The sequence below is a fragment of the Zophobas morio genome, unplaced genomic scaffold (genome assembly GCF_036711695.1).
Source record: "Zophobas morio isolate AGI-343-1 ecotype UQ-CSIRO unplaced genomic scaffold, CSIRO_AGI_Zmor_V1 ptg000007l, whole genome shotgun sequence".
NCBI classification, from domain to species: domain Eukaryota; kingdom Metazoa; phylum Arthropoda; class Insecta; order Coleoptera; family Tenebrionidae; genus Zophobas; species Zophobas morio.
Genome location: NW_026972112.1, coordinates 7705651 through 7768343, shown reverse-complemented (window position 1 = coordinate 7768343; position 62693 = coordinate 7705651). Strand labels below are relative to the sequence as shown.

General features: G+C 35.9%; 8 protein-coding genes across 8 annotated transcripts; all 8 read right to left on the bottom strand.

The window, feature by feature from the left end:
- Positions 1-5856: 5856 nt before the first annotated feature.
- On the bottom strand, positions 5857-7004 carry LOC135124396 (ras-related protein Rab-31-like). The gene is made up of 5 exons (XM_064049443.1): positions 6904-7004; positions 6498-6625; positions 6236-6445; positions 6106-6183; positions 5857-6053 (listed from the first exon to the last, which is right to left on the bottom strand). Exons 1-5 carry the CDS (start codon positions 6941-6943, stop codon positions 5889-5891), a joined length of 621 nt encoding a protein of 206 aa, XP_063905513.1. The 5' UTR covers positions 6944-7004; the 3' UTR covers positions 5857-5888.
- A 5055-nt stretch (positions 7005-12059) lies between these two features.
- LOC135124398 (ras-related protein Rab-31-like) lies at positions 12060-13242 on the bottom strand. The gene is made up of 5 exons (XM_064049444.1): positions 13144-13242; positions 12760-12887; positions 12501-12710; positions 12371-12448; positions 12060-12317 (listed from the first exon to the last, which is right to left on the bottom strand). Exons 1-5 carry the CDS (start codon positions 13181-13183, stop codon positions 12165-12167), a joined length of 609 nt encoding a protein of 202 aa, XP_063905514.1. The 5' UTR covers positions 13184-13242; the 3' UTR covers positions 12060-12164.
- A 4337-nt stretch (positions 13243-17579) lies between these two features.
- LOC135124395 (ras-related protein Rab-31-like) lies at positions 17580-36120 on the bottom strand. Its single transcript, XM_064049442.1, has 6 exons — positions 36109-36120; positions 18627-18694; positions 18280-18407; positions 18019-18228; positions 17889-17966; positions 17580-17836 (listed from the first exon to the last, which is right to left on the bottom strand). Exons 2-6 carry the CDS (start codon positions 18664-18666, stop codon positions 17672-17674), a joined length of 621 nt encoding a protein of 206 aa, XP_063905512.1. The 5' UTR covers positions 18667-18694; positions 36109-36120; the 3' UTR covers positions 17580-17671.
- LOC135124399 (uncharacterized) lies at positions 19118-20216 on the bottom strand. Its single transcript, XM_064049445.1, has 5 exons — positions 20150-20216; positions 19943-20070; positions 19680-19889; positions 19547-19627; positions 19118-19497 (listed from the first exon to the last, which is right to left on the bottom strand). Exons 1-5 carry the CDS (start codon positions 20190-20192, stop codon positions 19357-19359), a joined length of 603 nt encoding a protein of 200 aa, XP_063905515.1. The 5' UTR covers positions 20193-20216; the 3' UTR covers positions 19118-19356.
- Positions 22157-36125, bottom strand: LOC135124400 (uncharacterized). The gene is made up of 6 exons (XM_064049446.1): positions 36056-36125; positions 35503-35630; positions 28733-28770; positions 22449-22580; positions 22277-22345; positions 22157-22221 (listed from the first exon to the last, which is right to left on the bottom strand). Exons 1-5 carry the CDS (start codon positions 36096-36098, stop codon positions 22315-22317), a joined length of 372 nt encoding a protein of 123 aa, XP_063905516.1. The 5' UTR covers positions 36099-36125; the 3' UTR covers positions 22157-22221; positions 22277-22314.
- A 172-nt stretch (positions 36126-36297) lies between these two features.
- Positions 36298-45689, bottom strand: LOC135123912 (uncharacterized). Its single transcript, XM_064048770.1, has 5 exons — positions 45647-45689; positions 41232-41359; positions 36636-36845; positions 36506-36583; positions 36298-36450 (listed from the first exon to the last, which is right to left on the bottom strand). Exons 1-5 carry the CDS (start codon positions 45687-45689, stop codon positions 36298-36300), a joined length of 612 nt encoding a protein of 203 aa, XP_063904840.1.
- An 8610-nt stretch (positions 45690-54299) lies between these two features.
- On the bottom strand, positions 54300-55776 carry LOC135124406 (uncharacterized). The gene is made up of 5 exons (XM_064049454.1): positions 55719-55776; positions 55111-55256; positions 54854-55060; positions 54720-54797; positions 54300-54664 (listed from the first exon to the last, which is right to left on the bottom strand). The coding sequence occupies exons 1-5, from the start codon at positions 55759-55761 to the stop codon at positions 54482-54484; spliced, it is 657 nt and encodes a 218-aa protein (XP_063905524.1). The 5' UTR covers positions 55762-55776; the 3' UTR covers positions 54300-54481.
- A 274-nt stretch (positions 55777-56050) lies between these two features.
- LOC135123910 (uncharacterized) lies at positions 56051-56887 on the bottom strand. Its single transcript, XM_064048769.1, has 5 exons — positions 56847-56887; positions 56642-56771; positions 56369-56593; positions 56253-56330; positions 56051-56203 (listed from the first exon to the last, which is right to left on the bottom strand). Exons 1-5 carry the CDS (start codon positions 56885-56887, stop codon positions 56051-56053), a joined length of 627 nt encoding a protein of 208 aa, XP_063904839.1.
- Between the last annotated feature and the right edge of the window lie 5806 nt (positions 56888-62693).

Genomic DNA, 62693 nt, shown 5'->3' with positions numbered 1-62693 from the left:
ATTTTTCTTCGTCAAAAAAAAATATGACGTCATTTAAATAAATCCAGTTTTAGAAAAAAACAACGAAAGTGCGGTCTTCGTCGTTTATAAAGTCCATCATTTATAAAATACGCCGTCCGTCGCTTATCAGTTACTACATTCAATATTTACAAAGGATGACGTGAAAAATGCAGAGTTCGTCCACACTGCTAATATAAAATTTAAAAAGTCCGCACAAATAAAGACGGATTCATAAACCACACGTACAAAAATATGTTATTTTATGAAATTTAAACGATATTTACTATATAAATGTTATATATGTTCGTAAGGAAGATCAGACAAATTTTGGTTCGTGTTTAACCATCTACACGATATTCCTAAAATACATACAAAATTTTACAATAATCGGTCCAGTAGTTTCGGAGGTTATCTGTCTAATAATTGTTGACACAGGTGAAAGACAGGCAGGCGGGAACGGGAGACCCCTTTTTGCGTACTGGACACATGAAATTAGCCGTTCACCGGATGGACCCTATCCCATCACCAAGGTGATGTTCGGGAAAAAAATAAAATTTAAATAACAATTACTATCTAAAATTTATAGATGACGTCATCACATTGTTGGTGGGGATGATAGACAAATTCTGAGGTTTCAGAGAATATCTGTTTAATAAGATGACAGACAGATGAAGACAGACGACGGACATATGACAGACAGACGGAAATGGCAGACCTACTTTTTCATACTGCAGGGAAATTACCATTTGACACAAGTATACCTAGTGTTGTTGAAAGAAACCTGCATTGAGGAAAAAATCACAGCAAAGATTAAGCCCCACCCACCCGCCCTAATCTCAGTTGTGATGAATTTTCCATTCGTTGTAAAGTCGAGGGGCGGAGCTTAAACGCAAAGTTCATATTTTTGTACAAGAAATTACGAAAACATGTTTTAAGTATTACCATATTGTTGGAAAATACATCATTTTCAGAAAAAGGGAACTACGTAATTCCGCCCACTTATGATAACACAATACTTAAACATATGTTTCAAATGATAATTTCTTGTAGGAAAATCAGGATTTTGCAATTAAGCTCCTCCCCCGGACTCATGGCGAATGAAAAACAAAATCGCCACAATTGAAATGGGGGTGGGTGGGCGGGGTTTATATTTTGTCTTGTTTGTTAATTAAACCTGTATATATTAAGCAAAAAAAAGAGAGCAAAGATTAAGCTTATATTTTGTCTTGTTTCTTAATTAAACCTGCATATATTAAGCAAAAAAAGAGAGCAAAGACTCACCCACCGTGACCTCAGTTGTGATGAATTTTTCATTCGTTGTGAAGTCGAGGGGCGGAGCTTTAATACAAAGTTCAGATTTCTGTACAAGAAATTACGAAAACATGTTTTAAGTTTTGTCATATTGTTGGAAAATGCATCATTTTCAGTAATATGGGACTATCTAACTCCGCCCACTTATGACAACAATACGATACTTAAACATAATATGTTTCAAATGATAATTTCTTGTAGGAAAATTAGGATTTTGCAATTAAGCTCCTCCCCCGGGCTCATGGCGAATGAAAAACAAAATCGCCACAATTGAAATGGCGGTGGGTGGGCGGGGTTTATATTTTGTCTTGTTTTTTAATTAAACCTGCATATATTAAGCAAAAAAAGAGAGCAAAGATTAAGCCCCACCCACCCACCCTAATCCCAGTTGTGATGAATTTTTCATTCGTTGTGAAGTCGAGGGGCGGAGCTTTAATACAAAGTTCAGATTTCTGTACAAGAAATTACGAAAACATGTTTTAAGTTTTGTCATATTGTTGGAAAATAAATCATTTTCAGAAATATGGGACTATCTAACTCCTCCCACTTATGACAACAATACGATATTTAAACATAATATGTTTCAAATGATAATTTCTTGTAGGAAAATTAGGATTTTGCAATTAAGCTCCTCCTCCGGGCTCATGGCGAATGAAAAACAAAATCGCCACAATTAAAATGGGGGTGGGTGGGCGGGGTTTATATTTTGTCTTGTTTGTTAATTAAACCTGTATATATTAAGCAAAAAAAAGAGAGCAAAGATTAAGCTTATATTTTGTCTTGTTTCTTAATTAAACCTGCATATATTAAGCAAAAAAATAGAGCAAAGACTAAGCCCCACCCACCCACCCTAATCCCAGTTGTGATGAATTTTTCATTCGTTGTGAAGTCGAGGGGCGGAGCTTTAATACAAAGTTCAGATTTCTGTACAAGAAATTACGAAAACATGTTTTAAGTTTTGTCATATTGTTGGAAAATACATCATTTTCAGAAATATGGGACTATCTAACTCCTCCCACTTATGACAACAATACGATATTTAAACATAATATGTTTCAAATGATAATTTCTTGTAGGAAAATTAGGATTTTGTAATTAAGCTCCTCCCACGGGCTCATGGCGAATGAAAAAAAAATCGCCACAATTAAAATGGGGGCGGGTGGGCGCGATTTATATTTTGCTTTGTTTCTTCATTAAACCTGCATATATTAAACAAGAAAATAATAACAACAATAATAATAATAAAAAAAAGAGTAAAAATTAAGCCCCACCCACCCGCCCTAACCTCAGTTGTAATGAATTTTTCATTCGTTGTTAAGTCGAGGGGCGGAGCTTAAACGCAAAGTTCATATTTCTGTACAAGAAATTACGAAAACATGCTTTAAGTATTACCATATTGTTGGAAAATACATCATGAATTTGCAATTAAGGTCCTTTTCTGGGCTCATAGAGCATGAAAAACAAAAGCACCACAATTGAAGTGGGGCGGGTGGACGGGGTTTATATTTTGCGTTGTTTCTTAATTAAACCTGCATATATTTAGCAAAAAAACAGCAATGATTAAGCCCTACCCACCCGCCCTAATCTCAGTTATGATGAATTTTTCATTCGTTGTTAAGTCGAGGGGCGGAGCTTAAACGCAAAGTTCATATTTCTGTATCAGAAATTACGAAAACATGTTTTAAGTATTACCGTATTGTTGCAAAATAGGTACATCATTTTCAGAAATAGGGGACTATGTAACTCCTCCCACTTATGACAAAAAGACGATACTTAAACATTTGTTTTAAATGAAAATTTCTTGTAGGAAAATCAGATTTTTTAAATTAAGCTCCGCTCCCGGGTTCACGACCTATACAAAAATCATCACAATTGAGATGAGGCGGGTGGGTGGAGCTTATTTGTCTTAATATACGCAGTCTTCTTTTTGCAACAAGAAATTTAAAATATGTTTCAAATGGTAATTCTTTTTAGGGAAATATGATTCTTGCAATTATGCTCCGCCCCTTGGCTAGACCAATTCAACGAATGAAAAATTTATCACAACTGTAACCGGGGCGGGTGGGTGGGGCTTAATCTTTCCTTTCTTCTTTACTTAATGCATATACTTTTCATTGAACAACACGATTTACTTAAGAACAAGTTTTACATGGAAATTTCTTGTAGAAAAATAAAGATTTTGCTATTAAGCTCCGCCCCCTGCTCACGATGAATAAGAAAAAATCATGACAAATGAGATTGTCAACGAAAATTTGCATAGATTTTACAAAATTTAAGGTATATAAATTCTTATTTCGAATTTTTGACAATATACAGAAACTTTAATATTACTGAAAAGTTTGTTTTTTCAAAATTCAGTGAAACGTTAGACATGTTCATGTACTTATTTTTAAATTTTATGAAATAATTTTTTTATAAGCATAATATAGCTAATATTATGCACTGAAAAAAATAATCTAATATGAAATAAACTTAAACCATACAAGTTTTTTGAAATATATACAGTACTTGCTACAGTGTCTCTAAACGTATTATTCCGGATATTCTGGCGCCACTTTTCCTTGCAAGTGTCAAATTATGAAGGAGATTCCAAAGATTGTTATGAAATTTTGTAAATTCCTAGACCATCAGGCACCACTTATGCAGTAGCTCGAATAACGACGGGTGATTTATAGCACTTGTTCAGACAAAACCGAACGTCTAAAAATGTTGTCTTCAAAAAACAACACAAGACACTATTCCATAAAATTCATCTAAATATATTATTCAATACTTTGTTAATTTATTATATTGTTTGTCCAATACTTTTTCCTAACGACTATTCACACTCTCCAGTTAATTGGTGGCGCCTCTTGATTTAGGGGAAGCTCCCGCCACATGGAACACGTGTAATTCAACCCGCAACGAAGCCAATGGTGCATATCCCCTAAACGCGTCGCTTTCCTTTTTTCGGTAATTAGAAATCGTGGAAAGGGGCTGTCGTTTAAAATTAATTAATCGTAACTCACGTTTCTCAAAGAAATTTGACGCTTTTTCCGATTTTTGCCGTATTCGTACATCTGGATTGCCTTTTAGCTGAAAACTAAATTAACCACATGTTCACAATTTCGGCTTATTAAAAGCGACGTATATCTCGCATTAAACAAGGTTTTTAATGTCGCTGTAAATTAGGAGTGCGATTATTTTAATAAATTCGGATATTTATCGCAAATTTAATTTTGCCATTAAGCTAGGAATTATTTATGGGAGACGTGACAGTGGGGCGGAATGGCGTAAAGAAAGAGTATTGTTCGGAGTTATAAGTGTCCACCGAATCATAATTTAGTTTAGATTTGCCAAATATTTTATCGAAGTGTGACACAAAAATGTAAACATTTGAATAGGATAGTTTTACTGTTAGACGTAAAAATAATTGCGGTGTAAAAAGCCTTGCCAATTTTTTTATGGATGTTTGTTAAAAATAATGTTTATAAAAATATTTGAAATTGGTCTCATAACTTTGTTGTGGCAGCTTTGGCTTTTTCCGAAGCATTAGTGTTTAAAATGTTGTCAGCCGATAATGGGTTTTGTGCATTTATTATGAGTGGCATCAACATTTCTAGAAACCCATAAGAAATATTTATTAATGTTTTATAAAATTCACTTTTAAGCTAATTTAAACAGATTATTATTCCTGTGAGACTGAAAATTTTGGCAAACTGAAAGCTGTTTATTTATTTGTTAAAAAAAAAATACATAATAAAAAGAAATTTTGAAGAAATAAATTAAAAATTTTATTAATTAACTTAAAATATTCCATGCGCGTTGTCCTGAACTAAAAATATAAAACAGAAGTAAAAACGTAGACAAAGCCTAGCTTAGTGATAAAAAGTATCATTTATGTCGAGTTTTTCAGAAAATTTGTATGTTGTAAGATAAGCTACACTAGTGACGTCAGTTAGAAACCACAATTCATTCAGTGTCGCAAGAATTTGGTCTAATAATATCATATCATTTATTTGTTAAGTTGAATGATTAAATCGACACCACATTCTTGACAAATTTAGCCAAGGTTCAAAAACTATGATAACTCAAACATTCCGATAAAATTGCGATATATGGCCAAAAATTATAAAATTCTGGCAAAGTTTAAAATTTGGCCAAAAACTGTCAACAAAATGGAGCACTTAGGTACGTTGTGTTTTAAAATGACCCAATGCGTTTAAATGCAAAACGACTTTATTATCTGAAATCTTAAAGCTATAAATACTGAAATACTTAATACTAAAATCCTCAAGTTATAAGCCCTATTAATTTGACTACTGAAATCCTCAATCTAGTAATCCAAAGCCAAAAATGTGAATTCTGAAATCTCGACTTCTAAAATTCTAAATCTGCACCCTAAATTTTAAAATTCTGATTCCTCTAGTTTACAATTCCTAAACGTCCATCTCCAAATCTCTAACGCTCAATTCTGAATTCTAAAAGCAAAATCTAAAGTTTTGACTCTCCCTTTCTCTATTTATTAAAGTGAAATAAAAAATACAAATATTATAATATTCGTCATAACAACATAAATCAATACGTTAAAATAAAAATCAGCAACGACATTTTGTATTAATAGTCTTATCTCTGTCATTTCTTGTTCTATTGCGACTATTGCTATATGCTATTTTCGTAGTATTTCCTGACTCATGATCAGTTGTGTTCTCTAATAGTTCTACCAAACCATGCCCTACGTAATCGAAAATTGCTCCAACTCCCTATAAAATACTTAAATGACTTACTTTTACTAAGCATAAATATGAATATTACCTGATCTCGCTTAGCTGAACATTCGAAGTACCTTGCATTGATACTTTTGGCATATTGTCTGGCTACATCCGTAGGGACCTAGTAATTTTTCTGTTGTCAATAGACAAAAGTCAACGAAATTAATACATACTTCTCTATTTTTTGATAAATCAAGTTTGTTTCCTATCACACATGTGACCACCGAATTTTTAAGATTGGATTTTAATTCATTAACCCATCCCTGCATACTTTGAAAACTCTCCAGTGAGGTAATGTCAAAAACGAATAGAGCGGCGTTTGCATTCCGGTAAAACATAGGGACCAGACATTTAAAGCGTTCTTGACCAGCAGTATCCCATATCTTAAATGTTATGGGTCTTTTTTTGCAAGAAAATATTATGTACAAACTTTACCTGTAAATTGACAGTGATGTTATTTGCAACAAGTTGACACTGTAAGAGAGAAGTGCCCACGGTCATTGAGATATCGCCGGAGAAAAATTTATGAATATAACGAAGTGGAATGCTGGTTTTTCCTACACCTGGAAAAATAAAATAAATATGACGTCATTAATTAAACGCAAGAAATGAATACCAAGCGAATGAAAATATAATGAATGGAGTTGACTGTGTAACGAACTGTGTAATTGTCTTCAATATTTTCTCTGTTCAATAAACAGTCCTTACCAACGTGCCATAAAGCTGATGCCTCATTTTGTAAGCACGTGTATGTATATTTTTTTATAATAATTAATATCACTCTCAATTATCGTAATTAGTTTAAATTAAATGATGATGATAGGTTATATGATTACCATACCTGACGGTCCCAGAATGACCACTTTAGCAGTAATTTCCATTTTAAGAAACTTGATTTTGTAAATAAACCAACACTGTACCTTAGAACTATCGATTCAAAGAAGAAGCTTGTGATTGCGAGAAAAAGTAAATATATATAGATAAGATTTTATGTACTTATGTTGGTTTTTCCAACCCGGTAGAAGATACATCTACTGATTAAGAGAGAAGCTGTAAGTGGAATTTTTTTTAGTATTAAATAAAAAGTTAAATAAAGAATAGATAAGATTTTATTAAGATCGATAAATATTTTAAGAGCCTTTTTTTAATTCCGCTCTCAAAAGATGAGTAACTGTTTGGTACACATCGATATATTTCAAGGATGTAGTCCGTCTCGAGCAGCATCATCAATTGCTTTCAGGGAAAATAATTTTTTACGAAAATTGTTGGTACATTTTGCCAGTAAAGTTGGAAATTCTGGAATCCAATTACTTACCAAAATATTTTTAATGTTGTAAATCTCATCTATTTATTTAAGAGATATGTTTGTAGTGTTTGAATTTACCAGATAACGTTTTTGAATAAATGTACTGTTTTTTAATTAACGAATGAATTTGCTAAAATAAATACAGAGAGGGGAATTTTTTTTAGATCAGGTCACCAAAAAGAAATTCTTCGATAACTGTAATTGTCCACGAACCATGAAATGCATTTTTAAATCAGGATTTCGTAACTTAGAATTTTTGTTTGCAGAATTCGAACATTCGGGACTGCATGTCTTCGCAATTCTCGGCTTTCAAGTACTCAGAATTCTAAAGTTCCGGATTTTAAATTTCAAGACTCAAGATATCGTGCTTCGAAATTTAAGAGCTCAAAATTCACAGTTTTTCAAGCGTTTGCAAATTTTGACTTTTAGTATTTATAATTACGATTGAAGTTTACAGCTTTCAGAACTCCCAGACAACAATTCCATCATTCAGCATCTTAGAATAGAAGAATTTAAATTTAAAAATACAAGTGCTTTTTAACTTTGACTTGATAGGATTTTGGATTTTTAGGATTCGAAATTCCGGGATTTTTAAGTAGAAAGAAGTATGGATCTTGAAATTATAACTCTAGAAAAAATTCAAAATCATGAAATTCTGAATCGTAAAATCGTAAGTCCGTAAACCCTGAGTATTGATATACTAAAATTACACAACCTACGGTTCACAATAACAAAATCCAGTGATTCTCGAAATTTAGAATAATAAAATCTTCAAACTGTGAACCCCCGTGGAAAGATGGGATTCCGAAATTTTTAATAGTCAATCTTCAAATCTCAAGTCTCATCAATCTTGACACTTTGAATCCTGAAATTATGAAACCCGAAATCCACAGTCGTGAATTTTAAAACTGAATGTGTTGAAATCCAGAATACCTACTAAAATCTTTAGGTTGTAATCTCGAAATCTTGACAACTGATACCCGCTTTTGAAAAATTTACAATCTTGAAATTATGAATTCTGCAAAATCTAGATCCTTAAATCCTGAACATTTTAGAACCTGAAATCACTAAACCTAAAAAAATAAATCTGAAAACCCTGATATTTTAACAACTGAAATCCTCAATCTAGTAATGTAAAACAACCAAAATACGATATTTGAAAATTTGATGGGAAGAAACGCAAAATCCACAGTGCTGGAATTCTAAAATTGTGAATTCTGAAATCACGACTTCTAAAATTCTAAATCTGCACCCTGAATTTTACAATTCTGATTCCTGTAATTTACAGTTCCTATTATTCGTTCACGATCTTTATATAGTAGGGTTGTCCATGAAAATCTAGTGAGTTTGTTGGTATTCGATGCAGAAGAATGAAAATTCCCCGAACTTTTTACTTCCCGAGCGTAAGCAAAGGAAGTATTGTAATCGAGTCCGTCGGCCGACTCTCTACTTTTACGTTTTCTCGATCTTTCATGACCCCTAGAAGACGAAGAAATAGGTCTCCCATTTCCGTCTGTCTGTCCGTCTGTCTGCCGTCCCGGATTGGACCGATTGTTACGAAATTTTGTACTTATATTAGGAATATCATGTAGATGGTAAAACGCTAACCAAAATTTGTCTAATCATCCCCACCACTAATGCGATGACGTCATTTTAAAATTGTACATAGTAAATGGGTCTTAAATTGTATAAAATAACATAGTCCTACACATGTCGTTTACGACTCTAAATTGAATTTTTACCCGAAACGTCCAGATTTTTGGAAAAAAAATCAAAACTATAAAACAACATTTTCCAATTTAATTTTGAATCTGCTAACCCGAATGTTTTGAAACGTTGTAAATGTTTTAAGGCTCGAAAGAGCATCATAAATTTTTAGTCAAAATATATTTGGTTATCCCCTCCAAAAACTTGATGACGTCAGCTTAAAAGTTTGCGGAATAAATCCTGTCTAAAATGTACAAAATATGATGCGTCTGTACTTGTGACATATCACTCCATTAATATTTTTTGGATTTGCATATACAGGGTGACTCAAAAAAATTAATGAATGCGCAAAATTTATTTTATTGATTTATTCAGGAACTACAAAATCGAATGCTTTGAAATCTTGAAGATGTTTTAAAATTATCACGAGCATGGTAAATTTTTGATCAAAATGTATTTGGTCGTCCTCCCCAAAAAATTTATGACGTCACCACAAAATTTTGCTGAATAAATCCGATCTAAAATGTGCAAAAAACGGTGAGTCTCTTCTTGTGATTTATCATTCCATTCAAATTTTTTCGAGTTGCATATACAGGGTGACTGAAAAAAATTAATGAATGCGTCAATTTATTTTATTGATTTAATCAGGAATTACAGAACCGAATGCTTTGAAATCTTGTAGATGTTTTAAAGTTATTATAAGCATGGTAAATTTTTTATTAAAATGTATTTGTTCATCCCCCTAAAAAATTTTGCTGAATAAATCTTATCTAGAATGTTAAAAATATGATGAGTCTGTACTTGTGATTTATCATTCCATTCATATTTTTTGGATTTGCATATAAAGGTGACTCAAAAAAATTAATGAATGCATGAATTTATTTTATTGGTTTTATCAGGAATTACAGAACCGAATGCTTTGAAATCTTGGAGATGTTTTAAAGTTATTATAAGCATGGTAAATTTTTTATTAAAATGTATTTGTTCATCCCCCTAAAAAATTGATGACGTCACTCCAAAATTTTGCTGAATAAATCCTATCTAAAATGTACAAAATATGATGAGTCTGTACTTGTGATTTATCATTCCACTCATATTTTTGAATTTGCATATACAGGGTGACTCAAAAAAATTAATGAATGCGTGAGTTTATTTTATCGATTTAATCAGGAATTACAAAACCGAATGCTTTGAAATCTTGGAGATATTTTAAAGTTATCATAAGCATGGTAAACTTTTGTTCAAAATGTATTTGTTCATCCCCCCTAAAAAAATTGATGACGTCACCCCTAAATTTTGCTGAATAAATCCTATCTAAAATGCAAAAAATATGATGAGTTTGTACTTGTGATTTATCATTCCATTCATATTTTTCAGATTTTCTTAAGAGGTGGGTCAAAAAAATTAATGAAGTCAATTTATTTTATTGATTAAATTAAAGGCAACACTTATTATTAGTATTACATTGGACCAACCCAATTTGGTAGACACAAAATTTTGTAAAGTAAAAACTCGGTTGAAACATAAGGGTAGCACGCTTATTTATATTTACTTTAACATTACAGACGTGCATTTGTTTTGTGCGCTGACAAGGTTCCGCGAATGTAGTATAGACATGTTTATAATCAACCAATTGTGAACTCCACCGTCAAAAGTTAAAATAAAACCCAATGTTTTATATAATAAGCGGAAGTCGAAGCAATAAAAATCTCTAAACGACCATCGGTTTTGTTTACAGTTTCTGTTTGACTCTCACGTATGCTATGTTACGCTTGTCGTCTTAAATTAAGAATGCTTATACATAAACGATTTTCAGTTGCCTCTTCTAGTACACGCCGGCGCCGTATACGTGAGTAAATTGTTTCGTTATTTTATTGATTATAACAAATCAATATTCAAAACGACCCAATTCATTTTCCCGAAAATTTGGGAATACAATAATTTTATTCTTAGTATTACACTACATCTATCTCAACTGATATACTTGTCCTTGCAAAAATGTTGATGACGTCATCGCAATTTTTTTTAAATTCCCACTACAAAAATGTAATGAGAAAAAAAAACACAATACGCATGCAGTCGTCAAGTTTCCGACAGCGAGGGAAGTACTGTCTAATCTCTTTAGACCAATTTTTTTGGTTAACTGTAAACTGTAAATATGTTCTTAAAAAAGTAATTTTGGCTGCAACGACATGTTTTTGTTCACATAGAATTTTGCGACCATTTACTTCCCTGCGTTTATAACCCATTGACTTAAGAATTTTGTGTAATGTGGTTCGCCCCCCTTTAAATTCCAACTGTTCCCTAGAATACGCCAAAAGAGTATCTACAGTGAAATATTCGTTTTTTTCATTAAGTTGCCAAATTTGTCGTTGCAGGTCTTTCCGAAACATATAATATGTAAATAAATCCGTTGGTTTCCGCTTGCCAGATAGTGATGTTTTTAAATTTTGGTCCCCTGTTGATAAATTTCGCCACAATTGATGTTCCCACCTATGAGAAAAAAAATTAAAAAATACTTTACAGAAAATATGTTCGAGACGCTCATACTTAATTACTTCTTCGAAAGAAAGATCGGGGGGCCTGTCTTTTCGAAACTGCAAAAAACATCTTTTTATTGCAATTTTTTGTTGCAGTAAAACTATTTTAGGCATTTTCTTTTTAAATAATGTCGCAATGTTCTGTGAATCTGTCACAATGGCAAATTATCTATGCTGACAAAATTAAAACATTTGTTTACTTGATTAAAAAATTGCGTCTAATAATTCTGATCTAATAAATGAAGTAGAAAAGTGGCAATCTAGTTCAAAGCAAATGTCAATCAGACTACTGACAGACAAAAAACTAAATCATCCAGTTTATCCAACTTAAAGAAAATATATCAAAGCCTACTTTACTATATAAAGATCGTGCGTGGATAATAAACCTCCATCTTCCCAAAATCTGTAATGCTCAATTCTGAATTCTAAAAGTAAAATCCAAAGTTTAGACTCTCTCCTTTTCACAATTTATTAAAGTGAAGTACATTAATAAATACATAATACATAATATTCGTCATAACAACGTAAATTAATACGTTGAAATAAAAATTAACAACATTTCGTATTATCTCTGTCATTTCTTGTTCTATTGCGATTATTTCTAAATGTTATGTTCGTAGTATTTCCTGACTCATGATCAGTTGTGTTCTCTGATAGGCTTATCAAACCACGAGCTACGTAATCGAAAATTGCTCCAATTGCCTATAAAATACTTAAATGACTTACTTTTACTAAACATGACGGATGAATAATACCTGATCTCGCTTTGCTGAACATTCGTAGTACCTTGCGTTGATACTTTTGGCATATTGCCTGGCTACATCTGTAGGGACCTAGTAATTTTTCTGTTGTCAATAGATAAAATACAAGGAAACTAATTCATACTTCTCTATTTTCTGATAAATCAAGTTTGTTTCCTATCACACATGTGACCACTGCACTTTGAAAATTGCATTTTAATTCATCAACCCATCCCTGCATACTTTGAAAACTCTCCATGGAACTAATATCAAAAACGAATAGAGCTGCGTTTGCATTCCGGTAAAACATAGGGACCACACATTTAAAGCGTTCTTGACCAGCAGTATCCCATATCTTAAATGTTATTATACTTTTTTTTCCAAAAAAAAATATCAAACTTTACCTGTAAATTGACAGTGGTGCTATCTATCACAAGTTTACACCGTAAGAGAGAATTGCCCACAGTTGCTTGGATATTATCGAAGAAATACTTTTGAATATAACGAAGTGGAATACTGGTTTTTCCTACACCTGGAAAAATAAAATAAATATGCTGTCATTGAATACCCAACGCAAGAATTGTGCTTTAGGATTTTTTATACAATTTTTTCTCTGCTCAATAAGCAGTCCTTAACAACGTGTCATAGAGTTAGTGCTTCATTTTGTAAGCACCTGTACATACACATATAAGTATGTAGGTACATTTATTTGTAATAATTAATATCACTGACAATTATTCTAATTAGTTTAAATTAAATGATCATAATAGGTTGTATGCTTACGATACCTATAGGTCCCAGAATAACCACTTTACCAGTAATTTCCATTTGAAACAACTTAATTTTGTAAATAAACCTACACTGTACTTTAGAAGTATCGATTAAAGGAAGACGTTTGTGATTGTGGGAAAAAGTAAAGATATATATGTAGATAAGATTTTATGTACTTATGATCGTTTTTTCCAACTCTCTAAAAGATATACCTATTGATTACGTGAGAGGCTGTAAGTCGGAATTTTTAAATATTAAATAAAAAACTAAATAAAGAATAGATAAGATTTTATTAATATCAATAAATATTTTAAGAGCCTTTTCTTGTCGGTGTTTGTCAGTGTACATATTTTCGTATTGATATTGGTGGGTTTTCTGTTGTATACTGGGAATTCAGTACACGTTTTCGCAGTAACAAGGTTTGTATATCAATTCAAGTCTTATCGTTTTTTTTTGCGCTGATAACGGATCTTTTTGAGGAGGTGAAGTACTGTGGCATTGTACTCGTCGCAGAATGAGTATAATTTTATGCATCCCAGTCGAAATGGAGACGCCTACGACTTCAGTTCCGGCTATAGTTCTAAATGCAATTAAAGACTTGAAACTTATTGATTATGTCGTGGCTGTAGGAGATATAGTTGCACCTAAAAATGTCATATTTAACGAAAAATCAAAAAAGCAAAGTCGAAAAATTGAAAAACTCAAGAACTGAAAAATCGAAACCTTGGGAAGTCGCGAAATACAAAAATCTCAAGATAGATTAATGGAAAAATCGGAAAACTGAAAATTAAAAACGTGAAAATTTGAAAAATTAAAAAATATGGAAGAATTCAAAAATTGAAAAATCTAAAAATCTAAAACTTGAAACATTGAAAAATTAAAATATAAAATTGAAAAATTGAGAAATCGAAACACGAAAAAGATAAAAATTCGAAAATCTGAAATTTAAAAATCGAAAAATTGAAAAATCAACAAATCGAGAAATCGAAACTCGAAAATTTAAAACATTGGAAAAATTGGAAAGTTGAATAAACGAAAAGCTAAAAAATCGATGAATTGAAAAATTCCAAGACACTGAAACATCAAAAGATCGAAAACTCGACAAATCAAAATGTCGAGAAGTTGAAATGTCGAAAAATCGAAAAATGAAAAAAAAATTTAAGAAAAACAGAAACATCTCAAAACTGGAGCATGGAAAATTGAAAAATTGAAAAATCGATGTCCTAAAATCGAAAAATCAGGAAATCAAAAATTTGAAAATCGGGAATTGAAAAATCGAAAAATTGAAGAAGTGAAACACTGAAAAATCGAAATATTGAAAAATCGAGAAATGGAGAAATGGGAAAGAAAAAATCAATCAATTGAAAAATTTGAAAAATTCAAAATATAGAAACGTCAAAAATTAAAAAATTGAAAAATTTAAATATCGAAAAATTAAAAGATCATTACACTGGGACATCGAAAAATTGAAAAATTAAGAAATGCAAAAGTCGAAAAGTCGAAAAATTGAAAAACCGAGAAAAATGGAGAAATCGAAAAATGGAAAATCCAAAACGTAAAATATCGAGAAATCGAAAAATCCAGAACTCGAAAAATCAAAAAGTCGAAATACTAAAAAATCCCAAAACTGAACCATAGAAGAATTGAAAAAGAGAAGAAAAATTGAAGAATCAAAAAACTCAAAAATGACAAAAATTGAAAGAAACAGCGAAAAATTGTGAAATTAAAAAATTGAAAATTTGTAAAATCGAAAAGTCAAAAAAGCAAATTCGAAAAATCGCAAATTTAAAAAACCGAAAAATTGAAAAATCAAAAACCTGAAATATCTAAAAATTGAAGAATTGAAAATCGAAACCTTGGGCGGTCGAGAAATGGGGAAATCAAAAAATAGATTAATTGAAAAATCGAAAAACTGACAATTCAGAAACGTCGAAATTTAAAAAATAAAAAGAATTGAAAAACTGAAAAATTGATAGATCTAAAATTTAAAACACGGAACAATTAACATATCGCAAAATTGAAAAATGGAGGAATCCAAACACCAAAAAACCAAAAAATAAAAATTCGAAAATCTAAAATTCAAATATCGAAGAACCCAAAAATCAACAAATCGAGACATCGAAACCCGAAAATTTAAAAAATTGGAAAAATTCCAAGAAATTCAAACATCAAAAGATGGAGAAATGGAGAAATGGAAGCGTCGAGATCGAAATGTCGAAAAATTGGCAAATCTAAATATTGCAAAATCTCGAAACAAAAATATCAAACAATTGAAAAATGGAACAAAACTTAAGAAAAACCGAAAAATCACAAAACTGAAACATGGAAAACTGAAAAATGGGGAAATTCCAAAATCGAAAAATTGAGAAATTAAAAATCGGAAAATCGAGAATTGAAAAATCGAAAAATTGGCTAACTGAAACACTGAAAAATCGAGAAATTGAGAAATAAAAAAGTTAAAAATTTAATCAAACGAAAAATTCAAAATTTAGAAACGTCACAAATTGAAAAATTGAAACATTTAAATATCGAAAAATTAAAAAATCATTACACTGGGACATCGAAAAATTGAAAAATCAATAAATGCAAATGTCGAAAAATCCAAGCAGAAAAATCGAAAAATTGAAAAACCGTGATAAGTCGAGAAATCGAGAAATGGAAAAATCATAAAATCAAAAAAATTGAAAAACTAAAACAGTCGAAAAATTGAAAAATATAAGGTTTAAAAAACGAAAAATTGAAAATCCTAAACGTTAAATATCGAGAAATCGAAAAATTTAGAACTCGAAAAATCGAAAAGCCAAAATTATTAAAAAGTCCCAAAACTGTAATATCGAAAATTTAAAAAATTGAAGAATCGAAAAACTGAAAAATCACTAAATTGAACGAAATATCCACAAATTGGGAAATTAAAAAAATGGAAAATCTGGAAATCGAAAAGTCAAAAAAGTAAAGTCGAAAGATCGCAAACTTATAAAAACCGAAAAATCGAAAAATCAAACACCTGAAAAATCGAAAAATTGAAGAACTGAAGAACTGAAAAATCGAAACTTTGGAAAGTCGTTGAAAAAATCGATTAAATGGGAAATCAAAAAACTACAAATTCAGAAACGTGAAAATTTGAAAAATTAAAAAACATTGGAGAACTGAAAAATGGAAAAATCGAAAAATCTAAAATTTAAAACATTGAACAATTAAAATATCGTAAAATTGAATATCGAGAAATTAAAAAAAAAGAAATTCGAAAATTTTAAATTTAAAAATCGATACATTGAGGAATCTAAAAACCAAAGATCGAGAAATCGAGGAGTCAAAAAGTCGAGAAGTCGAAATATCGAAAAATCGAGAAACCAAAATAACCTAAAATCGAAAAATCGAAAAGTTAAAAATGGAAAAATTGATAAATCGAGAGACTGAATAATCAAATTATCAAAACATCCGAATCTCGACAAATCGAGATCTTAAAAAATTGAAGAATTTGAAAATGTAGAAAATTGAAAAACGAGAAACTAAAAAATCTAGAATTTTAAAAATTGAAAAATCAAAATATCGAAGAGTTGAAAAATTGAGAAATCGGAAACAGTCGAAAAATTGGAAAATTCAAAAATTGAAAAGCCCAAAATTCAAAAGTGAGACATCGAGAAATCGAAAAATTAGAGGATGGAGAAATGGAGGAATGCAAAAGCGAGAAGAAAAGTTAAAAATTGAAAAATTGTTAAATCGAGAAATCAAAAATTGAAAAATCGAAAAATTTTAAGAGAGAAAAATTGGAAAAATCGAAAATTTAAAAATTCGGAAAATTGAAAAATTGAAATATCGAAGAACTGAAAACTCGAGAAATCAAAAAACTTTGAAAAATTGAAAAATTAACACATCGAAAAGTTGAAAAATCGAGAAATCGAAATATAAAACAGTCGAAAAATTGAACAATCTAAAGTTTAAAAACTGAAAATCCGAAAAATAAAATTCCAAAAATCTAGAAGTCGAAAAAGCGAAAAGTCGAAAAATCAAAATACTGGAAAATCCCAAAACTGTGCTAAAATCCTCATATCTCGAAGTTTTGATAACTGATAAATTGAGAAATTTACAATCTTGAAACTTTGAATTCTGTAATTCTATTTCGTTTACCTGAACATTTTAAAACGTGAAATCACGAAGCCTAAAACAATAAATCTGAAATCTTAAAACTATAGATACTGAAATCCCCAATACTAAAATCCTCCAGTTATAAATCCTGATATTTTGACTACTGAAATCGTCAATCTAGTAATCCAAAGTCAACAGAATACGAAATTTGAAAACCGGATAGTACGAAACCCGAAATCCACAGTGATGTAATCCTAAAATTGGGAATTCTGAAATCTTGACTTCTAAAATTTAAAATCTTCACCAGGAATCTTAAAATTCTGATTCCTAAATTTTTTAAATCTTAAGAAATTTATAATTCCTAACGTCCATCTTCACACACAATTTATTAAAGTGAAATATATAAATATTAAATACACAAAATATAGTATACTTAATAATAATTACGTTAACCAAAAATCAACAACGACTTTTTGTATTAATAGTCCTTTCTGTGTCATTTCTTATTGTATTGCTATTATTGCTATATGCTACGTTCGTAGTATTTCCTGACTCATGATCACTTGTGTTCGCCAATTGTTCCACCACACCACGCGCTACGTAATCGAAAACTGCTCCAATTCCCTATAAAATACTTAAATGACTTACTTTTACTAAACATAAATATGAATATTACCTGATCTCGCTTAGCTGAACATTCGTAGTACCTTGCATTGATACTTTTGGCATATTGCCTGGCTACATCCGTAGGGACCTAGTAATTTTTCTGTTGTCAATAGACAAAAGTCAACGAAATTAATACATACTTCTCTATTTTTTGATAAATCGAGTTTGTTTCCTATCACACATGTGACCACCGAATTTTGAAGATTGTGTTTTAATTCATTAACCCATCCCTGCATACTTTGAAAACTCTCCATTGAAGTAATGTCAAAAACGAATAGAGCTGCGTTTGCATTCCGGTAAAACATAGGGACCAGACTTCTAAAGCGTTCTTGACCAGCAGTATCCCATATCTTAAATATTATGGTTTTTTTTTTCAAGAAAATATTATATACAAACCTTACCTGTAAATTCACAGTGATGTCATCTATGACAAGTTTACACAGTAAGAGAGAACTGCCCACGGTTGGTTGGATGTTACCGAAGAAAAACTTTTGAATATAACGAAGTGGAATGCTGGTTTTTCCTACACCTGGAAAAATACAAGAAATGTATACGATGTAAAAAAAATATAATGAATTAGAGTTGACTGTGTAACGAATTGTAAAATGGCTCCATTAGCACTCAAGGATTTTTAAACTGTCTCATAGAATTAGTGCTTTATTTTGTAAGCACCTGTACGTACACATATGTGTATTTATTTATAATAATAATTAACATCACTGACAATTATTCTAATTAGTTACCATACCCATAGGTCCCAGAATAACCACTTTACCAGTAATTTCCATTTGAAACAACTTAATTTTGTAAATAAACCTACACTGTATTTTAGAACTATTGATTAAAGGAAGAAGCTTGCGATTGTGAGAAATAGTATCGATAGATAAGATTTTATATACTTATTGTTGGTTTTTCCAACGCTGCAAAAGATACAAAAATACATCTATTGATAAAGTGAGAAGCTGCAAGCGGGAATTTTTAACTACTAAATAACAAAATTTGTCATTGCGAAATCAATTAATTGTAGATAAGATTTTATTAAGGTCAATAAATAATTTAAGAGCCTTTTGTTATTCCGCTGTCAAAAAGTGAGTAGTTGTTTTGATGTACACCTACTGCGACAATGTCTTGATATTATTTTATAAAAATGTGGCTCATTTCCTTCTTGTCCTGCTCTCATATAATATGTTTACAAAGTATGAATTTGTCACAAAATGTTTCTTAAATTAAAAGCAAAAATATTGAGTAACATCTTTTTATTTATTTTATGAAATTAGGGACATGTGACTCCTGTCTGAGCTGATGGAGCTTATTTTCTTAGTTACAAACCTTCTTGTCATTTGAAAATAATATTACAAATGTGTATCAGCAACCATAGTGACCGGAATTATGTGTGATCGACTACATTACCAATTTTTTTTTTATTTTTCTAATACGGTTTCATAGCGTTGCTGCTTTTTTGTCGTCAAATATAAATTTCAATTCCGGGTATCAAAACAGTTTGCGCGACGTTCTGTGCTCCTTTCATTTAAATTTACAGTTTCCTCGTTTCTTGTACAAGTGTTCCCAAACAGTGTTTGCATCTTACGAGCTACATCATCAAAAACTGCCTCAACTCCCTTTAAATTAAATAACTTAATTATATTTAACATGATGTTCCAATATTACCTCCTGATCTTGCTTTGCTGAACATTCGTGGTACGAAGCGCCTATACTTCTGGCATATTGGTAGGCTTCATCTGTAGTGACCTAGCATTTTTTTATTTTCAATAAATAAACAAAGTGAAAGTGAAATACATACTTGCCTATTTTCTGTTAAGTCCATTTTGTTTCCTAACACACATAAGACTATCGGACTTTCAACGTTTCTTTTTAATTCAGCAAACCATTTTTGTGCGCTTTTAAATGTCTGGTGTGAAGTGATGTCAAAGACGATTATGGCGGCGTTTGCTTCGCGATAAAACTTGGGGAGCATGCTTTTAAAGCGTTCTTGACCCGAAGGATCCAATATCTTAAATGTTATGGCTATTATGTTTTTTTTTTTGGGGGGTAAAATGTGTCTACTTGTAATTTGACGGTGATAGTATCTATGACAAGTTCATAAACGAAAGAAAAACACCCCAAGGTTGGTGTTGTGTTATTCCGGAACGACTTTTTTACATAACGAGTAATAGTGCTAGTTTTTCCCACACCTAGAAATATAAAAAAAATATATTATAGATATATATATGGTTAGTTCTAATGTTAGTATAGATTGTATGCTTAAGATACCTTGATCACCCAAAAAAATTACTTTACGATTGATAGTTTCCATCTTAAACAAATTAAAATTAAAGTAAAAAAACCAACACTTCACTTTGAGTCTAGCGATTAAATGAGCAACCTTGTCTTTGTAGAAAAAAAATTCAGATAAGATTTTATATACTTATTTTAAGATTAAGTTTTTCACAATCTATAGTTTGATTTTTCCAGCACTTTTAAATATTCGTACATACTACGGTGGAACGAAAAAGGTAACTACTTCAACTCTTTAAAACATAAATAACATAGTTTTATTTAACACGATTTTGTTCAAGCATAAAAGTTAAACAAAAATCAGCAATAACATTTTGAGACTGTAAATGTATTGTTCTCTATGGAATGGCCAAGTCTTCTACCCGTTAGTGATATAATCTTTTCTGTGTTGGTTGCTAACTTGCTGTACCACTAGAACCAGGGGGTCGATTCTCGAACTCGTTCGCAAAGATGCGAATACGAATAGATGCGCATGCCAAGATGCTATTCGAAACGAAAATCCGTCTTCTTGAACGAGATCCAATGCGAATAGCAACTCGATGCGCATACGAAGGCCTCTGTTCGAGTGGCGATATGGCAACAGCGGAAAAATACAGAGGAAATTTAAATGCAATGGTTGGCAGAACTCACGCGGTGTCGGTTTGAATCTAAGAAGGACTGTTTTAATCTGTTGCCTCCAAATTTATTAAGCAGCAAAACACGTATTAGCAGGATTGGCTCGATTTAAATTATTGCTTTAAAGTATTATTGTTTTTTTTTTAAGTTTTCTTTACAGTTTGGAATAAGCAATGCATATTACGGCCCTTTTAATTCAAATTTATATCAAAATAAGTTGAACTTTAACTAAAATACAATATTTCCAACAAAATGGAACGATAATTCTTTTAAATTGTATTTTAAAGATTATAGGAGTACATATTATAAATAACACTATCGATTCCTTTTTTACAATGTAAATTACAATAAATTCTCTTTATTGTTCAAAACTAAGAAGTACGACTCAAGGATGACATTAAGTCGGATACTTACTATTTTAATCAGGATTTTAATTCCAAATAATTGACAGACTAAAAAAACATAAAAAAATCGTGATTAAAAAAAAATGTTGATTTTATGATTTTATGCAACCCTACGTATTTAATACAAATTCTTGTGATTTTTTTACAATGATGCAGATACAAACTTAATAATGTTTATTTTTGAGTGGGACCACCGCAGCCAGCAGGTATTTGCATATTAATACCTTTATTGCTGCGTGTACTCTCCTAGTTTATAGAAAATTCTTAGCGTTTGGTTACCCGATATTTATGATTTATGATTATGATTTTACAGGTATATTTATGCATACCATTACAACCGTTTTGTACAGTAAATGATCTTTCAGAATTCATTTTAGTTTTTATTTTTGAAACAACTGCACGTATATTTGAAATGTTCCCAGTGGCTAGCCAGAGTCACCTAAAAATTATTGTTACAACCATAATAAGAACGTGTTAGTGTATTATTAGAAATTACCCAAAATATCGCAATAGTCCGTTGTTTCTTCATACATATGTAGCTATTATGTGTACTACACAGAAATCGGCTGTTTCAATTTAAAATTTTTAAATTTGCATCACAAATGTCAAAATTGTAAATGAAATTATAAAATTCCCACAATCAAATTGATACATTACAATTTGTGTATTTTTGGAATGGTAACCCTTTCTATTAATGTATATTAACAGATACATCATATTAAAGATATTATATTGAGTTACAACAGAACGACCAAAACCAAACAGAGTTTTAGGTTAGCTTTCACCACTCGCAAACCAAAATGCGATCGCATCTACCCACTCGTAACTTGACGTTCGTATACGCTCGAACATTTGCGTATACGAACGTGTGCGCGCGCTTCGAGAATACCGAATCTTCAAAACCGTTCGGAAGTTGGCCACTTGCGTATGCGGAACTTATTCGAACGAGTTCGAGAATCGACCCCCAGTTCTGTTTCCAAGTGGACTAATGAAATGACGAGCTACATCATCAAACACTTCTCTAATTCCCTTCAAAATAAAAAACTTAGTTTTACTAGCTTTACACTCCTTCAACACTACTTACCCTACCTTTCTTCGCAGAACATTCGTAGTAAGAAGCACCTATACTTTCAGCGTAGTGATGGGCTTGCTTTTTGGTGACCTAATATTTTTTTTTGTTATTAATAAATAAAAATAAACAAAACTAGTACATACATACTTGTCTTTGTTCTTCTAAATCAGATTTATTTCCTATTACACATAAGACCATCGGAGAAACTCTATTGTTCACTTCTTCAACCCAATTCTGCATGCTTTTAAAACTCTCCTGTGAAGTGATGTCAAAAACGAATAGGACGACCTTCGTATCGCGGTAATGCAGAGGAACTGGAAAGTATATTTCCAGGAAGGTTAGGTAGCCGACTAGAAAGGGTACAGTAGTTGCGGTGCGCTTCCTGTCTAGGAAAAATGTACAGTTAAATCCATTGTAAGAACAGGTAGCTCGGCTCCGTTTTTGGGTATAAAAGGCCCGTATTTTGTATATACTTCATCTGTTGTCTTGTGTCCGTTGCCGAAGTAAGTTCCGTGTAAATAAATCAACAAAAACCACAAGTGTTGTTTTTTATTCTCGCCACCCAACAAAGCGGAATCTCGGCGAATGAAAAGCACGAACATATGGTCCTTCGAGCCGGATGTGTAAATACACGAATTTAGTGATTCGATCAGTAATATCGCGACATCATAACTAAGTAATACGCAACACGTGAACATGCAACGGGCACATCAACATATCAACAGCAACAAGTATCAGGTGAGTGGTTCGTTTCCTTTCCAATCCTTATTATAACCAAAAAACACACCTTTTTAATCATAAATCAGTTAGGAAATGGCGCCCACTTTAGATCAATTAATCGTTAAAAGAACCACGATCAAGTCAAAATTTACACGAATTCAAACTTTTGTTAATTCATTCAATGCAAACTCTAATATTCATTTATTAAAAACGCGCGTAACATTAGCCAATCAAGCATTTCAAGAATACAACAGTATACAGGATGAAATCGACTTGTTATTAGATAGATCTGACAAGGCGGTTGTCGAAAAACATTTAGAATATCGCGAAGAAATCGAAAATAAATATTGCGAAATAATAGCTACAATCGAATCAAAATCTGAAAGTCGCGACGACGCACAAACGTCTAATTCAGGTAATCACGCAACTTTTGCACATCTTCCTCCAATCGCACCCATTAATATTAAACCATTTTCGGGTTGTTACAAAGAATGGTTAACATTCACTAACACGTTCAAGTCAATTATCGAAGACAATTCTTACAAACTAACCGACTGTCAACGGTTCCAGCATTTAAGATCTTGTTTAGAAGGTGAAGCAAAAAGGTCAATCGAACAGTTAGAGGCATCCGACGAAAATTATCAAGAAGCGTGGAAAATTCTCGAAAGCAGATTTAAAAACACGCGACTAATCGTACAGGATCATATTTTATCCATATTAAAACTACCTAGTTTGTCTAAAGCGTCACATTATGCAATTCGCGAACTTTTAGATACTATAATCAGAAATGTCACAGCCTTAAAACAATTAGATATTAAAATAGACGAGTGGCACGCGCTAATCGTCCCAATCATAATCGAAAAATTAGACTATGTCACAATTAGAGACTGGCAAGCTACGTTGGACAAAGATGTTCCGACCTATTCATCATTAATCATATACTTAGATAAACGGTATAGAACATTAGAATCAATCAGTTTGATTAATAATAAAACGAACACGCCTCAAACTTCTAATGCAAACCAAAGTATTAACAAAAAACCAAGGGCGGTAGCTCATATAGCTACAAACAAAGACAGTAATTGCATTTACTGTGATAAAATTCATAGTATATATCATTGTCCAGAATTTCGAAATTTAAGCTCACAACAAAGATTTAATTTCACTAAAAAATTGAATTTATGTACTAACTGTTTTCGAAGCAATCATAAAACACAGACATGTTTTTCAAAATCAAGATGTCGCGAATGCGGAGAGAAACATCATACACTTTTGCACCGCGATGGACCCGAAAACAGCGAAACTCAGCACGTAAATTCGGTTGTAAATCACTCATTATTCAATTTAAAGGACACTGTAATTCTATCAACAGCTCTAATCCTAATTAAAAATGCACAAAACAAATACATACAATGCAGAGCTCTTTTAGATTCGGGCAGCATGAGTAATTACATCACTACATCGCTATGCAAAAAATTAGGTTTAAAACAAAATCCAATACATATCAATATTGGCGGTATCGGAAAAACCAAATCTAACGTAAAATATTGGACGAACGTAGAAATAAAATCGCGTTATGAGAAGTTTTCGGCAAACATAAATTGGTTAATTTTGGATCAAATCACTGAAAATCTGCCGTTAGCGCGAATAGATCCAAAACATCTGGTTATACCAAACAATAAACTATTAGCAGATCCTATGTTTTACGATCCTGGACCAATTGATGTCCTCATTGGTGCCGGTCTGTTTTGGGAACTTTTGTGTCCAAACGAAAATTCGCCCGCTGGCGAACTTAAATTGCAGGCAACTCAGTTAGGTTTTATTGTCGGAGGATCCTTGAACGTTCCGCATTCAGGTAATCTAAATATGTCATCCAGCTTAAGCATTACCCTAACATCCGTATTAGAAAAACAGGTAGAAAAATTTTGGGAATTAGAACAATGCCGAACCGTCTGCACGAGGCTCACTGACGAAGAGCTTAAATCTGAAAATCATTATAAATTAACAACGAATAGGGCAGCTGATGGCCGCTTTATAGTCAAATTACCATTTGTTAACAATCCGCCAATTCTTGATTCAAATCGCAAAAATGCATTAAGGCAATTTTATAATCTTGAAAGAAAACTTGCAAAAAAACCAGACCTCAAAGCTGATTATTCAAAATTTATGCGCGAATATAAACTATTAAACCATATGGAAGAAGTTCCTCCTAGTGAAATCGAAAATCAAAAGGTCACATATTTGCCACATCACGCGGTGTTCAAAGAATCCACCTCGACCAAATTGCGCGTAGTATTTAACGCATCATCAAAAACCGAAAGCGGACTTTCCCTCAACGACAATCTTTTAGCAGGTCCTACAATACAAGACGATCTTTTTGCAATATTAACACGGTTTCGAACTTTCAAATACGTTCTAAGTGGCGACATAACGAAAATGTACCGCATGATACTAATGCATCCTGAGCATACGGACTATCAACGTATTTTTTGGCGAGATAACATTCAGGATGAATTAAAGACTTTTCGGTTAACCACTTTAACGTACGGAACAAAACCGGCTAGTTTTATTGCGATCAGGTGCCTGCACGAATTGGCCTTACAGTTCAAATCCCATTATCCAGAGGCCGCGAAAATCATCCAAAGAGATTTCTACGTCGATGACCTTCTCACGGGACACAATTCGGTGGAGGAACTTATCGTAATTCGCGATCAAATTATAGAGATCTTAAAACATGGAGGATTTTCGCTACGGAAATGGGCCTCCAATCATTCTGAGCTAATTCCTGACACACTTAGTCATGAACAAAATTTAAACATCCGATTGGACAAAGGCGAATATACAAAACCTTTAGGATTGTTGTGGAATCCTTATCACGACATTTTAAATTATTCAGTTAGGGATTTTGAATATAATGTTTCAAATCAAATAACAAAACGTGAAATTTTATCGAAAACCGCATAAATATTCGACCCTTTAGGTTTAATTGCCCCAGTCATTGTTACGGCAAAAATAGTGATCCAAAGGCTCTGGATGTTAAAAATCGGTTGGGACGAGCCTGTTCCCGAAACTAGACAACAAACATGGCAAAATCTTTTAAGAACTTTCGGTAGTTTAAATCAAATTAACATTCCACGCAATATAATTCAGATTAACCGTATTGCAATCGAAATGCATGGCTTTGGAGATGCGTCCCAAGTCGCATAGGGGCACCGGTTTATCTCAGGGTTACGGATTCATCCGAAAACAGTCAAACTCATTTAATAGCAGCCAAAAGCAGAATCGCACCACTTAAAACAATCACGTTACCACGACTTGAACTCTCAGCAGCGTTGTTATTAACTCGCCTAATGAACGTTGTTTCGCAAGCTTTACATATGGAAATAAATCGAAAATATTTCTGGTCAGACTCCACTATTGTCCTAGCGTGGATTAAGGGAACTCCAGCGTCCTACCAAACATTTGTAGGGAATCGCATCTCCGAAATACAAACACTTAGCCCTAAAGACGGTTGGTATCACGTCAAAAGTGAAGACAACCCCGCCGATATAATTAGTCGAGGTTGTATACCGCAGAACTTAAAAAATAACCCCTTATGGTGGCACGGGCCACACTGGTTAAATCAAAACTATTCCGAATGGCCAATACAAAATATCAATTTAAAAACCATAGAAACCCCAGAACGACGCACAATTTCGCTATTATCATCCGAAACACCAACAATAGAGCTGCCAATTTTAACCAAATTTTCATCCTATAAAAAAAACAGAAAGAGTGCTCTCATGGGTACTAAGATTTATCAATAATTGCAAAAATCCAAATTCTAAAAACCTGGCTAATCATTTATTAACAGAAGAACTTCAAAATTCAAAATTCACTATCGCACGTCAGTTACAAAAAATCACGATTGCTAAGTCTAAACATATTTTTCGATGAAACAAACCAATTAATTCGCGTGGGAGGGCGACTTAAAAAATCGTCACTATCTTATGACATAAAACATCCGATTTTATTACCTAAAGGTCATCACATCACAAAAATTTTGGTTCAGTACGAACATGAAATACAATTGCACGCAGGACTTCAAGGTACATTAGCTTCTATAAGACAAACATTTTGGATACCTGCTGCTAGAACCGTTGTCAGAGGTGTGTTACACAAATGTTTTAATTGTTTTCGAACAAACCCAAAACCTTTATTCCCACCAATGGGTGACTTGCCTAAATCAAGACTTAAACCTACACGTCCCTTTTTAGTCAGTGGCGTAGATTACGCCGGACCTCTGCTAATTAAGGAATGTCGTGGTCGTAGCAAGCGTCATGTCAAGGCATACATTTGCCTATTCGTATGTTTTTCAACCAAAGCGATCCATTTGGAACTCGTAAACGATCTGACAACCGAATCATTTTTAGCAGCCTTTAATCGACTAGTGGCCAGGCGTGGTCACGTATATCATATGTATTCGGACAATGCTACGAACTTTGTAGGTGCTCGAAATAAATTGAATGAACTAACAGAATTTTTGAAATCGCAATCTTTCAGAAATGTCATTCATAATCTTGCAAATAAAGGAATAAAATGGCATTTTATTCCTCCAAAATCACCACATATGGGCGGCCTTTGGGAAGGCAACATAAAATCTGTTAAAAATCATATCAAACGTTCATTGAATTCAAACTTTTTAACTTATGAACAGCTTTACACCTTTTTAACTCGTGTTGAAGCAATTTTGAACTCCCGACCCATTACTCCCCTGAGTAACGACCCCAATGACCTTCAACCTCTAACCCCTGGTCACTTCCTAATTGGCGAACCACTCACAGCTATTGATGAGCAGGACATCACGCCACTCAAAGTTAATCGTTTATCACAGTGGCAAAAAATCGAGCGCCTTCGTCAGGACTTTTGGCATCGCTGGAAAAAAGAGTACCTAACTCAGTAGGTACTCCCTTCGAAATCAAAAATTCGCTACGCAGCCTGATGCAATCGCCGTCAACACCATGGTCATCCTGGTTGAAGAAAACACCCCGCCGTTGCAGTGGAGATTGGGCCGAATCCTGGACGTCCACCCTGGTACCGACGGCGTCGTTCGCGTGGTGTCCATAAAAACCAGTGCCGGTGTTGTGAAAAGAGCAGTACGAAAGTTATGCGTTCTGCCTATGTAAAATGCGCCCCTAATCCAAAGTACGCGGTTTCAAAAGGTGCGCCCCAAATCAGCGGGCAACGTAGCGGAGTGCATTTTAGTTTAAGTTAAACACTTGAAAAATTGTCGATCCCGTTGTTTATATTATTTAAACTTGTATCTTAATGCCATTTTATCTAACGCAAAAATTAATATGATTTATTTTTTACCAATCAAATGCTTAATTCAGGTTTACAAATTGTAATCTCCTGTCAATGTAATAATATCATATGATTCTTGTAATTGAAGTTAGGGTCTTCAAGGTGGCCGGTATGGAAAGTATATTTCCAGGAAGGTTAGGTAGCCGACTAGAAAGGGTACAGTAGTTGCAGGTGCGCTTCCTGTCTAGGAAAAATGTACAGTTAAATCCATTGTAAGAACAGGTAGCTCGGCTCCGTTTTTGGGTATAAAAGGCCCGTATTTTGTATATACTTCATCTGTTGTCTTGTGTCCGTTGCCGAAGTAAGTTCCGTGTAAATAAATCAACAAAAACCACAAGTGTTGTTTTTTATTCTCGCCACCCAACAAAGCGGAATCTCGGCGAATGAAAAGCACGAACAGGAACTATGGAGTAGAAACGTTCTTGACCGGCGGTAACCCATATCTTAAATGTTATTTTTAAAGAGCGGATTTATAAGCACAAAAAAATTAAGAATAAGCGCTTAAATAAGCACAACATTTTCAATAAAAAAGTTTTATTTTAAGCAAAAAAGCATTAAATAAGCATAACACTTTCATTAAAAAAGTTTTATTTTAAGCAAAAAAGCATTAAAAACATAATCATATTACAAATCAAAGAACACTTCTTAGAACTTTGGATAAAATATTATTACAATAATACTAGACTTTATATTTTACACACGTATTTCAGTTTTCTTTAAAACAATTTATGATTGTAATATGTTCCAAGTTGTCCACTGTAAAATTTTTTCGTCGATCATTTAAAATGTGTTTAAAATTGGAGAATGTGCGTTCAACATCCACACTCGTTGGCGCAAATTTGAATTTTGCAACTAATGTTGAATCTAACTCCAAATTTTCCACCTTCTGGCCTTGTAAAACACGAGCAACGTCGGAAAGAACACCGAAACCTGCATTTTTATTTAACACTTCGTCAAGTTTTTGAGATACTCTAGTACCAGTATCATCCCTTACTGCGTTTGCTTGTTGTTTAAATTCTTTCACTAAGTTTATGGCATCTACCAACAACATGCTGGGTTTTTCTAACTTTTCTATTACCTCAAATACGAATTGATAATTGCTTCTTAGAAAAGCTTTGTTTTCCAAAATATTTATGCAACCTTTAATCGATTAAGAAGAATCTTCGCTAAACTCAGTAACTACTTTCTCAGATTCTTTGATATATTTGTCATAATAAAAGGTGGCCTGTAACCATGTTCCCCACCTCGTTATAATCGGCTCTGGGGGCAATGGTATGTTTGGAAATTTTTCCTTAAAATGTTGCACTCTTAGTGGGGCTTTAACAAAAATCTTTTTACCATTTGTCGCTAATTTATTAACAGTAGGAAACTGCAAACGTATTCCTTCAGCCACTCTGTTTAAACCGTGGGCAATGCAAGTAGAGTGAATTAAATTGGGATACAATATTTTTAGATTATTCCCTGCTTTCAACATATAACGAACTGCATCCGAGATCATCAATAAAATTTTATTCGCCGTTACGGCATTTGGCAAAAATAGTGACGTAAGACCAGTGGCGGCTCGTCAGGGGGGGCCAGTTAGGCCAGGCCGAGTCTGTCACCGAACTTGTCAATTTGCGATATTCATTTTTATTTTAAACGCAAGAATATAATTTAAAGCTATTTTGAAATCACCTGATTTTACTGTTGTTATTATTTTTTTAATTACAAAAAGCGTTATCTAATTTATTCACTTTCGTTCGGAAGCACAAATCGTGCCGGGAAGTTTAAATATTTTTACTGCGAGGAGCAGCAGCTGAGGCCGGCCGACTACAAGAATAAACGTCGAATAATGTCATATCTGCTATCGCTCTCTGTTTAGCGGAATTAAAGAGAAATAGCTATAAAGACTGATACGTGTCTGATACCCTCTGATTAACGCGCCTGCAGCAGTGATTGGTCAAATGTCTGCTAAAATCGGCCGGCCTTTTGGCAGTACATCAAGTTGTTATAGCGCTATCACCTTCTGTTTGTATAAGTTAGAAGGCAATAGCGATGAAACCGTACAATATTACGTTTCATCACTCCACTTCTGCCGTGCACTTTTCCATGCGGTTCCCCACTACCAACCAGCACCGGCCGGCCGCTGTCTGTATATTGTGAATTTCTGCAGTCTTCACGTGGATGAAATTGGTTTAGGTTTGTTTCTAATTTCAGTAACAATGACAACAGTTAGTAAGAGAATTACTAACTGATTTAAATTTTGATGTTGTTACACATCTATTAAATAATGACTTTCGACTTTTAACATACGATGATCAATTCCTGGGATATAAAAGAAATGACCCGTTCGGAGCCGCGCATGCAACATTTAATCGAAGCACGGAGCAATAATAACGTCAGCTCCGGTGCAATAGCATATTAATAATTAATAATTAATACAGCATGGTATGAAAATTATGAATGGCTGACGGGGAGCAAGTCAAAAAACAAACTATTTTGTTGATATTGTTTAATTTTTGAATATGATGTTGACAATAAATTCAAAAAAACTTCAGAAAAAGAGTTTTGCCTCTGGTCGTCTGGTACGATTGACATATTGAGTTACCGTGCTCTTTTGCCATCTTCCTAATTTCTCAACCCTGCTCCTGATGATGCTACTTACGAAAATGTAGAAGCCTCCGAAATTATTTCTGTCTTTAATTTTAATCATATACCTACCATCCACATCAGCATATGTTGAACGCAGTTTTTCAGCTTTAAAGCGAATTACAAATTTTACTAGAAACTCCATTAGTCAAAATCGATTATCCAAATTATTCGTTTTAGCAATAGAAAAAGAAGTGCTTACAAACTTAACGGAAGATCAAAAGTTCTATAATCAAGTAATTGACCACTTTGCCAATACAAAACAAAGACGCATTGAATTGGTTTATAAAAATTTCTAATTTACTTTTTTAATTTTGTTTTTTACTAATAAATAGTTGTTGACGTTTCATGTTATATTTTTTGTTAGAATGTGTTACTTTATAACTTGAATGTTATTTTCATTTTTATTTGAGTTTATTGTCGTTATTTTATTATTATAGATGGCTTATATTGTATAAGTATATGCTTTACTTTATACCTATTTGAAGAATATTTTTTATTTTGTTTTACCAAGTTGTTAGGACTATATGAATTAACACCATACAGGAAGCAAATTATAGATAACTAGCGGAACCCGGCAGACGTTGTCCTGCTTGTGTATATATTTACTTTGTATATATGTGGATATAAATGTATGGTCTGGAGCGCAGAATGCGTTGTAGAAAATTGAATAATAAGATAACTCATATTGATGCTATTAAATTTATTTTCATTAATATACACAATGTACACATTTTTGTATTAGTAATTCACGTGAATGAACAAAATTTTTGACTATTGTATTCGCTATATATGCTAGTCCAAAAGGTATAAGGTTATATGACCATTATAAAAGTAGTTGACCGCAAATAAGTACCCCCTTTGTGTGGTTCGCACTAAGCTTACCGGTTGGCAATAAATTGTCTTCTCAACATTTCTTGCTCATATTTAACAGGGCCGGCTTTCAAAGCGAGTGGTGATTTCGAAACCCTCAGCGGCTGCAGGTAGTAAAGAAATAGTGGAGTGGTGGATTTACATATTTAGTGAAAGCCGCCCCTGAACGAAACCACAACAGCCGGTCGAGCTCCATTGGACACGTTATTTACGACCCTAAAACCTTTTCTATTGTAAACAACTTAACTTTGACACAATGGGATGATTTTATGATGGCCATATAACCTTATAGTTTTTGGTCCACTATAACTGAAACAGCTTGAACACATTTTAATCAATACTAACATCTATCGTAACGCTAGTGGGTAAACAATATTTTTGGTTTTTCGATTTGGTGTATAGACGTACAAAGTTTTTGGAATTCCTACTCTGGAGCAAGCAACATACAGTTGACCATGCGAAAAACATGGATTTCCTAAATTTAATCCGGCAACGCGCAGAGACTGCCCTTGGGCTTTGTTGATTGCCATCGCGAAAGCAAGACGCACAGGAAACTGTAGTCGTTTGAATGTAAAGGGCAAATCAGTAGGAACCATTGGAATGCGCGGAATCAGTTTGATTTTTTGGATGGCATTTTCAATAATCTCTAGTAATTCACTCTTTGTTATTACTGAGGATTGTAGACAGTGAACATCACTAATGATTTTATATTGCGGTCAATACGATTTTTGTTGTAATACCAACGAAAACAATGCTGTCATTGGTGCCGCCATATATCTAATACTTGCTAACTCTTCAGAAGTAACATAGAAACGGTGTTCACGGACAAAGGGAGACGGAAGATATTGTTTTCTGTCTAGAAAAGTACCGAGGGTCTGTGCGCACGTACACAAAATAGAAGCGAACGTATGAAATGTCAAAACACATCTAGTCACGTTATCGACTAAAAATCAAGCAAGTACGAGTATATGAGCAGTACTGTTTGGTACTATAGAGAGACAAAGAGGTCCGATGTATTGCTCTGCCGTTGTGTTTTCGGACTCTTTTGAGGCCTGATAGCAATATAGTAGTATTAGATATTAGAGGTGGGACGGGTAGTAACTATTCGTTACAAAGTATTCGGTACACGATGAGACCCGAACTACCGAGTATCGAAGTTGAAAAGTAATCGTTACTATTCGTCAATGATTACTGATCATTTCGTGATTTCGAGTATGCATTCTGGATTCAAATACTAAGGAATCAAGAACCGATTGCCGAAATACCGAGAACTACCGACCTCCTAAACCTATAAATCAAATACCCTTACTTTTATTTACTAACACTTCGCTTTCAAGTTGAGTTGAATGTTGAATATAGAAAAAGGAATAATAAGTTAAAAATAATGCGGCCTTTTGTTAGTTAACAAAAATTTAATGAAGTAACTAAAGTTACTAAATAATAATAGATTTATAAAGTACGTTTTTTGTTTTTGTTTTTTTTTTTTTTTTATTCTATGTAATATTATTTGATTTATTTTTGTATTTTTTTACGATTTAAATATATTTCTTGTATTATTCCAGAAATTATTAGATATTTTCATACCGCAATAAAATAAAACCAAAGCGAGTTTCATTAAGTAATCAATACCCGAAGTAACGATTATAAATAACGATTACTTTTTTAAAAAGTAACGAATACGTAGGAGTACACCAAAGTAACGATAGTTCCCATCTCTATAGATATATGGGTGCCGCTGATTCTCAAAGTTCATAATACTTTAACAGAGAGGTTGATGTGCTGCAGTGCCATCTAGTGGCAAGTTACAGCAAAATCGATAACGCGAAAATATTCTCCATGGTCAAATACCAACGTATATCAATTTTCATGAGGATCGGTTGATTGGTACAGAAGTTGATGTGTTGCAGCGCCATCTAGTGGCGAGTTACAGCAAAATGGATAGGGCGAAAATATTCTCCATAGTCAAATGCCAACGTGTACCAATTTTTATGAGAATCGGTTGAACGGTGTAGAAGTTGATGTGCTGTAGCGCCATCTAGTGGCTAGTTACAGCAAAGCGGATACCACAAAAACCTTCTCCATGAAAAACCACTTACATGTGCCAAATTTCATGATGATCGGTCAAACGATTTCGGAGTCTATCGATCACAGATATATATACCAACATCCATTTTTATATATATAAGAAGATGACTGACTTGAGGTCCCTGGTTCTTGTATTCTATGTCTTAAAACTTTGGGTTACTCACTGCTGGCCGACCCAACCAAAATAGTCACGAGCCGCCACTGCGTAAGACTGTCATTTGCAAATCTGGTAATCGTATTACCATTTGTTTTATCTAACATTTTCAAACTTACTACATACCCTCGACTAGGGAAATTTTCATTTAAGATTCCAACAATTAAACTTGCCACGTATCTTCCACAACTATCGGTTGTTTCATCGACAGCGAACCATAAATAATAATTATCTCCAATGCGATGTTTAATTTCGTTGTAAACTTGCTGAAACACTGGGCCTACATAATTTTTTCGGAGAATACTTTCAACCGGAATATGTCGATTGCAGTGTTTTTCAAGGAATTCTTGAAGAGGGCCTTTCCCCAATTTTTTTAAAGGTATATTGGACTGGATCATCATTTTACATAAATCGAAATTAAACTGAAACTGCTCATCTTTTGTGGAAGTAGATGCAACAGATTCATGTATGGTCTGCTGTTTAATTTTAGAAACTTCAAACATTTTCTTCCTTTCTACATGAAGAGTCGTTCTGACATGTTGCGTCACGTTATATTTTTTATCACTTTGAATCTAAAACAACGTACATATACAGGATTAACAAAGGAAAATAGATAGAAAAAATTAGTGGGCTTACGGTTTTCACACAAGCTCTGCAGAATATTTTGTTGTTTTCTAATTTTAATTATGGAAAATCCCTTATCCACTCATCCGGCGTCGATTTTACTTTCGGCATTCTTTAAAATATTAGTAATATTACCAAAAAGAACTCAACATGTAACAAGGGAGAACCACGTATAACACTGTACTACGACAGATGCGATAGACTGATGGTTGTGAAATAAACGGTTCATTTACTTAAAAGTTTCCATTAGAAACATTTTAAGCTAGGTAGTTGGGTACAATAATCCTTTTTTCTAGAAAATCTTCAACCGTCTTGCCGCAAAATGCAGAAAAAGAACATCTGGTTAAAAGCTTTAATTCATTATCAACAGAAGTAAGGATTTAAAGTCATAAAATCTATGGAGTATTTTTCCAATCCTATAATAAAATTTTATTACCCAAACGACCGGAACCTATTCACAGAAAGGGTCTTGAGTAAGTGTACTTCAATGGTCAAGTCCAGGTAAAATGCATACGATACGATACGGCTAACTAACAAGTATTTGTCATCCCGACAAGGCCGGCATTTCAACAAAATATGCATTAAAACTCATATTCGTCGAAAAAAGCATTAAATAAGCATATAAGTTTTAATATGCATAAAATTGAAAAAAAGCAAATAAGCATAAAAAAAATGTGTCAAATGACTCCAAATTGTATCATAGTTACAGATATAAAGAAGTTTTGAAGTGCTTACATTTTTCACAAAAAGCATTAAACCTAGAAATCCGCTCTCTATTTTTTTTAAAGGAAGTATTGTGTATAATTCTTACGTGTAATTTGAGGATGAAATCATTTATGACAAGTTCACAAGTGTAGAGATCACATCCTAAGGTTACTGCTACGTTATCGTTGAAAGAATTTTCAACATAACGTTTTATAATACAGGTTTTTCCCGCATCTAGAAAAATAAAATAAATATACAGGTGTCCTAGATGATACTCCGCAATCTTATCTCCTTAGAACAGATAGATATATAATCCTCTAAACGCCATTGTTTTTAACTTCACCGTGCAAACCTTTTTTAAATCACAACGTATATGTGTTTTATAGACATCAAAACGAGAAAACAATCTAGATATACGGAACGGTAAAAGTGTGTAAGTACCACTACTCTCTCATTACTATTGGTTGATTTCAATTACGCGAGTGCGAACTGACATTTCTTATTGGTTTAAATCAATAAATCATATCACGCGGGCACAACATAAGTTGACAGGTCAGGAAACCTCAAGTTTAAAACTGTATTGAACACCCCGCAAGTGAAAAAGATAAGAACTCGACTTAATAGCTTGTGGATAAATATAGATTGTATGTTTACGATACCTGGAGGCCCTAAAACAACCACTTGAATAGGGTTGGTCTCCATTTTAAATAACCAACACTATACTTGAACTATTGAGACTAAATGAGTAAAGTTGTTATTGAAAAATCAGTAACGTACAGATAAGATTTTATTAAGATTAATAAAGTATTCACAGCCTGTAATTTAAACTTATTGTTCTATAAACCAGCAGCATCGTCCACTTTCTGGTCGTTGCTACTTTTGTTGGCGCGAAATTTAATTTTCAAATCGAGACACCACAACACTTTGGTTTAACCCCACGACCATATACTGTGCTGTTTATACTTAAATTTACAGTTTCCTCGTTTCTTGTACAGTTGTTCCCAAACAGTCTTTGCAATGCACGAGCTAGATTATCAAAAATTACCTCAACTCCCTTTAAATTAAATAACTTAGTAGTTTAATTTAGTATGATCCTATCCAAACATTACCTGATCTTGCATTGCTGAACATTCATGATACGAAGCGCCTATACTTCTGGCATATTGATAGGCTTCATCTCTAGTTACCTAGCATTTTTTTTTAATTTAATAAATAAAACAAAACGAAAGCAATGCATACTTGCCTATTTTCTCTTAAATCAATTTTGTTTCCTACCACACATAAAACCATCGGACTTTCAACAATTGTTTTTAATTCAGCAACCCATTCTTGTACGCTTTCAAAAGTCTGCTGTGACGTGACGTCAAAAACGATTATGGCGGCGTTTGTTCCACGGTAAAACATGGAGACCACGGATCTATAGCGTTCTTGACCGGCAGTATCCCATACCTTAAATGTTATGTTTTTTTTTGGTTTAATATTGTAAAATGTATCTACCTCTATTCTGGATTCTTAAATTATGGGGGCTGACCGTAGCCAGCCGGCACTTAGGCCTCGCCTTTGGGCCCATTGTACCTTCCCCAAGTCCATATCAGGGTGTTTTCCCACTCCTCTACTCGTCAAGCCACCCAACTGCTTGAATGTACTTGAGTAATGCAGAGGGTGGAAACTCCCTGATATTTGCCATACTAGGCCAGATGTCCCCTAGTATGGATTCCCTGTAGGAGGCTAGGGCTGGACACTCACGAAGAATGTGCTCAGCTGTTTCTTCTTCTTCATTGCATCCACGACAGATTGGGTCTGTTACCACCCCTATCGTATGTAGATGTTTGTTAAACTGGTAATGTCCCGTAAGGAATCCTACCAGTGTACGCAGTTTGTCCCTTGAAAGTGAGAGATAAAATTTCGTCAACTTACGGTCTGGTGTCGCCATACAAGCTCTACTATGCCGACAGCTGCTCAATTTCACCCATATCTGCTCATGGCGTCTCTGGGTATATTGCTTTACGAGTTCGTTCGAGAGGGCGACCGAAGGCGTGATTGCCGGTTCGGGTCTCCAGAAGGGCATGCGCGCGGCTCGCTTCGCCATCTCATCTGCCCTCTCGTTTCCTTCGTTGCCACTGTGTCCTTTGATCCAACAAAGTTCCACACTATTCCTCTGCGTTACATACTTTAGCGTTTGTCTGCACTCCCATACCAGCCCGGATCGAACCATACAGCTGTCCAGGGCTAGTAGTGCAGACTTGCTGTCAGTAAGTATGCGTATTGATTTGTTGCCGATTTCACGTTCAGCAATGATTCTAGCTCCCAGCATTATTCCCATCAGTTCTGTTTGTAAGACAGACGTGTGGGTGCCGAGAGGTACACTGATTTGTGCGTTCAGTTGTTCGGAGTAGATGCCGGCTCCTGAACCACTATCTGTTTTGGCACCATCGACATAGATATCTATGTCGGCTCGTCCTTCTGAATTATCATTCATTGATATTCTATATGTCTTCTCATATATTAATTTTGTGCCCATTCGGTCACACCCCATCCTTAACAAGGGTATTCTGTTGAACGCCTCCGTTAAGAACCGAGTGTGCTTCGTTGTGCGGCCTTGCTTGTTCCATACTCCCAGAGAGTGAAGTCTTAGAGACGTCGTCATTGCCGCTTCCTCTATGTAAAGGTTAAGAGGTGCTAAGCAAAGAAGAGTCTCCAGAGCCGCTGTGGGAGTGGTCCTCATTGCTCCTGTAACACTGAGACACGCCATTCTCTGAACGTGTTCAAGTTGCAGGGCTGTTATTTTTTGTCTGGCTCTGGGCCACCAAACTAAAGCTCCATAGCACAGCATCGGTCTGACTATTGCCGTGTAGATCCAGAGGGCGATCTTGGGATTTAAACCCCACGACCTTCCCACCACCCTACGACATTGCCAAAGAGCCGAGCGTGCCTTTTCTACTTTATCATCTACATGCTTCTTCCAATTCAGTCGCCAGTCCAATACAACTCCCAGGTATTTGACTTCGTCCGAAAGTTGAAGCGTTGTGTTAAATATTTTTGGCATCTGTAGTGTACCAATTTTCCTTTTCCTGGTGAACAGGATTAGTTTCGTCTTTTCTCCATTAACGGAGAGGGTATGTCTGCTGCACCATTCCTCGACTATTTTTACTGCAGCTTGCATTATCTCACATAATGTATCTGCGTTTTTTCCTGTTAGCAGAATGACTAGATCGTCCGCGTATCCAATTGTGTGGTAGCCAAGATCATTGAGGCGTCGTATCAGGCTGTCAACGACAGTATCCCACAGTACAGGAGAGAGAACTCCTCCCTGAGGACATCCCCTGTCTACAACAGCCTCGATCTCAGTGCCACCTACATTAATCATTACTTCCCTGTTCCTCAGCATACCGGCCACCCACCTACTTAGGGTAGGGTCCACGTCGTGCTCTCGTAGGGCTAGCTCTATGCTTTTGAAGGTCGTTTTATCAAACGCTCCTTCAATATCCAAAAACATTCCTAAGGTGAAGAGTTTGTTCTCCATCGCCCACTCTATACGGTTTACAACTGTGTGTAGGGCCGTATCGGTGGATCTTCCTTGGATGTAGGCATGTTGGTTCGGATGTAGAGGTTGCTTGCTCAAAGCAGTCTCCCGAATCTCTTTTTCGCTTAGTCTTTCTAGCGTTTTCAGCAAGAATGATGTTAAGCTAATTGGTCTGTAGGATTTAGCCAAGGTGTAATCTTGTCGTCCTGGCTTAGGTATAAAGATAACCTTTACTTTTCGCCATGCATTCGGTATGTAGCTGAAAGCCAGACACGCCCGAAGCATTGGCAACAAAATAGGGCGTAGTCTGCTCATTCCCCTCTGCAGGAGGGCGGGATAAATACCGTCAACTCCTGGAGATTTGTATGGGGAAAAGCTGTCCACTGCCCACTCCAGTCTTGCCTCCGTGACTACCTTTGCAGCCAGCGCCCAGTCCTTCGGGGAAGGTTGAGTACCGACTACATCCCTTTTGGAATGGGAGGTAGTCCTTGTGCTGCCTGGAAACATGGTCTGCAGCAAAAGTTCTGCGGACTCTTCTAAGGTGGCTGTAAAGGTGCCATCTTCTTTCTTTAGGAAACCTAGTTGATGTGTGTGGTCCTTCGAGAGAACTCTCTTCAGCCTTGCGGCCGAAGCAGTCGACGTTATGTCGCTGCAGAAGGATCTCCACGTTCCCCGTTTCCTCTTTCTTAATTCTTTCTTAAACTCTTTCCGGTGCTCTTTATAGGCTTCCCAGTCTTCAGTTTTCTTAGTGTTTTTTGCTCTATTGAAAAGTTTTCTTAGCTCCGATTGAAGTAGGCTGAGCCTTCGGTTCCACCATGGTGTACCTTTGCCCAGACCTTCCTTCTTTAGGGGGCAACTTTTCTCATACGCTGACATTAGAGAGTCGTTGATAATGGTCAAGGTTTTCTCTATGTCTTCTGTCGATCTGTATTCTGTTGGTATAGACTGCACGGAGGTCCCCAGTCTGTCGTCCAGTTCTTCGTTGTATAAATCCCAGTTCGTCAGCCTAGGGTTCCTGTACGTCTTTGTCTCCATGTCTATACATTTTGATGTATACATGATCCATCTATGGTCTGACACTGACGCCTCTTTAGAGACGTGCCATCCCATTATATATTGTGAGATATCCCATATAGCCAGTGTAATATCTATTACTGACTGACTACGTGATGTTACGAAAGTTGGTTCGCAGCCTCGGTTGAGAATCTCTAGATTTGTTGATGAAAGATATTCAGCTAGTGTTTCTCCTCTATCATTAGTGTCTTTGCTCCCCCACAACAGACAGTGGGCATTCGCATCGGCACCGATGATGAGGTTTATATTTCCGGTATCACAGTGTTCCACCAAGTTCGCCATTTCCCATGTTGGACATGGTTCCTGTGCTCCCTGTGGTAAGTACACGGATGCTATTACCAGTTGCTCTTCGCCTCTTCCTATGTTACACTTAACATTTACCGCAGTCACATCCCTGGAGCTGACCTGAGGTAGGAGGACGGCTTTAATTTTCCTCGGAATGTAGACGCATGTCCTTGGAGATTCTATTGTGGTACCTGAAACAACAGTGCCATTTAAATTGCTCAACCCTGCGATCCTGGATTTTACTATCCATGGTTCTTGGATTATTGCTATAGTGTTCTGCATCTTGTCTAGACGACGACACAAAACAGTCGTCGCCATGCGACAATGCTGCAGGTTAATCTGAATGAAATTTATCTGCTGCAGCGCCATCTCTGCAACCAAAAATCCCATAATTGTCCTAGGAGACACGAGGCACATGTCTCAGGCGGGCCCGCCCCCACTGGTAGAGGCTTCACCCCCTGGGGTTTCTACCTCTTCCATAGGGGTCCGCTCTTCCTGAGCCGACGCCTCGTTCTCCTTGAGTTTCAGGTTGAAAGAGGACAGCATATAATTGATTCTGCCCTCTCTCTCCCTGATTATCTTGGCCTCTTCCATCCCAAGACCAAACACAAAGAGGTTGCCTGGAGAGGCAGCCTCGGGTTTGGCCTCGCGATGGAAAAGAAGCCATTTTTTGACGTGGGCCCATTGGTTCTGACCCTCCAGGCGGCGAAGTACGACTCCTGCGTCCACCGGTGGTCCCGGTATCCACAGGGTCGCCCTCACCAGCCTTGGTAGCTCAGCCAAGGGGACCACGTTAAGTTGTGCGCCCTCCCACAAGGGTGTAAGGGAGCGCACTGTTTGTTGTAGCCATTTCAGGGACAACTCGTCTTCACAGGTTATCCTTAGGATTTCCCCTGTGTACTTCATGCCCCTGAAAGTGGCTGCTTGTCTACCCGATGCCAAGCACTATCTACCTCTAATTTGATGGGGAAGTTATCTACCACAAGTCTGTGAACGAATAAAGAACCCCCCACGGTTGGTGTTGTGTTATTCAGGTAAGATTTTTGAACATAACGAGTAATAATACTGGTTTTTCCCACACCTAAAATTATAATGTGGGTATTGTTGGTGATTTAAAAGCGACGGTACGGTTTTCAGTTTTTATTTTGTTCTTTACTGTTCGAGAGTGCCAGGGAGAAGAAGGAAGGGTGTTTAAAATGGTACACAGGTAAGCTCGGATTTGAAGAGGTGGAAGTAGGTAAAGAAGGGTTTAGAAAGTTCCAGAAGCGAAAAGAGAAAGTATGTAGAAGTGTAGGGCAGGTAGACGAAGGATAGGAAATATTTACATTTATACAAATATTACGAATGCCCTCAGGTAGAACACCTGATTTTGTGGGAACGGTTGTTCCTACAGTACCCCCCTGCTAGTGTTTTTTTTTATGAAAAACCGCTTTGCAGGCGCTCAGGGAAGCGCACCCGTCTTCCTGACCTCGTGGTCCTCGTCGTTGTGGAAGCTGGCATCTCGTCGTCGTCGTGGGGTTGATCTGCGAAGGGCGCTGGTTCGTCTGTTGTGGGCGTCGTCCTCGTAGTGTCGCGGCCAAACCATGACGTGGGCGTGTCGTCGTTGAGTATGTACGCGGGTTTGAGCCGATCTATTGAAACGGTGACATCTCGACCTTTGATGTTGACGACGAACGTTTTCGCCGATCGCCTTACGACTCTGTACGGACCGTCGTATGGCTGTTGAAGCGGCTGCTTGGGACCGTCGTGGCGTACAAAAACTTGTTCGGACGTGGCGAGATCTTTAAAAATGAAGGTCTTCTTTGCTCCATGTCGTGTTCCCTCACATGGCTTCAAGTTACGCACGTGTTGACGTAACTCCTTGACGAAGCTTGCGGTGCTGTTGTCTGCGCTGTTTTCGTCGCGTGGGATGCCTAGGAATTCACCGGGCAGGCGGAGAGGTTGGCCATATACGAGCTCCGCGGAGGAACCCTGGAAGTCTTCTTTCCATGCCGCTCGAATGCCGAGCATGACGGTGGATAGGGCTTCAGTCCAGCGATTATTCTGGTGGCACATGATTGCCGCTTTTAACTGTCGGTGTAGGCGTTCAACCATTCCGTTGGCTGAGGGGTGGTAGGCTGTAGTTCTCAAATGAGTGGTTCCTAATAAACAATTTAGTTGTTTAAATAGGTACGACTCGAATTGTCTACCTTGGTCGGTGGTTACTCGTAGCGGGGTGCCGAATCGTGCGATCCATGTGTCGTAAAAAGCTCGTGCCACGGTTGCTGCTTCCTGGTCGCTAATGGGTACGGCTTCTGGCCAGCGGGTGTACCGATCTACCATGGTAAGGCAGTAACGATAACCCTCTGAGTGTGGCATAATTACTATGTCCAAGTGCACGTGCTCAAACCTCGCTGATGGTGGCGAGAATGTACCGATGGGCGAAGAGACATGGCGTGAGATTTTCGAACGCTGACACTCTACGCAGTTGCGGGCCCATTCTCGACAATCTGATTTGACCGATGGCCAGACGTAACGTTGCGTCACCAGTTTTACGGTGGCTTTAACGCCTGGATGGGATAGACGATGAATCGACTCGAATGCAGCTCGGCGAAATGACTCGGTGACGTAAGGACGCGCTGTTCGCGTGGAGACGTCGCAGAGTACCGATACGTCGCAGCCTGGGATTCGTACCAGTTTGAGCTGCAGGCCTGTATTACCTGTTCGAAATCTCTCGAGTTCCTCATCCTGCTGTTGTGCTGCTGCCAGAGCCTGGAAATCAATCGAGGTTTCCACGGCCTCGATGCGAGAAAGAGCATCTGCGACAACATTTTCGTTCCCTGCTATGTGGCGAATGTCAGTCGTGAATTGACTGATGAAGTCCAGGTGTCGTATTTGGCGGGGCGAGGACTCGGTATTCTTCTTCTGAAAGGCGTACGTGATCGGCTTGTGGTCTGTATAAATGGTGAAAGACCGCGCCTCTACCATATGCCTAAAATGTTAGACTGCGAGATAAATGGCTAGTAGTTCTCTATCATAAGCCCCGTAGTTTGACTCGGTGGGACTCAGTTTTTTGGAAAAGAAGTCCAACGGTTGCCAGTGACCGTCAACCTTCTGCTGGAGGACTGCTCCGACGGCGAAATCTGACGCGTCCGAAAAAATAGCCAATGGTGCGTTTGGCTCGGGATGTGCCAATAATGTGGCTCCGGCGAGGCTCTCCTTGCACGCCTCGAATGCGGCCACCGTTGCTGGTGTCCAGTTGACCGGAGTTTTTCCTTTGACGTTGCCCTGGAGGAGGTCGTTCAAAGGTGCTTGCGTCTCTGCCGCCTTAGGTAGGAATCTTCTAAAAAAATTCAACATACCCAAGAACTGACGCAACTTTTTTACTGTACTTGGTTGCGGGAAGCTGCGAATTGCTTCGACCTTTTCTGGAAGTGGACGTGTACCTGCGCCGGAAACGAGATATCCTAAGAATTTGACCTCTGGCTGGCCGAAGACGCATTTCATGGGATTGATAACGACGCCGTACTCTCTCAAACGCTGAAACACAGTTTCCAAGTGCTGGAGGTGTTCTTCTGGTGATGCGGATGCGACGAGGATGTCGTCGATGTATGCATAGCAAAAATCGAGACCCTGCAACACCTCGTCCATGAATCGCTGGAACGTCTGCGCTGCGTTACGTAAGCCGAACGTCATGAATTGAAATTCAAACAAGCCGAATGGGGTGGTAATGGCAGTCTTCGGAACGTCTTCTTCTGCGACCGGGATCTGGTTGAATGCGCGTACCAGATCGATCGTTGAAAATATGATTTTGCCGTGTAAGGATTGCGCAAAATCTTGGATGTGCCTCACCGGGTACCTGTCGGGGCAGGTTCTCGCGTTGAGGGCACGATAATCTCCGCATGGCCTCCATTCGTCGCCCTTTTTGGGCACCATGTGAAGCGGTGAAGACCATGAACTTTGGGAAGGGCGGGCAATTCCTAGCTGGACCATGGCGTCGAATTCTTTCCTTGCTGCCTGGAGTCGGTCGGGCGCGAGTCTTCGGGGACGTTGCGCAATGGGAGGGCCCGGCGTGGTTACGATGTGGTGGCGGGTGGAATGTTTCACCGCCTTAGGGGTACCGTCTGGACGTGTGACATCGGGAAACCGTTGGAGGAGTTCGTGGAACGGTGAACTTCCGGCGATGGTTTTTACGGACGGGATCTCACACTCAGTCACCTCTCCGATGGAAGTGAGTTGGGTAATTTGATCGTGTAGTCGCTGGTTTCTTATGTCCACCAGGAGTCCGTAGTAAGCCAGGAAGTCGGCTCCGATAATGGGTTTTACCACGTCCGCGACAACAAATCTCCACGTAAAATCGCGCCGTAAGCCTAAATTCAACGACAACGTGATTGTTCCGTACGTCGCGATGACGGTGCCGTTTGCCGCGGAAAGTTCATATGCGGACTTCGTACGCGGTTTTGGTAGCAGGGCGTGCGGGAACACACACAGATCGGCGCCGGTGTCGATGAGGAATTTCTTGCCTGTTGTCCTCTCGGTGACGAATAAACGGCTCGATGTTGTTGTAGGGGTGGTGGGGCAGGCGTCAATGGCCGTCTTTAACGACTGCCCTCGGCGTTTCCCGCCGGTAGGGCACTATACCTACACGGCTTGTCGCATCTTCTTGATGTGTCGCCGAAACGCCAGTGGTAATAGCAAATACCGCTGTCGCCTTTCGTTCGATGACGGGATCCCGATTGCGAACGCGAACGCGACGATGTCTCTGGCCGCGAGTCTGAGGGCGAACGGTTCTGGGGCTGCGATACCTGGGGGACTTCTATTGCAGCCAGCCTCTGTAGGAGGACCGCCACGGTGTTTTCCATCCAGATTAATTTTTCCAACTCGGTTGATGACAGGGTCGCGGGTGAATTCGCGTTTGACGCCATAGTTTTTATTTCACTCGAAATTCCGCACTATACTCGTCGCGATCACTGGTATAATACTCACGTTTTTTTCTTCTTTCAATCACGTCGGGGTCACCAGTTGTGCGTATTGTTGGTGATTTAAAAGCGACGGTACGGTTTTCAGTTTTTATTTTGTTCTTTACTGTTCGAGAGTGCCAGGGAGAAGAAGGAAGGGTGTTTAAAATGGTACACAGGTAAGCTCGGATTTGAAGAGGTGGAAGTAGGTAAAGAAGGGTTTAGAAAGTTCCAGAAGCGAAAAGAGAAAGTATGTAGAAGTGTAGGGCAGGTAGACGAAGGATAGGAAATATTTACATTTATACAAATATTACGAATGCCCTCAGGTAGAACACCTGATTTTGTTGGAACGGTTGTTCCTACAATAAAATAAATAATATTATATACAGTTAATCTTAATATCAGTAACATATATTGTGTGTTTAGTATACCTTGATTCCCTAAAACAATTACTTTATGTCTAATTGTCTGCATCTTAAGCAATTAAAATTAAAGTAAGGAAACCAACACTTCATTATCGATAAAATGTGAAGATTGTGAAAGAAAAATTTATAGATAAGATTTTATGTATTAAGATTAAGTTATTCACAATCTAGAGTTTGGTTTTCCAGTGTTTTTAAAAGTACATGTACATCATACATATTGATAAAGTTACAAACTGTGACACCACACTACTTGTTTTTCTTTCAATGCATTTTATTGTACTTAAATTGCTCATTATAACTCAGTAACAAATCTCTGAATAATGTAATACTAATAACCTACAATAATTAGATGTATATAATTTTTAATAGGACAAGTAGAGAACAGTGAGTGGAAGACTTAGAAATATAAATACCTACTTTTATCTCTGTTCCTTTGACAAGGGGGAATGAGAATGGGAAAGTATGAAATTTTGATGATGTTTTCAATATTTACAATCTCATAACATTGCTGTGGCAAGTTTGGGTTTTTCCGAAGCATTAGTGTTTAAAATATTGTGTCAACCGATAATGAATTTTGTGCATTTATTATAAGTAGCATCAACATTTCTAGAAACCCGTAATAGTATATTATTAACTAAGGTTGTGAAGACAGACATTCTAGACAGAGCGCAAATTAGAACCTGAGACGCGCAGCGTCGAGGGCTCTAAAGCGCGAGGTCTAGAATTGGCTTCACAAACGTGGTTAATATACTATTTTTTCCACTAGTAGCCCATTTGAGGTTTGCGAATTTTCAAAATGTTTTTTCTGAAGTGCATCAATAAAAACATGTACTCACGTCATTTTAGTAAGCTTTGCAATTTTATTATTTTTTGACAATCCAGAAATGGTCCAGAACTTTTGTTTTAATTTCCTCCATATTTCCCGTTTTTAATAAATTTTTGTGTGAAAAATGTTGTAAAGTGAACCATCAAGTACCCCTCCTCATTCCGTCGTACTTACGCGACCGCGACAAATTTGGCTGAAAAAGATATGGACCTCGTGTCGTTAAAGCGACACGGGGAATGGAAATCCTCCAGCGTAGCAGAAGGATACAACGACGGCTCGATCTTCTATAAAAAAAAATCGCCGAAATAGTCCAAAGCTCATCTACGACAAATCAAGTCAAACCAAATCGGAACCATGAGTCAGTTTCACTCCCGCAAACTTCATTTTCACTCCCATCAACTTCATCAATTTAGTTTCACCAATTTATCCTCAATTACACCGAGAATAATCAATTCAGGGTTTGGAAATCATTCCAGGGCATAATTTAAAAGCAAATTTTTCAAAATGATAGTTTTCAGGTTATGTCTCATTTTTTCTGACAGTTGTTGACAGTTGTCACATTCGGTGGCCAACTTCACGTTTACATTATTGACCAAGGTTCACAATTTTCCAAATTACAAACCTCTAGACAAGTCGACAATTAGCCATTGTAATGCTACTAGTGGAAAAATAGTACATTATGGAACTAGTGGATGAAGTTGAATTTCAACGGCGAGAGTGATTTTTTCACACGAGCGAGTGCAACGAGCGAGTGCGAAAAAGAAACTCGAGCCGTTGAAATTTCTTCATCCGCGAGTTGCATATACTATTTTTTCTAAGAAATTAGGAAATAACTAGCAGTATTAAACGTCAAACACTAACGGGTCGTCCAGCCTAGGCGTCATGATTTTCGAAGCGCGCGAAGCGGACGGTGCGGTCGGTGCAGGCGATACGCGACACGTTTCGCTAGCTGCGAAACGCTCAGGCTGGACGACCCGTTAAAATCGTAGACGGCCGAGTATTTTTCCACTAGAGGGTGAAATGAAATTTCATCCACTGCCAGCGATGGGAAAATGACAAACTTCAACCTTAATGAGTAGAAAAAAATATTTTTCTACTCATTAAGGTTGAAGTTTGTCATTTTCCCATCGCTGGCAGTGGATGAAATTTCATTTCACCCTCTAGTGGAAAAATACTCGGCCGTCTACGATTTTAACGGGTCGTCCAGCCTGAGCGTTTCGCAGCTAGCCAAACGTGTCGCGTATCGCCTGCACCGACCGCACCGTCCGCTTCGCGCGCTTCGAAAATCATGACGCCTAGGCTGGACGACCCGTTAGTGTTTGACGTTTAATACTGCTAGTTTACACAAGTGAAAACAATGAACATGAGTGAGACTGACGAAGTTTCTGAAGAAATTTTGAATGCTGCCAATGCGGCATTTTCGAATCTGATACCCGAAAAGTCTAAAAAGTTTTATGAGCTAACATACCGAAAATTTATGAAGTGGAGAGAGAGAAAACAATGCCGTTCATTTAATGAAGACGTTTTTGGTGCATATTTTGGGGAGTTAGCTAAAGACAAGAAACCGTCCACACTGTGTGGGCACAATATTCGATGTTAAGGGCGATGCTTGTAAATAAAAACAACATAGATATTTCGAAATATTTAAACCTACGAGCATTTCTGAAAAGAAAATCCGATGGGTATCACCCGAAAAAATCCAACACTTTCTCCAAAGAACAAATCATAAAATTTATAAATGAAGCACCGGACCATGTTTATTTATTGACAAAAGTAATTCAAACATTGTGGATCTACATAAGTAATAATTTCTAATTTGTTATAGGTGGTACTAGTAATTGGTATTTCGGGTGCTTGCCGCTGCGATGAACTTTATGGATTGAAATTAAATAACATGGAAAACGGTGAAAACATAATCATAACACTTCCAAATACTAAAAACAAAACTTCGAGAAAATTTGTTATTCCTGCTGAATATGTTGATCTGTGCAGGAAGTATTTTGCACTCCGTCCTCCCGCTTTAGAGAGTTCAAGATTATTTTGCAATTATCAATCAGGGAAGTGTACAAAACAATTTGTTGGAATAAATAAAATTAGCGCAATGCCAAAAACTATAGCCACATATTTGAAATTAAGAAACCCTCAAGAGTACACGGGCCATGCATTCCGCAGAACTTCTGCGACTTTATTAGTGAATGCAGGCGGCGATATTATGATGTTAAAAAGACACGGTGGGTGGAAATCATCCACCGTAGCTGAAGGATACATCGACGAATCGTTATCTGCAAGAAAAGATATTGCAAACAGGTTGTTTATAGATAAACCATCAACTTCAACAAGTGCAGTTATTGATACAGGAAGCAGCCAACTAAGTTTAAACAAAGATACAAGTTCAAATAATACTTACGATAAAAGTGTAAATATTATTGGTGATAATTGCACAAATTGTTCTATTACAGTTAATGTATTTCAAAAATAAAATACCTACCATAAACAAACATTTATTTCCTAATTTCTTAGAAAAAATAGTATATGCAACTCGCGGATGAAGAAATTTCAACGGCTCGAGTTTCTTTTTCGCACTCGCTCGTTGCACTCGCTCGTGTGAAAAAATCACTCTCGCCGTTGAAATTCAACTTCATCCACTAGTTCCATAATATACTATTATTAATGTTTCATAAAATTCGCTTTTAAAACTAATTTAAACAAATTATTATTCTTGTGACACTGAAAAATTTTGGCAAACTGAAAGCTACTTATTTATTTGTTCAAAAAATTAATAATAAAAAAGGTTAGATACTTGTGGTAATTTTTTAATAAAAGCGCCAAATTTTGAAGAAATAAATCCCCAGTTCCAAAAATTATTGCAGATTCCAAAAAAAAACATTGACAAAAGCTTCTATAAAATTTTATTAATTAAGTTAAAATATTTCATGCGCATTGTCCTGAACTAAAAATATAACACAGAAGTAAAAGCGTACACAAAGCTTAGTGATCAACAAATATCATTTATGTCGGGTTTTTCAAAAAATTTGTATGTCATAAGATAAGCCACACTAGTGACGTCAGTTATGGGCTACAATTCTCTTAAGTGTCGCAAGAATTTAGTTTAATAATATCATATCATTTATTTGTTAAGTCGAATGATTAAATCTACAACACATTTTTGAGAAGTTAATAAATCCTTGACGATTTAGCCAAGGTTCAAAAACTATGATAACTCACACACTCCGATAAAATTGCGATATGTGGCCAAAAATTATAAAACCCTCGCAAAGTTTAAAATTTGGCCGTAAACTGTCAACAAAATGGAGCACCTACGTTGTGTTTTAAAATGGCCCAATGCGTTCGAATGCAAAACGATTTTATTGTTCAGCAACTTAAGATAAAAGAATTTAAATTTCAGAATTCAAGTTTTTTTTAACTTAAACTAGATAAGATTTTAGATTTTTGGAATTCGAAATTTCGCGATTTTTAATCAACTCTAAACGTGAAATTATGAAAACTGAAATACGTAGTCCTGAGACGCCAAAACTGCTATTCCTTAAATCCCCAAATTGTTCCTTAAATCCTGAACATTTAAAAACTTGAAATCACGAAACCTAAAACAATAAATCTGAAATCTTAAAACTGTAAATACTGAAATCCTTAATATTAAAATCCTCAAGTTATAAACCCTGATATTTTGACTACTGAAATCCTCAATCTAGTAATCCAAAGCCATCAGGATGCGATATTTGAAAAAGCTGAGTGTACGAATCGCGAAATCCACAATGCTGGAATCCTAAAATTGTGAATTCTGAAATCTCGACTTCTAAAATTCTAAGTCTGTACCCTGAATCTTAAAAGTTTGATTCCTGAAATTTACAACTCCTAAACGTCCATCTTAAAATCTGTAATGCTCAATTCTGAATTCTAAGAGTAAAATCCAAATTCTGGACTCTCTCCGTTTCACAATTTATTAAAGTAAAGAACATAAGTAAATAATAAATAACTAGATATATAAAATATAGTACAGTACACGTAATAATAATCAATTAAACCAAAAATCAACAACGACTTTTTGTATTATGTGTTCCCTAATAGTTCTACCAAACCACGAGCTACATAAATAAAAACTGCTCCAATTCCCTATAAAAAATTTAAGGGGACTCGCTAGACGAGGTGTAACATTTTATGGTTTTTGGTATGAAAAAATGATATTAATATAGATGTATCATGCAGTTTTTTCATATTCTAGACCACAGAGACCAGTTCAATAAAAAAAAATATGGCTGAGAAATATCGTAAAAAAAGCACCATTGTATGTTTTCTTTTCAAGTTTTTTTAGTCATAACCATCATAGTATCGCTTGAAAATTCGCACATGGACAAAGTATCACTTTTTACAGGCCGCAGAATCATTAAATGTTTGTTAGTGGTCCAATTTGTTTAAATAATGATGTGTTTATTAAAATCAAAATATATCACAAATTAATGGAAAATACGTCGAATAATTTTAACAGGAATATCAGAGGAAAATTAATGATATAAGGTTTCACGTAACGATGTAAATTTACGGTAGACATAATAAGCATTCACGTTCGGTAGAAGTAACTGACAGAAACTTTTCTGTGGTTAAGTTGCAATCTTAAGATCACTAGAAATTTAAGATTGGCATCAACTGTCTAATTTTCTAATTCAAATGTCAAATCTGAATTGTGTGGAAAAAAAACGAAGTTTTTCTAATTTCAACACGCTTCGTTTCAAGAAAATCCTTAAATACAGCATGGAAACAATTTCCATAAAAGAAATCACGAGAAAGCTCATTTTAAAGGAAAAGAAACAAGAAATATTTCGTGGTTTTCAAAAAATTGGGTAAAACGGAAACAGTTAAACTGGTGGCAAAAATATTCTCCGTAAAGTTCGCTAGTGTTGTCGAGTGTTTTTCGAATTTTAAAATAATACAGATACAGCGGCGCTTGTGCCGTTAATATTATAATCAGAATCAGAAAGACGACTGCGCAGATTTATATACCTACATGCTTTGTTGGTTCCGTTCTACAATTGGTTTTTAAGTTTTATATAATCGTTATTGTTTTGTAAGAGGTAAAACACTCGGCTTTGAAAATAATTGTACGTAATACACGTATAAATTTAGGTTTCCGAAGGCGAAGTTTTTCACATTTTAAACACGTTATAGCTGCCAGAATCAAATTTCTAAGGCGGTACCTATCTCCAATTGCGTGATTGTGGTGAAGATTTACTTTTCATTTTCTTGGATGAGACATGGATATACCAGAACGGATCCATGGTGAAATTGTGGATCCATGATGATGACATCAAAGCTTGTCCTCCTAAAAAAACTAGTGAAGGGAAAAGATTCAAAATTTTTCATGCGGGTTGCTCTTTGGGCTTTTAGAGGGATGCGATTTTCTCCTTGGTTCAAAAATAGATTCACCAGATTACCACAAAACCATCACATTTTCGATATTTGACCTTTACTTACTTACATGTCACATTTTTGATACCTACTTTCTGACATTCCAGTAATACATTATACACTAGAACAATTATGTCCGCAGTTACACAGCTTAAAAAAAAAAGTTACCAAATCTAGTTACATCTACCGAACGTGAATTCATTATATTGGTCCTATACAAATTTTATCACCCCGCTTTAACCCCCTTAGGGGATGAATTTCGAGAAATCTGTTCTTAAACGATGCCTCCAGTATAAAATGAACATTCTCTCCAAATTTCAACTTTCTAGCATTAGCGGTTTGGGCTGGGCGTTGATAGGTCAGACGGGACTTTGTCTGTTATACATAATAAGTAATCTATGTATGAAGATTATTGGTTTTTCCAACGCTGCAAAAGATACAAAGATACATCCATTGATAAAGTTGAAGCTGTAAGCGGGAATTTTTAACTATTAAATAACAAAATTTGTCATTGCGAAATCAATTAATTGTAGATAAGATTTTATCAATTTATTAAGATCAATAAATAATTTAAGAGCCTTTTGTTAATTCCGCTCTCAAAAAATGAGTAACTGTTTTAATGTACATCCACTGCGACAATGTCTTGGTCTTATTTTATAAAAATGTGGCTCATTTTCCTAGCTGCAAACCTTCTTGTCTTGCTCTATAAGAATATGTTTACAAAGTATGAATTTGTCACAAAATGTTTCTTAAATTAAAAGCAAAAATATTGAGTAACATCTTTTTATTTATTTTATGAAATCAGGGACATGGGACTCCTGTCTAAGCTGATGGAGCTTATTTTCCTAGTTACAAACCTTTTTGCCATTTGAAAATGATATTACAAATGTGCATCAGCAAACGTAGTGAGCGAAATTATGTGTGATCGACTACATTACCAATTTTATTATTTTTCTAATACCGTTTCAAAGCGTTGCTGCTTTTTTGGCGCCAAATATAAATTTTAATTACGGGCACCAAAACAGTTTGCACGACGTTCTGTGCTCCTTTCATTTAAATTTACAATTTCCTTGTTTCTTGTACAGGTGTTCCCAAACAGTTTTTGCATCCCAAGAGCTACATCATCAAAAACTGCCTCAACTCCCTTCAAATTAAATTAGTTAATTTCATTTAACATGATGTTACTCTAACAGTACCTGGTAGGCTTCGTCTATAGTGACCTAGCATTTTTTTATTTTCAATAAATAAACAAAGTGAAAGCGATATACATATTTGTCTATTTTCTGTTAAATTCATTTTGTTTCCTAACACATAAGACGATCGGACTTTCAACATATTTTTTAATTCGGCAAACCATTTTTGTACGCTGTTAAATGTCTGGTGTGAAGTGACTATATTTTCAAAGCATTCTTAACCGGAAGGATCCAATATCTTAAATGTTATGATTATTATGGTTTTTATTCTTGTAATTTGACGGTGATGGTATCTATGACAAGTTCATAAACGAAAGAAGAACACCCCAAGGTTGGTGTTGTGTTATTCCAGAAAGACTTTTGTACATAACGAATAATACTACCTACTAGTTTTTCCCACACCTAGAAATATAAAAAATATATATATATGGTTAATTCTAATGTGAATATAGATTGTATGCTTAAGTTACCTCGATCACCCAAAAAAATTACTTTACGATTGTTGGTTTCAATTTTAAACAAATTAAAATTAAAGTAAAAAAAACAACACTTCACTTTGAGTCTAGCGATTAAATGAGCAAACTTGTCTTTGTGAAAAGAAAGATAGATGAGATTTTAAGATTAAGTTATTCACAATCTATAGTTTGATTTTTCCAGTTGTGTTTAATATACCTACGTATACCTATACTATGGTGGAACGAAACAGTAACTTCACGACGAACATTTATATTTATTTGTTCCTATATTGACAATACTGAGTGCTCGTCTTGGCGCAAAATTTAATTTTTAAATCGGGACACCATAACATTTTAATGTAACAACACTGCCCATGTATTCCACTCCTTACACTTAAATTTATAGTTTCCTTATTTTCTGTATGGGTGTTCCGATACACTGCGTGGTACCCGATTAAAAACTACTTCAACTCTCTTTATAACATAAATAACTTAGTTCTATTTAACACGACTTTGTTCAAGCATAAAAGTATAGACCCTAGAAAACACATAGTATCGTCACCGTGGAGCAAACCTGGCGGAAGCTTAACAAAAACAAAAATTATGAACACCATTTGACAGATCGCGAAATTTAAAATGGTTTTATGTTGGATTTAAAGTTTGTAGTTTATATACAGAATATGGATTTTTAATTTGAATAAAATATAAAATTTAATCAATAAAATCTTTTTTGACAATTAATTGACTTTAAACAAAAAGACCACACCAAGACCACATGACAACACCGGTTTCCGCGCTGTCAACCACCTGTCAACTCTCTGCTGACACAATTTGGTTCCAAACCAGGATAATTTTTTGCGTTACCAACTACATTTGCTCCACTCGTACAACAATGGATGACGATACTATGTATTTCTAGGGGCTATACATAAAAATTATACAAAAGTCAACAATTACATTTTGACTTATCAGGACCACCAGGGGTTGGAACTGCATTGTTCCCTATTCCTAGGTTCGTTAATGATATATTTTCTGTGTTGGCTGCTGATCGTACGTCACTAGAACCAGTTATGTTCTCAAGTAGACTTATCATACGACGAGCTACATCATCAAACACTTCTCTAATTCCCTTTAAAATAAAAAACTTAGTTTTGCTAGCATTACACTCTTTAAGCATTACTTACCTCACCTTGCTGCGCTGAACATTCGTAGTAAGAAGCACCTATACTGTCAGCGTACTGCTTTGCTTGGTTTTTGGTGACCTAATATTTTTATTTGGTATTAGTAAATAAAATCCACAAAACTAGTACATACATACTTCTCTTTTTTTGTCTAAATCAGTTTTGTTTCCTATCAAACATAAGACCATCGGAGATACAATATTTTCCAATTCTGCAAACCATCTCTGCATTTTTTCAAAACTCTGCTGTGAACTGATGTCAAAAACCAATAAGGCAACCTTCGCATTGCGGTAATACCCAGGAATTATGGAGTTGAAGCGTTCTAGACCGGCGGTATCCCATATCTTAAATGTTATAGTTTATTTTTTAAAGCAAGAAATTGTACACAATTTACGTGTAATTTGAGAGTCAAATCAAAGATGCCATGTATGCCTCTCATGACATGTTTACAAGTGTAAAGATCACACCCCACGGTCATGTTCACGTTATGCTTCCAAGAGTTTTCAACATAACGCTTTATAATAGAAGTTTTTCCCGCACCTAAAAAAAATAAAATAAATATACAGATGTCTCAGATGAAATTCCGCAGTCTTATCTCCTTAGAATGGATAGATATCTTGTAACCTCTAAACGCCATTGTTTTCAGCTTGAAAGGGGAATGTTAATTTAGTATATTGCAAATATGACGCTCAGACGGCGTTGGCGTTACGGTGCAAACTTTTCTAAATTACAACGTATATATTTTTTATAGATTTTATTTTCATTTCACCGACATCAAAACGGGAAAATAATCTAGATATATATATGGAACGGTAAAAGTGTATCGTGCCTGTGGGTACCACTACCTTCTGGTTACTACTGGTTGATTTCAATTACGCGGTTGACTGACATTTCTTATTAGTTCAAGTTAATTAATTAAGGTCAGGAAACTTCAAGTTTAAAATGGTCTTAAAAAAAACCGGCCGATGTGTTATGTAAATATAGATTGTATGTTTATATTACCTGAAGGCCCTAAAGCAATCACTTTAATAGGGTTGGTCTCCATTTTAAATAACCAACAGTGTACTTAAACTATTGAGACTTAATGAATAAACTTGTTATTGTAAAATCAGTTATGTACAGATTACAGTAGAGATTTTATTAAGATAATAAAGTACTCAAAATCTCCAATTTATCAATACTGTCAAAGATAGATATCGTTGAGATTTGTTCTATAAACCAAGTAGCCCATTTCCAGCAGCTCGTCCTACTTCTGGTTAACTACATTACCGAAATGATTTTTTAATGCGGTTGAGCATCGGTAGTTGCTACTTTTCTTGGCGCGAAATTAAGTTTTAAATTGAGACACCACAACACCTTGGTCTAACCGCACTGCCATGTACTGTTCTCCTTATACTTAAATTTACAGTTTCCTCGTTTCTTGTACAGTTGTTCCCAAACAGTCTTTGCAACCCACCAGCTACATCATCAAAAATAACCTCAACCCCCTTTAAATTAAAAAACTTAGTTTTATTTAACATGATTGTCCTACATTACCTGATCTTGCATTGCTGAACATTCGTAGTACGAAGCGCCTATACTTTTGGCATAATGATAGGCATCATCTCTAGTGACCTAGCATTTTTTTTTTAATTTAATAAATAACACAAGACAAAAGCAATACATTCTTGCCTATTTTTTCTTAAATCAATTTTGTTTCCTACCACACATAAAACCATCGGACTTTCAACAATTGTTTTTAATTCAGCAACCCATTCTTGTACGCTTTCAAAAGTTTGCTGTGACGTGACGTCAAAAACGATTATGGCGGCGTTTGTTCCACGGTAAAACATGGAGACCACGGATCTATAGCGTTCTTGACCGGCAGTATCCCATATCTTAAATGTTATGTTTTTTTTTGGTTAAGTATTGTAAAATGTATCTACCTGTAATTTGATGGAGAAGTTATCTACCTCAAGTCTGTGAACGAATAAAGAACCCCCCACGGTTGGTGTTGTGTTATTCAGGTAAGATTTTTGAACATAAGGAGTAATAATACTGGTTTTTCCCACACCTAAAATTATAAAATAAATAATATTATATACAGTTAATCTTAATATCAGTAACATATATTGTGTGTTTAGTATATCTTGATTCCCTAAAACAATTACTTTACGGCTGATTGTCTGCATCTTAAACAATTAAAATTAAAGTAAGGAAACCAACACTTTACTATCGATAAAATGTGAAGATTGTGAAAGAAAAATTTATAGATAAGATTTTATATATTAAGATTAAGTTATTCACAATCTAGAGTTTGGTTTTCCAGTGCTGTTAAAAGTACATGTACATCATCCATATTGATAAAGTTACAAACTGTGACACCACACTAAGTACTTGTTTTTCTTTCTATTTTTGTTTATTTGATCTTACTTCTATGCATTTTAGTGTACTTAAATTGCTCATTATAACTCAGTAACAAGTCTCTGAATAATGTAATACCCTAATACCAGTGAGTATAGATACTAATAAGTAATAACCCACAATAATTAGATGTATACAATTTTTAATGGGACAAGGTACTTGTGAGAGCCAATGACCAAGGGTGCCTGTTTTTACCCCCTCCGCCTTCACGGACTTGGTCGGGCCACCACCGGCCTTGAAACGGCGAGTTGATCTGTATCCTTCCGATAATAAACACCAAATATTTATCTCGCATTCCGCTGCTCTTATTTAAGAATCAAACACAACATACAACTTATTCATATATCAATACAAAATCGTACATGGTCCTTCGAGCCGGATCAGCGGCCGCGAGTGTTATATAATAGTGCAGTGCGCCTATTTCGACATAAAGTTATTCAAATCGGAAATATTGGTCAACCGTCATACACAGATTTTTCTGTGATTCGTCGTCTACAATTCTGGGGACATCAAGGTAAGCTCCAATTCTTATAATATCGTTGTGCATTTCTTGTACGTAAGATGACGAAAAGCCAGGATGAAACAATCAATAAATTCATAATTCTTCTTGATAAATTAAACACACATGAGATTTTCGTTGATGACGAAACTAATCATTCAAAGGTTGGACAATTAAAGCGTCGCCTACAGGACGTTGAACAATTAAAATCGGAAATGGAAAATATCAGTTTGCACTATGGTGCCAATTCTATAATAATAACTTCAGAAGATGAAAACGAGTCTGATGAACGGGTCGAATATAAGTTTAGGGATGTACTGAATCAAATATTTGAGGTGCTTGGTGTATATGATGATTTGGTGACAAAGGCCTCATCTCAATCATCTAGTAGTTCATCAACCACATCGCATTCAAATCAAAATCTTAACGTAAAATTGCCAACTATTGAATTACCTAAGTTCAATGGGAATTATACCGAATGGGCATCATTTTTTGATACTTTTTCTAGTTTAGTTGGCAGTAATGAGTCATTATCCAACTCTCAAAAATTACATTATTTAAAATCATGCTTGGAAGATGAACCCAAGAAAACTCTGGAGTCGCTAAAGGCCGACAACACAAATTATGCAATTGCGGTTAAATTATTGAAAGACAGATACGAAAACAAGCGCTTCATCATTAACAATCATTTAAAAAATATCTTCAGTTTGCCCTTTGTTAATAAATCGGACTGTAAATCCTTGCGCGACTTTTTAGATACACTAAGTATTAATTTAAATACCCTGAAAGCGTTGGATCGCCCTGTCGATCAATGGAGCGATCTTATCATTTACATTGTAGTTTCAAAATTGGACCATTTTTCTAGTTCCACATGGGAAGAGTCACTTGAACCCAATAACATTCCGTCCCATACAGATTTAATTTCATTTTTAGAAAGGCGATGCAAAACCTTAGAATCGATAAGCATCCATAAAATTAATAAAGATACAAAATCTCTCCCTCCTCAAAAATGTAACATTAATACGCCGCTTAGAAAACGTGTGTTCCATACTTCATATTCTAAGGCTCAAAGTAACAAAAAGTTAGCTTCATGTTTTATATGCGAAAAAAATCATAATATTTTTAATTGTGCTGATTTCCTAAAGTTAACCCCCCAGGAAAGACTGCAACACATAAAATCATTGAATCGTTGCAGTAATTGTTTTAGACAAAACCATTTTACGAAAGATTGCACTATATTTGGCTGCAAACAGTGCAATAAAAAACATCACACTCTTTTACATATTGATGTAAAGGCTAGTTCCAATGCGATTACTGATCAATTAGTTAATGATATCACGGATCCTGGAGAGGGGACATCTCATTGTAATTTAGCGGTCTCAGACAACATACTTTTATCAACAGCAGTAATATTGGTTAAGGGTCCCACAGGTAAAATGAAAGAATGTCGCGCATTATTAGACATTGGGAGTCAATCTCACTTCATAACGGAAAATTTATGTAAACAGTTAAATTTGAAAACTCAAAATTCAAATGTGTCGATCCTAGGAATAAATAGCCAATCAAGATTGACTAAGTCTGCTGAAGTTGAGATAAGAAGTAGATCAACTGATTTTATTTACAATATTAAATGTTTGGTTATTCCCAAAATTACCGAAAACTTGCCTTCTTATACGTTCGATATAAATACTATCCATTTACCCAATAATTTAGACTTAGCGGATCCGACTTTTAATGTTTCATCTCCCGTGGATATATTAATTGGGGTCGAATTATTTTTAAACCTGCTTACTTCCGGAAATATAAAACTCGGTAAAAATCAGCCTGTTCTACAAAATAGTGTCTTGGGATGGATTATCTCAGGTAAAATTCCGAATTTTAATAATAAACCCTTGCACTGCTACAAAATAAGTTTGGAATCAGCTGTTACCAGGTTTTGGGAAATAGAGAACGTTGAACCCGAGGTAATTGTCCCTTCCATCAATAAACATTCTTCCAAAGACCTTTGCGAAGCCCACTTTTATGACACTACCAGCCGATCTAAAGACGGTCGCTTTGTTGTACGACTTCCGTTTGTCGGGCAAATTCCAAAATTGGGAAATTCCCGTGATGTAGCCATGAAACGGTTGTTGTCTCTTGAACGGAAACTCTCCCGAGACCATAAATTAAGAGCGGGTTATTTGGCCTTTATGCGCGAGTACTTGGAATTAGGTCACATGGAGCCAGTACCTGCCGACGTTTCGAAACATTCTTATTACCTGCCCCATAGTGGGGTCATAAATGAAAATAGTTCTTCAACCAGACTACGCGTTGTTTTTGACGGATCGGCAAAAAGCTCAAACAATCTTAGTTTAAACGACAATTTATTAGCAGGACCCGTTTTGCAGCCTGATCTTCTTACGATCATTGTTCAATTTAGACTGCCTCAATTCGTAATAACTGCGGACATATCCAAGATGTACAAGTGCATTTGGGTGCATCCTGATGACCGTGGATTTCAACAAATCTTATGGCGAGAATCTCCCGATTTACCCGTAAATACATACCAACTTAAAACCATCACTTACGGCCTGACTTCCTCTTCTTACCAAGCCATTAAATGTGTCCAACAATTGGGCGCAGATCTAAAGGATAATTATCCATTAGCACACGACGTCATCATGAAGTGTTTTTATGTGGACGACACATTGTTTGGCGCAAATACCATACCCGAATTAGCGCGGATTAAGGACGAATTAAAGACAGTTCTCGGGAAGGGGGGATTTTCTCTAAGTAAGTGGTCATCTAATTGTGCCGATGTGTTAAAAGATGAGCTTACTTCCAATGATTGCATAATAACGGACAAACAGCTTGAAAATAAAACTCTGGGTATTCGCTGGGACAACGAATCTGATAATCTTTCATACCCACATTTTAACTTTGTTAACGTCAAGCCCACCAAACGTACTATACTTAGCGCCATTGCTCAATTATTCGACCCCCTCGGTTTAGTTAATCCTGTGATAACAATGGCAAAAATAATAATGCAACGGTTGTGGTCGTTGAAAATTAACTGGGATGACGAAATTCCCGATAATCTTAAAAAAGCATGGACTTCCTTCTTACGCGGCTTGCCTTATCTAAATAAACTTCAGTTTCCTAGAACAGTAATTTGCCGTGATGCTATCAAAATAGAAATCCATGGATTCTGCGATAGTTCTGAACAGGCTTACGGTGCAGCAATCTTTGTTAGGTCCATTGATTCCCAATTAAATATACACGTCAATTTGTTATGCGCAAAATCTCGCGTGGCGCCATTAAAAACCATCTCTTTGCCCAGGCTTGAATTATGTGGTGCGCTTTTGTTAGCCCAATTGCTTGTAAAGGTCAATAAAACGATTAACATTTTACCTGAGCAGTGTTTCTGTTGGACGGATTCTCAGATCGTTTTATCGTGGTTAGCAGCTGATCCAGGTAATTGGAAAACCTTTGTCGCTAATCGCGTTTCTGAAATACAGCAGTTAACTAATAATTGCCACTGGAACCATGTGAAAAGCAGCGAGAACCCGGCCGACATAATAACTCGTGGTGCGTCTCCTAGGGAATTATCGACAAATACACTGTGGTTTAATGGACAAGCTTGGCTGCATAAAATGGAAATTCCGATTGTCAATGCCTCTAATGTAGACAAGTGCGACTCCTCTGGCGAAGGTTTACTGTTAGAAAAACGCTTTGTTTCAACTGCAGTGCATCTACAAACCAATTCTTTTAAAAATGTTATCTTTGACCTATACTCAACCTTTGGCAAATTAAAAGTTGCAATTGCGTGTTGGCTGCGCGTTATGAAAAACCTACGGAATAGGGTCAAAAAACAACCGGAAATCAGGGGCAGTTTAACAACGCAAGAATTGAAACATTCGGAAATTACGATAATCCGATTAGTTCAAAAGGAGGCATTCTCCTCCGAAATTCATCAGTTGACTCACAGTAAAAAACTTGGTAACAGTAGTATTTTACAACTTAATCCGTTTCTAGATTCTAATGATTTGCTCAGGGTGGGGGGTAGACTAAGCAATGTCAAAACTTTACCAATTGATAAAAAATTTCCCATCTTGTTGCCCAAACATTACATAACCGAATTAATAATACAAGATATACACCAAAGCCTACTACATGCGGGGCAATTAGGTACTCTTGCGCAAATGCGCTTAAAATATTGGCCGATTTCTGGCAGGCGTCAAGTTCGCAAGGTAATTGGTAAATGCTTAAAATGTTATAGGACCAATCGAAAACCTTACAGTCAAATTATGGGAAATCTTCCCGAAGAGCGGATAATGCCCTCACGTCCCTTTTCCAAGGTAGGGGTTGATTTCGGTGGTCCTTTATTAATTAAAGAAGGCCGCGGAAAAGGGAAAAGAACCACTAAGTCCTATATTTGCCTTTTTATTTGTTTAAGTACAAAGGCAGTACATCTCGAACTGGTAGGCGACCTGACATCCGACTCATTTCTTAGTGCCCTGAAACGATTAATTTCGCGCCGCGGAAATATCTCTTTCGTTCTTAGTGACAATGCCACTAACTTTGTAGGCGCGAGAAAAGAGCCTCAACAATTATTTAAAAGCGAGATTTTTAAAAATAAACTGGCAAACGAAAATATCATGTGGAAATTTATTCCTCCTCGAGCCCCAAACTTTGGTGGTATCTGGGAGGCTGGTATTAAATCAGTGAAAAATCACATTAAGCGCGTAATCGGCGAAAATCACCTTACGTATGAGGAGATGTACACGCTGTTGGTCAGAATTGAAGCGGTACTAAACTCACGCCCCTTGACGCCATTATCGAACGATCCGAATGATCTCTCGGCCCTTACGCCTGGCCATTTTTTAATCGGGCATCCGCTAACCGCCCCCGTAGAAAAGGATCACACCGCCATTTCGTCCAATAGGCTGTCTCGCTGGCAGCTGATTGAGGCCTGCCGCCAGCATTTCTGGAGACGTTGGTCAAAGGAGTATTTGACTACGATGCAGAGCAGGGCCAAGTGGCAGCACACATCCGCCAAAGTTCCGGAAGTTGGTACATTGGTGGTACTAAAGGAC

Bases quoted from the DNA above. Each gene is read 5' to 3' on its own strand.
- LOC135124400 (XM_064049446.1), bottom strand. From the start codon at position 36,098: ATGGAGACCAACCCTATTCAAGTGGTTGTTTTAGGGCCTCCAG. The intron at 22,581-28,732 runs AGTTCCTGTTCG...AATATACTTTCC, and splicing joins CAAGAACGTTTCTACTCCAT to AGTTCCTCTGCATTACCGCG. The intron at 22,346-22,448 runs AATAGGAAATAA...TAGGTCACCAAA, and splicing joins TCTCCGATGGTCTTATGTGT to AAGCAAGCCCATCACTACGC.
- LOC135124398 (XM_064049444.1), bottom strand. From the start codon at position 13,183: ATGGAAATTACTGGTAAAGTGGTTATTCTGGGACCTATAG. The intron at 12,711-12,759 runs GTAAAGTTTGAT...ATAACATTTAAG, and splicing joins GCACCACTGTCAATTTACAG to ATATGGGATACTGCTGGTCA. The intron at 12,449-12,500 runs GTATGAATTAGT...AAAAATTACTAG, and splicing joins ATTTATCAGAAAATAGAGAA to GTCCCTACAGATGTAGCCAG.
- LOC135124395 (XM_064049442.1), bottom strand. From the start codon at position 18,666: ATGGAAATTACTGGTAAAGTGGTTATTCTGGGACCTATGG. The intron at 18,229-18,279 runs GTAAGGTTTGTA...ATAATATTTAAG, and splicing joins ACATCACTGTGAATTTACAG to ATATGGGATACTGCTGGTCA. The intron at 17,967-18,018 runs GTATGTATTAAT...AAAAATTACTAG, and splicing joins ATTTATCAAAAAATAGAGAA to GTCCCTACGGATGTAGCCAG.
- LOC135123910 (XM_064048769.1), bottom strand. From the start codon at position 56,887: ATGCAGACAATCAGCCGTAAAGTAATTGTTTTAGGGAATCA. The intron at 56,772-56,846 runs AGATATACTAAA...TTTTATAATTTT, and splicing joins GTAATTGTTTTAGGGAATCA to AGGTGTGGGAAAAACCAGTA. The intron at 56,204-56,252 runs GTAATGTAGGAC...TTTAATTTAAAG, and splicing joins GTTCAGCAATGCAAGATCAG to GGGGTTGAGGTTATTTTTGA.
- LOC135124399 (XM_064049445.1), bottom strand. From the start codon at position 20,192: ATGGAAACTATCAATCGTAAAGTAATTTTTTTGGGTGATCAAG. The intron at 19,890-19,942 runs GTAGACACATTT...ATAACATTTAAG, and splicing joins CTATCACCGTCAAATTACAA to ATATTGGATCCTTCGGGTCA. The intron at 19,498-19,546 runs GTAATATTGGAA...TTTAATTTAAAG, and splicing joins CAGCAAAGCAAGATCAGGAG to GGAGTTGAGGCAGTTTTTGA.
- LOC135124406 (XM_064049454.1), bottom strand. From the start codon at position 55,761: ATGGAGACCAACCCTATTAAAGTGATTGCTTTAGGGCCTTCAG. The intron at 55,257-55,718 runs GTAATATAAACA...TATTTTTTTTAG, and splicing joins GATTGCTTTAGGGCCTTCAG to GTGCGGGAAAAACTTCTATT. The intron at 55,061-55,110 runs GTAAATTGTGTA...ATAACATTTAAG, and splicing joins ATTTGACTCTCAAATTACAC to ATATGGGATACCGCCGGTCT.
- LOC135124396 (XM_064049443.1), bottom strand. From the start codon at position 6,943: ATGGAAATTACTGCTAAAGTGGTCATTCTGGGACCGTCAG. The intron at 6,626-6,903 runs GTATGGTAATCA...TTATTTTTCCAG, and splicing joins GGTCATTCTGGGACCGTCAG to GTGTAGGAAAAACCAGCATT. The intron at 6,054-6,105 runs GTAATATTCATA...AGTATTTTATAG, and splicing joins GTTCAGCTAAGCGAGATCAG to GGAGTTGGAGCAATTTTCGA.
- LOC135123912 (XM_064048770.1), bottom strand. From the start codon at position 45,689: ATGCAGACAATTAGACATAAAGTAATTGTTTTAGGGAATCAAG. The intron at 41,360-45,646 runs GTATACTAAACA...TTATAATTTTAG, and splicing joins AATTGTTTTAGGGAATCAAG to GTGTGGGAAAAACCAGTATT. The intron at 36,584-36,635 runs GTATGCATTGCT...AAAAAATGCTAG, and splicing joins ATTTAAGAGAAAATAGGCAA to GTAACTAGAGATGAAGCCTA.